The sequence below is a fragment of the Hemiscyllium ocellatum genome, chromosome 31 (genome assembly GCF_020745735.1).
Source record: "Hemiscyllium ocellatum isolate sHemOce1 chromosome 31, sHemOce1.pat.X.cur, whole genome shotgun sequence".
NCBI classification, from domain to species: Eukaryota; Metazoa; Chordata; class Chondrichthyes; order Orectolobiformes; family Hemiscylliidae; genus Hemiscyllium; species Hemiscyllium ocellatum.
The window spans coordinates 3,929,413-4,000,774 of record NC_083431.1 but is presented as its reverse complement, the minus strand read 5'-3'; the positions used below and the strand labels follow the sequence as shown (position 1 = coordinate 4,000,774).

Genomic DNA, 71,362 nt, shown 5'->3' with positions numbered 1-71,362 from the left:
TGAGTGAGATGATCAGCCACAATCAGTTTGAGTGATGGAGCAGGTTCGAAGGGCCGAATGGCCTACTGGCTCCTGGTTTCTATGTCAGTATCACGATAGGGCCCCTGGTGTTGTAGGGCTGGTGGGGCACACCCTCGCAATGTTAGTCAGATTCATCTGGGGTTTGAGTCCGACAGCAGAGAGCTCCACGCATTACCCCATGTGCCCTGGTACCTTTTTACTCAGACATCAAACCCTGACCCTCTCTGTCCTCTCCCTATCATGGTGGGGGAGGGCTGGGGAGGTGTGGAGCTGGGGAGATATCCCCCAGTGTCCTGCTCAAACCTGACCAATATTTGTGCCTTCATCGTTCTCACTTAATGAGATCAACCAGTCCTTGTCTCCAAGCTGTTTGTGGGATCTTGCTGTGCACAGGTTGGTGGCTGTGATTCCAACATTACCACAGTGTCGTCGAGGTGGTTAGCTGGTAAGCTGTTTCGGGACATTCTGAGGTTGTGACAGTGCTATAGAAATGCAAGTCTTTCTTGCTCATTGTCAAACTCCCCAGCTGGGAATCCAGTTCCAACCTTCAATGTAATGTACCCCCCCGTCTGCAATTCTCTTCATTGACAGAGTGGGTGGATGGGCAGTGTCTAGGGGACAAGACAATATCTCCCCATCTCTGCAGCTTCTCCAAAAGGTCACAGCCCAATGTTCGTTAATATAGACACTGCACCCTCCTCTTCTCAACAGCCACCTCCTTCAATGATTCCAAACTCTGTGCTCGGTTTTCCCATTGGAAGCCATTTCCACACACTGCTCACTCTCTGGGTGATGTTTCCCCTATATCCCCTGACCTTGGGTTACAGCTCCTTCCCCCATTGTCACATGTAATTTGAAGCAATTTTCTACATCATTTCCTGCTGTTATTTGTAACAGAGGTCCACACATATCACAGGAGGGAACTCAAAATCTACAGGTCAGTCCCAAAAACTCAGATCATCTCACTCAGGGTCACTGCCTCTCACTGAGGGTCACTCTCCAACCCATTCTCACTGAGGGACAATCTCCTACCTACTCTCTCACTCAGGGTCACTCTCTGACCCTCACTCTTCTCCCTCTCTGACTGAGGGTCATTCTCAGACCCTCTCTGTCAGAAAGATGTGGAAGGCATTCTTTCTGTCATTTAACGAAATAGTGGGGCGAATGGTTTGGCGAAAGGAGAACGGGACTTTGTCTGTGTATAGGTTGATGGGTAAAGCACAGGAAATGGGTGTTTCACTGTGGGAGGAGGCAGTTATAGCCCTGGTTAAAGATAAACTACTCTGGCTGCAGATGAGGTCTTTCCTGACACTAACAGGCGAAACTCCCAGAATGTAAGGAACCAATCTGTCTCCATCTACACCTGTATTTGAAAGGGTTAAAGCAAATTCCTTCTGATGGCTGGGTATGAGTATTGGAAATTATAACCACACCTGACGTTATCAAAGAGATCATTGTCTGAGAGACAGTCACACTCACACACTTATACACACTTACACACACTTACACACTCACACGTGCACAGTTACACATACAGCCACACACTCACTCAGACACACACACTCACACACACACACTTACACACTCACACTTGCACACTCACACGTACACAGCCACACACTCACTCAGACATACACGCATACACTCACACTTACACACTCACACACACACTCACATTTAAACACTCACACACACAGCCATACACTCACTCAGACACAAGTGCACACACTCACACACACACATACACACAGACAGCAACATACATGCACACTGTCAGACAGACACACACACTCACATGCTTACACACACTCTTACACACGCATAGATGCACACAGATATATCCACAAACACATACACAGATACACTCTCATACACACACACTCACTCACACACACATTCTCACATACTCTCATACAAACACACACACACTCACACACACAAACATACACACACACTAACATGCTTACACTCACAGACACACACACACACACACACACACACACACACACACACACACACACACACACACACACACACACACACACACACAATACAAACAAAAGACAAGCAGTTTAACACAGACACTATGGGTAAGATGAGAATACTGACAGGATAAACAACATTCCAATTCCAAAGTTTAAAAGTCCAGACCACAAGTTGGGAAGTTAGTTTCCACACAATCCAGTTGGCATTTGCAATATGGTGCTGGTGTCCTGAGGGGATGGTTATCCTCAGGGTTGAAGACAGATTGGTGGACCAGGGTTATTTCCTTGAATGAATTGCTTGAGTTAAGCGTTCCTGGTTTGTTTGCCTTTCCCCACATGGAGACAGTAAGGGACAGACAGATGGACATCGATTCCATTCTGCTGCCCTTCGCACTTATAACTTTTTAACACTCTGCAGCTCAACCAATCACAGTGCTGTTGTCAGGCTGAATTTCCTGAGCTCAAAGCATTCTTTGTAGCATTTAGTCTTGAATTTTCACAACTTTGCAACGTCCAAACCTTAATTTTCAAGTTGCAAAACTTTGTTTTGTTTTTTCAGTTATATCAGTGCAACTTCCATTTCAGCTTGTCATCCTAAATATGAAAGTTATATGGTCTGGGATGGCCTTTAACAGGTTTATTAAATTGTGACGGGCATGAACAGGGTAAATAGACAAGGGCCTCTTCCCTGGGGTGGGTGAGTCCAGAGCTAGAGGGCATAGGTTTAGGGTGAGAGGGGAAAGACATAAAAGAGAGCTAAGGGGCAACTTTTTCACACTGAGGGTGGTGCGTGTATGGAATGAGTTGCCAGAGGATGTGGTGGAGGCTGGTACAATTTCAGCACTTAAAAGGCATCTGGATGGGATGGGTATATGAATGGGAAGGGTTTGGAGGGATATGGGCCGGGTGCTGGCAGGTGGGACTAGATTGGTCGAGATATCTGGTCGGCATGGACGGGTTGGACCGAAGGGTCTGTTTCCATGCTGTACATCTATTTGACTCTTACACTGAGGATTGAGACCAAAGTGAATGTCAGATTGCTGGGAAGAGATAGTGAGAAATTCTTGTATTTCTATAGCACCTTCTACAATCTCAAGGTGCCACAAGCTGTTGACAAGTCATTGAATTGTCTTTAATGTGCAGGTATTGTTGCAAAGTAGAAAATTTGGTGGAAAATGTGTGCAGAGGAGAGAATCTGCTTCTGACTCTGCAGAGTGTCCTCCAAGGGCCCCCTACACTGAGATCCTGTTCCCATTATCATCGACGGTGGATAGAGACATTAACTGAGGAATCCACCTCAGGTAAGCAGCAATGGGGCAACATAGTGGTTAGCACTGCTGCCTCCGAGTGCTAGGGTCCCAGGTTCGATTCCAGCCTCGGGTGATTGTCTGGGTGGAGTTTGCACATTCTCCCCGTGTCTGCGTGGGTTTTCTCTGGGTGCTCCGGTCTCCTCCCACAGTCACAAAGATGTGCAGGTCAGGGTGGATTGGCCATGGGAAATTGCCCATAGTATCCAGGGATGTGTAGCTTAGGTGGATTAGCCCTGGGAAATGCAGGGTTGCTGGGATAGGGTAGGGGGATGGGATGCTCTTTGGAGAAATTGGAATGGATTTGATGGGTTGAATGGCCTGCTTCCACACTGCAGGGATTCTGTGATGTGCGTGTAGAGATTCACCTCAAACTTTCTTAGCGTAGACACTGGTTCTTGGGGATACAGGGCCTGGCATTGTACTGGCCATTACCATCTGAACAGCCTTCCTGTGGGTGGAGGACCATGTAGAGCTCCAACACTAACATGGACCTGAGGGGCTGATTGGCCTGTTCTACTGCTCAATCTAATTCTCACCGTGATTTACAAATCCATCCATGATCTTACACGCACACACCATTACCAGCCTTAAATAATCCTGTATATTTCCAAATTTGGCCTTTTGCCCATCTTCACAGTATATAACTAAGAGCCCTGTGTATATGATAGGGAATATACCAGTCCTTGGGTATATTGTAGAGAAAGTGGCTTCCGATAGGGAATACCCAGTCCCTGTGTATTTTATGGGAGATAACAGACCGCTTGTATATTACACAGAATAGCAATGGGTATAACATAGTGTATAATAGTTTCTGTGATGAAAGGTGAAGAGTATATATTAAACTTTGGAATTTGGATTTAACATAGAGGCAGATTTCTGTGGGTCAGTCCCACGAAGATCTTTTTAAAAATAAGGTCAGAAAGTCATTTGGTTTGATCAATTCCAGGAAGGTATGTGGCCACATTCAAGTTGCCATGAGGAACAGCTGTAGAGTTCATGGTGTAAATGTTTAGACTGTTGGGTTTGTGGGAGTTAGGGTGAAGGCCATTAGTTTAGTTTAGTTTCGATTTCTAAACAGAAGGTTCAAGGACTCAGTTCAGAAGAGATCAGTGTTGGAGGTTCCTCCTTGCAGGAAGATGATGGTTTAATGAGAGGAACCAGTCACGAGGGCAGGGTGTTTCAGGGCCCGGGTGAGTGTGGAGAGAGAGCTCCAAACAGAGAGAGTTGAAAAAACTGTGAAACATTCACACATTCAACTCCTAAACCACTCTCCAGAGTTCATGGAGGAGTCAGTGAAAGGACAATTATAAAGAACTGAGATCGAGTTAAATCTCTCTGAAATTGTTTCCATTTGACCCTCGTTATAAATCTGATCTGCTCATCGTCGATCCATGTTGGCGTGACCTTTCTTTTTCCCCATTGGCAGGTCTCAGAGGATGGAGGGATCCTCCTTGATCACTGAGGGTGGATCGGGGAATCCCTTTGTAGGGCTATCTGTGATTTAATGCTATCTGTGGGAAATCTGTGTTCTGATCCTTAACAGATTATAGGGATTAGGTTAAAAGGAAATGTTGGGAAACCAGTTGGAATGTTGTTTTGTTGCTTGTGTTCAGGTCTTTCTAACTGTTGAACGGAACACTACAGCCTGCCGTGGGACATCCACACTCCCTGGGATTGCCGTGTTGCTGTGCAGAGATCAGGGTCTGTCTACAACAACAGCTTCCCGAGGCAGCCATCACTGTGTCAGCACACTGTCCAAAGGGGACCACGGGATTACTCACAGACAGAGCTAAACAATCCCACAGACAACAGATCGGATCCACATCCAGTCGGGAATGGTGATGGATAATTAACCAACTCACTGGAGGAGGAGGCTCCCCCTACAAATATTCCCGTCCTCGATGATGGAGGAGCCCAGCACGTCAGGGCAAAAGACAAGGCTGAAGCTCTCTCAGTCTTCAGCCAATTCCATTCGCTCCATGTGATAACAAGAAACGGTTGGAGACACTGGATGCTGCAAAGGCTATGGGCCCTGACAACATTTCGGCAAGAGTACTGTAGACTTGTGCTCCAGAACTTGCTGCTCCCCGGCCAAGCTGTTCCAGTCCAGTTACAACACTGGCATCTGCCCGACAATGTGGAAAACTGCCCAGGTCTGTCCTGTACACAAAAAGGAGGACAAATCCAACCCAACTAATTACTGCCCCATCAGTCTACTCTCGGTCATCAGTAAAGTGATGGACAGTGTCAGTGACAGCGCTGTCAAGCAGCACCTGCTCAGTAATAACCTGCTCAGTGACGCCCAGTTTGGGTTCCATCAGAGCCACCCAGCTCCTGACCTCATTACAGCCTTGGGTCAAACATGGACAAAAGAGCTGAATTCCAGCGGGGAGGGCAGTGATAGCCCTTGATATCAACTGAGTGTGGCATCAAGGATCCCTCGCAAAACTGGAATCAATGGGTATCAGGGCAAGTGACTGACAAGTGGCAAGTATTATTTCAATCACACAAATGCCAGGGAACGACCATCTCCAATAAGAGACAATCGAACAAGTGCCCTTTGACATTCAACATCCCATCATGTTACCATCACTGAATCCCCCACTATCAACATCCTGGGGGTCACCTTTGACTAGAATCTTAACTAGATTCACCACGTAAATAAAAGTGACTAAAAGAGTAGGTCAGAAGCTAGGAATACTGCGGCGAGTAACTCATCCTCTGTCTCCCCAAAGCCTGTTCTGTATCTGCAAGACACAAGGCAGGAGTGTGATTGAAAGCATTTGTCAGCCCAAGCCTGGATATTGTCCAGATCTTGAACATGGGCTGCTTCAGTATCTGAGGAGTGGTGAATGGTGCTGAACACTGTGTAACCATCGGTGAACATCCCCACTTCTGACCCTATGATGGAGGGAAGGTCATTGATGAAGCAGCTGAAGATGGTTGGGCCTGGGACACTACCCTGAGGGACTCCAGCAGAGATGTCCTGGAGCTGAGATGAGTAACCAACAACAACCACAACCATCTTCCTATGTGTCAGGTATGACTCCAACCAGTGGAGAGTTTGCCCCAATACCCATTGATTCCAGTTTAGTGAAGGCAAACACCAGGACAACTCCGTCCCTACTGCATCCCACAGAACCACCACCTCTGCTGGGTCTGTCTTGCCAGTGGAACAGGACATATCCAGCGATGGTGATGGTGGTGCCTGGGACATTGTCTGTAAGGTAGGATTCTGTGAGAATGACTGTGTCAGGCTGTTGCTTGACTAGTCTATCAGACTGCTCTCCCAATGTTGGCACTTACCCCTGGATGGTAGTGGGTCAACAAGGCTGTTTCTGTCAGCCTCTTTTCCAGGGATTAGGTTGTTGGAGGTGATCCATCCAGTTTCATTTCGTTGTTGAGACTTCATAGCGATTGGTACAACTGAGCGGCTTGCTGGGCCATCTCAGAGGGCAGCTGAGAGAGAGCCAGATTGCTGTGGGTTTGGAGTCACGTGTAGGCCAGACCAAGTGAGGATATCAGATTTCCAATCCTGAAGGACACAGGTGAGATTGTTTATAGCCCCTAGTAACCCCTTTGTATAACCTAGAGAATAACAATCCCTGTGTATATGACAGGAAAAGCCAGTCTCTGTGTATATTATAGAAAATAGTGGCCCCCGTGTACATTATAGAGAAAGCAGCCTCTGTGAATATTATAGATAGCAGCAGTTCCTGTGTATATTATAGTCAGTAGCAGTTCCTGTGAATATTATAGACAGCAGCAGTCCCTGTGTATATTAGAGACAGTAACAATCTCTGTGTATATTATAGTCAGTAGCAATCCCTGTGTAAATTATAAACAACAGCAGTCCCTGACTATATTATAGAGAGCAGCAGTCCCTGTATATATTATAGAGAGCAATAGTCCCTGTGTATATTATAGACAGTAGCAGTCCCTGTGTATATTATAGACAACAGCAGTCCCTGACTATATTATAGACAGCAGCAGTCCCTGTGTATAATATAGAGAGCAATAGTCACTGTGTATATTATAGACACGGGCGGCACGGTGGCACAGCGGTTAGCACTGCTGCCTCACAGCGCCTGAGACCCGGGTTCAATTCCCGACTCAGGCGACTGACTGTGTGGAGTTTGCACGTTCTCCCCGTGTCTGCGTGGGTTTCCTCCGGGTGCTCCGGTTTCCTCCCACAGTCCAAAGATGTGCGGGTCAGGTGAATTGGCCATGCTAAATTGCCCGTAGTGTTAGGTAAGGGGTAAATGTAGGGGTATGGATGGGTTGCGCTTCGGCGGGTCAGTGTGGACTTGTTGGGCCGAAGGGCCTGTTTCCACACTGTAAGTAATCTAATCTAAACAGCAACAGTCCCTGTGTATATTATAGACAGTAACAATCCCTGTGCGTATTATAGACAGTAGCTGTCCATGTGTCTATTATAGACAGTAACAATCCCTGTGCATATTATAGACAGTAACAATCCCTGTGCATATTATAGACAGCAGCAGTCCCTGTGTATATTTTAGACAGTAGCACTCACTCTGTATATTATCGATAGCAGCAGTCCCTGTGTATATTATAGAGAACAACAGTCCCTGTGTATATTACAGACAGTAGCATTGCCTGTGTATATTATTGAGAGTAGCAGCCCCTGTGTATATTATAGTCCCGGTGTATATTATAGACTGTAACAATCCCTGTGTATATTCTAAACAGAAGCAGTCCCAGTGTGTATTATAGACAGTAGCAGTCCCTGTGTATATTATAGAGAGTAACAATCCCTGTGTATAATACAGACAACAGCAGTCACTGTGTAAATTACAGGCAGTTACAATCCCTGTATATATTATATAGAGAGCAGCAGTCCCTGTGTATATTATAGAGAGTAGCACTCCTGTGTATAATACAGACAACAGCAGTCCCTGTGTAAATTACAGGCAGTAACAATCCCTGTATATATTATAGACAGCAGCAGTCCCTGTGTATATTACAGACATCAGCAGTACCTGTGTATATTATAGTCAGCAATAGTCTCTGCGTATATTTTAGACAGTAGCTGTCCCTGTGTATATTATAAACAGCAGCAGTCCCTGTGTATATTATAGACAGCAATAGTCCCTGTGTATATTGTAGACAGTAGCAGTCCCCATCTATACTTTAGACAGTAACAGTCCCTGTGTATATTATAGACAGTAGCAGTCCCTGTGTATATTATACACTGCAGCGGTCCCTGTGTATGTTATAGACAGCAACAGTCCATGTGTATATTATAGACCGTAACAATCCCTGTGTATATTCTAGACAGAAGCAGTCCCAGTGTGTATTATAGACAGTAGCAGTCCCTGTGTATATTATAGACTGTAGCAGTATCTGTGTATATGAGAGACAGTAGCAGCCCCTGTGTATATTACAGACATCAGCAGTACCTGTGTATATTATAGACAGCAATAGTCTCTGTGTATATTTTAGACAGTAGCTGTCCCTGTGTATATTATAAACAGCAGCAGTCCCTGTGTATATTATAGACAGCAATAGTCCCTGTGTATATTATAGACAGCAATAGTCCCTGTGCATATTGTAGACAGTAGCAGTCCCCATCTATACTTTAGACAGTAACAGTCCCTGTGTATATTATAGACAGTAGCAGTCCCTGTGTATATTATACACTGCAGCGGTCCCTGTGTATGTTATAGACCGTAACAATCCCTGTGTATATTCTAGACAGAAGCAGTCCCAGTGTGTATTATAGACAGTAGCAGTCCCTGTGTATATTATAGACTGTAGCAGTACCTGTGTATATGAGAGACAGTAGCAGCCCCTGTGTATATGATAGACAGCAGCAGTCCCTGTGTATATTGTAGAAAGCAGCAGTCCCTGTGTATATTATAGACAGTAGCAGTCCCTGGGTATATCATAGACAGTCGCAGTCCCTGTGTGTATTATAGACAGTAACAATTCCTGTGTATATTACAGACAGTCGCAGTCCCTGTGTGTATTATAGACAGTAACAATTCCTGTGTATATTACAGACAGTCGCAGTCCCTGTGTATATTATAGACAGTAACAATCCCTGTGTACATTATAGAGAGCAGCAGTCCCTGTGCATATTATAGACAGTAACAATCCCTGTGTATATTATAGACTGTAGCAGTACCTGTGTATATGAGAGACAGTAGCAGCCCCTGTGCATATGATAGAGAGCAGCAGTCCCTGTGTATATTGTAGACAGTAGCAGTCCCTGTGTATATTATAGACAGTAGCTGTCCCTGTGTATTATACGGACAGTAGCAGTCCCTATGTATATTATAGACAGCAACCGTCCCTGTGTATATTATAGACAGTAACAGTCCCTGTGTATATTATAGACAGCAACAGTCCATGTGTATATTATAGACGGTAACAATCCCTGTATATATTATAGACAGTAGCTATCCCTGTGTATATTATAGACAGCAACAGTCCCTGTGTATATTATAGACAGTAACTGTCCCTGTGTATATTATAGACAGTAAAATCCCTGTGTATATTATAGACAGTAGCTATCCCTGTGTATATTATAGACAGCAACAGTCCCTGGGTATATTATAGACAGTAACAGTCCCTGTGTATATTATAGACAGCAACAGTCCCTGGGTATATTATAAACAGTAACAATCCCTGTGTATATTATAGATCGTAGTAGTCCCTGGGTATATTATCGACACTATCAGTACCTGTGTATAAAATAGACAGCAGCAGCCCCCGTGTATATTATAGACAGTAACAATCCTGATGTATATTATAGACAGTAGCAGTCCCTGTGTGTATTATAGACAGTAACAATCCCTGTGTATATTATACATAGTAGCAGTCCCTGGGTATATCATAGACAGCAGCAGTCCCTGTGTATATTATAGACAGTAACAATTCCTGTGTATATTACAGACAGTCGCAGTCCCTGTGTATATTATAGACAGCAATGGTCCCTGTGTATATTATAGACAGTAACTGTCCATGTGTATATTATAGACAGTAGCTGTCCATGTGTATATTATAGACTGTAACTATCCTTCTGCATATTATAGACAGCAACAATCCGTGTATATTTTATAGACAGTTGCAGTCCCTGTGTATATTATAAATCGTAGCAGTCCCTGTGTATATTATAGACAGCAACAGTCCATGTGTATATTATAGACAGTAACAATCCCTGTGTATATTATAGACAGTAGCTATCCCTGTGTATATTATAGACAGCAACAGTCCCTGGGTATATTATAGACAGTAACAGTCCCTGTGTATATTATAGACAGCAACAGTCCATGTGTATATTATAGACAGTAACAATCCCTGTGTATATTATAGACAGCAACAGTCCCTGGGTATATTATAAACAGTAACAATCCCTGTGTATATTATAGATCGTAGTAGTCCCTGTGTATATTATCGACACTATCAGTACCTGTGTATAAAATAGACAGCAGCAGCCCCTGTGTATATTATAGACAGTAACAATCCTGATGTATATTATAGACAGTAGCAGTCCCTGTGTGTATTATAGACAGTAACAATCCCTGTGTATATTATACATAGTAGCAGTCCCTGGGTATATCATAGACAGCAGCAGTCCCTGTGTATATTATAGACAGTAACAATTCCTGTGTATATTACAGACAGTCGCAGTCCATGTGTATATTATAAACAGCAGCAGTCCCTGTGTATATTATAGACAGCAATGGTCCCTGTGTATATTATAGACAGTAACTGTCCATGTGTATATTATAGACAGTAGCTGTCCATGTGTATATTATAGACTGTAACTATCCTTCTGCATATTATAGACAGCAACAATCCGTGTATATTTTATAGACAGTTGCAGTCCCTGTGTATATTATAAATCGTAGCAGTCCCTGTGTATATTATAGACAGCAACAGTCCGTGTGTATATTATAGACAGTAACAATCCCTGTGTATATTATAGACAGTAGCTATCCCTGTGTATATTATAGACAGCAGCCTTCCCTGTGTATATTATATAGAGCAACGGTCCCTGTGTATATTACAGACAGTAGCCGTCCCTGTGTGTATTTTAGACAGTGGCACTCACTCTGTATATTATAGACAGTAACAATCCCTGTGTATATTATAGAGAGAAGCAGCCTCTGTGTATATTATAGACAGCAACAGTCCATGTGTATATTATAGACAGTAACAATCCCTGTGTATATTATAGACATCAGCAGTCCCTGTGTATATTATAGATAGCAATAGTCTCTGTGTATATTTTATACTGTAGCTGTCCATGTGTATATTATAGTAAAAAATGAGGTCTGCAGATGCTGGAGATCACAGCTGCAAATGTGTTGCTGGTCAAAGCACAGCAGGCCAGGCAGCATCTCAGGAATAGAGAATTCGACGTTTCGAGCATAAGCCCTTCATCAGGAATAAGAGAGAGAGAGCCAAGCCGGCTGAGATAAAAGGTAGGGAGGAGGGACTAGGGGGAGGGGCGATGGAGGTGGGATAGGTGGAAGGAGGTCAAGGTGAGGGTGATAGGCCGGAGTGGGGTGGGGGCGGAGAGGTCAGGAAGAGGATTGCAGGTTAGGAGGGCGGTGCTGAGTTGAGGGAACCGACTGAGACAAGGTGGGGGGAGGGGAAATGAGGAAGCTGGAGAAATCTGAATTCATACCTTGTGGTTGGAGGGTTCCCAGGCGGAAGATGAGGCGCTCCTCCTCCAGCCGTCATGTAGTTGTGTTCTGCCGGTGGAGGAGTCCAAGGACCTGCATGTCCTCGGTGGAGTGGGAGGGAGAGTTAAAGTGTTGAGCCACGGGGTGGTTGGGTTGGTTGGTTCGGGTGGCCCAGAGGTGTTCTCTGAAGCGTTCCGCAAGTAAGCGGCCTGTCTCACCAATATAGAGGAGGCCACATCGGTGCAGCGGATGCAATAGATGATGTGTGTGGAGGTACAGGTGAACTTGTGGCGGATATGGAAGGATCCCTTGGGGCCTTGGAGGGAAGTGAGTGTGGAGGTGTGGGCGCAAGTTTTACATTTCCTGCGGTTGCAGGGGAAGGTGCCGGGGGTGGAGGTTGGGTTGGTGGGGGTGTGGATCTGACAAGGGAGTCACGAAGGGAGTGGTCCTTGCGGAACGCTGATAGGGGAGGGGAGGGAAATATATCCCTGGTGGTGGGGTCCGTTTGGAGGTGGCGGAAATGGCGGCGGATAGACAGCAACAGTCCATGTCTATATTATAGACAGTAACAATCCCTGTGTATATTATAGAAAACAGCAGTCCCTGTGTATATTACAGACAGTAGCCGTTCCTGTGTATATTATAGTGAGCTGCAGTCCGTGTGTATATTATAGTCAGTAGCAGTCCCTGTGTATTCTATAGACCATAACAATCCCTGTATATATTCTAGACAGAAGCAGTCCCTGTGTGTATTATAGACAGCAGAAGTTCCTGTGTACATTATAGAGAGCAGCAGTCCCTGTGTATATTATAGACAGTAACAATCCCTGTGTATATTATAGACAGTAACATTCCCTGTGTATGTTATAGACAGTAGCTGTCTCTGTGTATATTATAGACAGTAACAATCCCTGTGTACATTATAGACAGCAGCAGTCCCTGTGTATATTATAGACAGTAACAATCCCTGTGTATATTATAGACAGCAGCATTCCCTGTGTATATTATAGACAGTAGCAGTCCCCGTGTATATTATGGACAGTAACAGTCCCTGTGTATATTGTAGAGAGTAGCAGTGCCTGTGTATATTATAGACAGTAACAATCCCTGTGTATATTGTAGAGAGCAACAGTCCCCGTGCATTTTATAGTCAGTAGCAGTCCCTGTGTATATTATAGAGAGTACCAATCCCTGTGTATATTGTAGAGAGCAACAGTCCCTGGGTATATTATAGAGAGCAGCAATCTCTATGTATATTATAGACAGTAACAATCCCTGTGTATATTTATAGACCGTAGCTGTCCATGTGTATATTACAGACAGCAACAATCCCTGTCTTTATTTTAGACAACAGCAGTCCCTGTGTATATTATAGAGAGCACCAATCCCCATGTATATTATAGACAGTAGCAGTCCCTGTGTATATTATAGACAGTAGCAGTCCTTGTGTATATTATAGAGAGCAACAGTCCCTGTCTTTATTGCAGAGAGCAGCAGTCCCTGTGTATATTATAGACAGTAACAATCCCTGTCTTTATTGTAGACTGCTGCAGTCCCTGGGTATATTATAGAGAGCAGCAATCTCTGTGTATACTATTAAAAAAGCTGTCTATCCTGCAGAGAATAATAATCTTTATCTATATTATAGAGATTAGCAGGCATTCTGTTTCATGTACAGAATCGTAGTCTCTGTATATAATTCAGAGAATAGCATTCCCTATATTATTGAGAATAATAGTGCCTGACTATTTTGCAGGGAGTAGCAGCCTCTGGGTCACCACAGGAAATGACAGTCCCTATTTATATATCACATGGTGTAATACGCACAATGCATATTGTAGAGACTAGCATCCCCCGTGTATATTATAGAGAATAACAGATTTGTATTAGAGTTACTGCCCCTGTGCGTATAACAGAGAAAAACAGTGGCTGTGCGTAATATCATAATATCAATAATAATTGCCCCTGCTTATCTTACGCAAACTTTTGCTCTTTGTATGTTGTAGAGAGTGATTGCCTCTGTGCATATTTCACTGGGAATAGCAATCCCTTTGTATATTATGGACAGCAGCAATTGTTCTGATCCCAGCTGATGGTAATACAGTACTAGATTAATCAGACCACAGAATTAAACCTGCTTTGATACATCATCTGTTTTGTTAGTGAGTGCACCTGATGGTTAGGCACTGAAACATATTCAGACAAGGTTACAGACTTTCTTTAATGACAGGTTGACTACACAAAGGTAGAAAGAACCAAGCTACCTCAATATAGAACACAGTTACATTGATCTTCAAACACAGTGAAACAAAGTTACAATCTGTTCCCCGACACCATCCATTACAGGCATTCAACCCCAGAGAAATTATACCCCTATCTCGCCTCTTAAGTTTCGACATAATAACTCGTTTAGGTTTCTTTGCTGTGAACTGCAGAGACAATTCAATGAATCCTTTCCAAATCTGTCAACATGAACTTTTCTCGAATCAGAGAATCCAAACTTTTCATACTCCAATATGCGGCAAATTTCTAAACAAACTCTTCTGGTTTGGAAGTTTCAAAAACTAACTCTTTTTGCTGAAGTAGCTAGTCCCTGAACTGCCCTAAGTTCCTTCTCAGAAAAAAATTAAACTTGCCGCTCAACTCAGTACTCGTGTCTTCTGAAGTGAATTAAACCTTGCTCTATCTTAGCTTTTTCTGAACAAGAAAACATAGCTAATGGTCTGTGTGTACTCTACCTGCTGCAAACCAAGAGCATAAACATCTTCCCATTAACATCACAGGGTGGGCACCTACCCTCTGATAAGATTCTGGATTTAGTCACTGTTCCAGAAGGAATATCTAACCTTGTTTTATTAAAAAGACCTTTTACAGAAGTAATTGACACCCATTTGCCCCTATTTTGGAATCCAAATTCAAAAAGTACTGTTGATATACATGAATTATACACCATTCATTACAATCCTGTGTATGTTGTGGGGAACAGTATTCTCAATTAATATTAGATAAAGTTACAGTCTCTGTGCAGTTTGTATTATTAAGAGTAAGAATAATTATACTACGGGGAAGAATATTTTAATATAGACTACAGTGAATAACAGCCATGTTGTAATTATACAGCCCCTGTGTATCTTATAGCAACGAGCAGTTCTTGTTGTTTATAAAGGATAGTTCGTTCTTTGCTAATTGTTTTGGAACAGAGTGTTTGAAAATGATATATGTTCCAGTGTAACTGGATCCAGTGCTATAGTTGGTATGCTGAACTATTACTCAATCAGTCATGTGTGAGGACTGTTGGGTTTGTCTTACCCAAGTATTTACAACCTTCTCTAATTCAATCAGACTGCTACAAACTGTTCTGTTTAATCATCATTCAAACTGCTGAAAGTTCACGTAAACAAGCCAGGCTTCCAGCCTTAATTCGCTTCAACTTTGTAGAAATCCCAAATCTCTTTAAGACTTGAATCCAATTCCCATGTTTTCCTGCAAGAATTTGGCTTCGTTCCTGGAATAAACACAGAAAGACTTGTCTTCTGAAAGGGATTCCACCTTCACCTCCAGCCTGGCTCCCATTGTTAAAGCTTTTCTTGTCCTCTCTCTCTGTTCAAATGAAACAATGGTCTGTGTAACCTGTAAACCTCTGACACTCTCAAGTTTTTATGTCCTGTACTAGGACAGAGGGACTTACATTTCTATAGCACCTTCTTTTACCTCAGCATCTTCTATGACGCTTTGCTCCTAATGAAGTGATTTTGCAGGTAGCCACTGTTGTAATGCAGGAAATGAAGCTGCACACAGCAAGATCCCACAAGTAACCAGCATGACATTGAATAGAGTACCTCCTTTGGGGTGGCACGGTGGCTAGCACAGCTGCCTCACAGTGCCAGGGACACGGGTTTGATTCCAGCCTTGGGTGACTGTGCGGAGTTTGCACATTCTCCCCGTGTCTGCGTGGGTTTCCTCCGGGTGCTCCGGTTTCCTCCCACAGTCCAAAGATGTGCAGCTAGGGTGGATCGGCCGTGCTGAATTGCCCATAGTGTTAGGTTCATTAGTCAGGGGTGAATGTAGGTAAATGGATTTGGGTGGGTTGCGCTTCGGCGGGTCGGTGTGGACTTGTTGGGCCGAAGGGCCTGTTTCCACACTGTAGGAACTCTAATCTAACCTTAATTAGTACCATTGGCCAAGAGACAGAACACTCAGCTCTTTCCTGAACTCCCAGCTACATGGTTTCTAATATCAAGCTCAGATTTAAAAGTCTCATCTGAAAGGTGACATTGCTGACAGTGCAGCATTCCCTCAGCTCTGCCCCAGAGTGACCCCCTACACTGACTGCTCACTGTCCCAGAGTGACCACCTACACTGACAGCTCACTGTCCCAGAGTGACCACCTACACTGGCTGCTCACTGCCCCAGAGTGACCACCTACACTGACAGCTCACTGTCCCAGAGTGACCACCTACACTGACTGCTCACTGTCCCAGAGTGACCCCCTACACTGACTGCTCACTGTCCCAGAGTGACCACCTACACTGACAGCTCACTGTCCCAGAGTGACCACCTACACTGGCTGCTCACTGCCCCAGAGTGACCACCTACACTGACTGCTCACTGCCCCAGAGTGACCACCTACACTGACTGCTCACTGTCCCAGAGTGACCACCTACACTGGCTGCTCACTGTCCCAGAGTGACCACCTACACTGACTGTCACTCCCCAGAGTGACCACCTACACAGATTGCTCTCTGCCCCAGAGTGACCATCGACACTGACTGCTCACTCCACAGAGTGACCACCTACACTCACTGCTCACTGTCCCAGAGTGACCACCTACACTGACTGTCACTCCCCAGAGTGACCACCTACACTGACTGCTCACTGCCCCAGAGTGGGATTTGAACCGATGACTGTGACACTCAGCGGTGAGAGAGTTTCTCACTGAGACACAATATAAAGTGATTGGAGAGAACAAGGGAGAAGCTAGCAGAAGTCCTTAAGACCAGAAATATAGGAGCAGAGTTAGGCCAGTCTACCCATCGAGTCTGCTCCCCCGTTCAATCACAATTGCTACATTTCTCCTGCCTTCTTCCCAGAACCTTTGATCCCCTTCCTAAACAAAACCCTGTCTATCTCTGTTTTAAATACACTCAATGATCCGGCATTCACTGCCTTTTGCAGCAATGAGTTCCCCACATACCCTACCCTCTGGCTGAAGAAATTCCACCTCCTACACTGTGCCCTCAATCTCTCCATTAACGGAAACAGCTTCTCCACGTCCACTCTCTCCAGGGCTCTCCGCATTCTGTACGTTTCGATCAGACTCCCCCATTTCCCCCCCCCCATCCTTCTAAACGTCATGCAATACAGACCCAGAATCCTCAAACACTCCTCATAAAACAGGCCCTTCATCCCGGGATCATCTTGTCAACCTCCTCTGGTCCGCCTTCAACACCAACACATCATCCCATAGATACGGGGCCCTAAACTGCTCACAATCTTCCAAACGCAGTTTGACCGGAACCTCACACAGTCTCCACGGGACATCCCTGCCCCTGTATTCTCACCCTCTTGAAATGAATGTTACCATTGCATTTGCCTTCCTAACTACCATCTGAACCTGCATCCTGAATTCGGGAGATTATTAAGTCCATTTGTGCTTCAGATTTCCAAAGTTTTTCCCCATTTATAAAATAGTCCTTGACTCTATTCTTCCGACCAAAGTGTATCACCTCACACATTCCCACATTGCATTCCTTCTGCCGCGTCTTTACCGACTCTCCCAGCTCCTGCTATTGGGAGACCCTCAACGGAAACTGTCAAAGACTGTGGAGAATATGTGAGGGGGTCTGTGTGTTGAATGAATGAGGTTGGGTATCAGAGGTGGGTCATTGTCACTCATTGTGCCTGACAGAAGCCACAAGTTTGCACATTCTCCCTGTGTCTGCGTGGATTTCCTCCGGGTGCTCTGGTTTCCCCCCACAGTCCCAAGATGTTCAGGTCAGGTGAATTCTCCGTGCTAAATTGCCTGTAGTGTTAGGTGCATTAGTCAGAGGGAAATGGGTCTGGGTGGGTTACTCCTTAGAGGGTCGGTGTGGACTTGTTGGGCCGAAAGGCCTGTTTCCACACTGTAGGCAATCTAATCTAGTCAAGGAGAGACAAGAGATAAGACAGAAGGATGGCAAACCAGTTGGAACTGACTCATAAAATCTTCAGAGTTTTTTTAAGATAACCCTGTATCCCGAACGGAGCTGAGGGAAGCTGAGATTGTGCTCTAATTGATGGTGCTTGACGATTGGATCAGTCTCTGCTTTCCTCTGTTCTAAGGTCATCTCAAAGTTTCCCAACTGCAGAATGTCTGAAAGTGTTTCCTAATCAACAGGCTCAGGCAGTGTAATGCTGCTGGCTGAAGGTTAGGAATTGTCCAGATCAACACAGAGAGTTTGCCTGCTCCTTCACAATGCAGCAAGACGTCTGAGAGATGAGATGGGGCCTCAGCCTCATAGCTCAGTGGTAAAGCATCACCTGGGCTCCCTCACTGAGCTGCATCCTGGAGTGGTGTGCCAACTACTGAACTCAGCCCTCCTCACAGCTCCATGGTAATACACTCAACACACAAACTGCAGCGGTTCAAGAAGGCAGCTCACCCCCACCTTCTCAAGGGGCAACTAGGGACGGGGAATAAATACTGGGCCCCAGCCAGAGACTCCCACATCCCAAGGATATTTTTAAAAAAACAAGTTTTCATCTCAAAAAGAGATCTAAACAACACAGTGAGCTTTGGTTTCTGTAATTTGCTGACAAATCCCACAGCTCTCTAAAACCTCATATCAAAAGGCATCTTTTTAATCTTCAAACAGACATAGAAACACAGCATTGTTATAGTTGTATAGATGGAGAGACAGTGGGTTCGGGGGAAATTCCAGGTAAATAATGGGGCAAGTCAAATCCAGGATGGTGGGGAGGTCAAAAATGGAGGAGCATAAAGATTGCAGATAGCGTGAGAGTGGGGAAGATGGCAGTGGCAAGGTCTATTGAAGGCCATGAGGGGATTTACAAGGAAGGTGAAAGTTTTAAAGTTGAGATTTTGTTGGACCAGAGCCAATGGCACTCTGTCTTTGGACAAACTGTTTGATTTGGTGTGGCTGTTGAATTTTTTTTAATTCTAGCCTGGGTTGAAAGCTGAACATTTAATTATAAAACACTTTGATACTACATCAAGCTGAGGGTCTAATGATGTTCTGGGTGGAAGTGTGTTCAGGATTCTCTGCTGGAAAGAGGTAAGATTTTCACCATTAGTGCAGTCGACAACATAGACAGCCCTAAATCACACAATCGACACGATCTGAGAGTTTAGCTGGTGGATTGTGGTTAGGCTGTTAGAGTATTGAGTTAGAGAGTTACCGTATTAATGGGTGAGAGTGTTTTGCGTAGTTAAACCGTTTAGCAGTTTCGGGGATTAGGCTATCGAAGAGTTTGTGTACTGAAGTGTTTAGAGTGCTGGGATTTTTTTATTCATTCACAGGATGAAGGTGTCATTGGCTAGGCCAGCATTTATTACCCATCCCTAATTACCCAGGGGGCAGGCAAGAGTCAACTGCATTGCTGTGGGTCTGGAGTCACGTATAGGCTGGACTAGGTAAGGATGGTGGTTTCCTTCCCTAAACAACATTAGATTTTCCCAACAATTGACAATAGATCCGTGCTCATCATTAGAGTCTTGATTCCAGATGTTTATTGAATTCAAATTCCACTATCTGCAGGATTTGAACCCAGGTCCCCAGGACATTACCTGGAACATTGGATTAACAGCGCAGCAATAACACCACTCAGCCATTTGACTTGAGGTGTTATGGATCTGGGATTAGGGTTGGGATCAGGCATCCGCTTCAGAGCCGATGGAATATCTGCCTTTCCTTAGTGATACTACATTTCACTAACTGTTACCATCAAGGACTCTCCTTTGCAACTCTCCCCTCGACTGAGGTGACACTCAGGTTAAAGCACCACCTCCTCCTCTCTCTCTCTCTCTGAGGGAGCTGACTAATGGTCTTCTGGGATGATGAAAGCTTTACCTTTAACTGTAAATGATCCTGAAATTCCGTACTCAACCACTAGAGTCCACAGTTCCTGCCCCAGAGACATACTGGGTGACAATGATAAGATTCCATGAACATAAAGCTTATCTTCAGGGTTGGACTCTATCAGGAACTTGTTTTTTTGGGAGAGAGCCAAGCTCTCAAAAGGTTAGGGAACTGTGTGTGACTTTTCAGCTAATCCAAGTCTAATCCAAATACTGGCATCTACACATGAAGACTCAACAGGCGGGTTACTGATACTCAGCACTGCAATTGTCCACATTCCCTTCACTGGTCATACTGAGAGGAAGGGTGGGGGCCTGGGCTGTAAATTGGGTGACTCTGTTCAGGCCTCCCCATCATGTGTCTTGTTCCGAATCTGAATCAATCCAGCCAGTTCCTCAAACCACTTCCTGGTTAATGACAGGCACCAGCACACAGGCTGTGTGTGAGTGTAGCTGGGAGGGACCGCAGACAATCACTGAGAGAGCAGGCCTGTCTTTCAGTAACCCCCAATCCCCTCACCCAGCAAATTCGGGCCAGCCACCCTCTTGGAATTCAAAACTCCAATGGGGACAGGGTCCATACCACTCCCCCTTACCTCAGGAGACCAGCCCCTTCATCCCAGGGATCAGCTGACCAAACTTCTCTGAACTGTCCACAGTGTGAGTCTATCCCTCAGGTACAGAGACTGTAACTGTACACAGTGTGAGTCTATCCCTCAGGTACAGAGACTGTAACTGTACACAGTGTGAGTCTATCCCTCCTCAGGTACAGAGACTGTAACTGTACACAGTGTGAGTCTATCCCTCAGGTACAGAGACTGTAACTGTACACAGTGTGAGTCTATCTCTCCTCAGGTACAGAGACTGTAACTGCCCACAGTGTGAGTCTATCCCTCCTCAGGTACAGAGACTGTAACTGTACACAGTGTGAGTCTATCTCTCCTCAGGTACAGAGACTGTAACTGTACACAGTGTGAGTCTATCCCTCCTCAGGTACAGAGACTGTAACTGTACACAGTGTGAGTCTATCTCTCCTCAGGTACAGAGACTGTAACTGCCCACAGTGTGAGTCTATCCCTCCTCAGGTACAGAGACTGTAACTGTCCACAGTGTGAGTCTATCCCTCCTCAGGTACAGAGACTGTAACTGTACACAGTGCACCAGGGGCAGTCTCACTAACACTCTGTATAGTTGTACAAGGCTTGCTGACGGTTCGATTCTCTCCATTACTCAGGTCTGTCCCTCCAATCCCTCGATCCCTCCGTTGCCCCACTGTAGATCCATTTCCAGTTTATCTATTTCTTTCTCTCTCTGTATCCTCGTATTTCTCCATTATCTCTCGCTCTTAGCTTTCTTTATGCTTTCATTCTCTCTATCACTCCCACAAGCTCCCCATTTTCTCATCCCTCCATTCCCTCTATCACATCATTCTCCCATCTCTCCAATCCCTCTATCTTTCCATTCTTTCTTCATTCTCTCTATTTCTCTACTCACTCTATCTCTCTGTTCTCACTATTTTCCCATTCACTCCCTCTCTACATTCAATCTCTCCTTTATTCCCTCAATCTCTCCCTTCTCTTAATTCATGGTGGGTTTCTGTATCCCCATTCCCCTCGGTCTCCATTCTTCTCTATCCCCATATTCTTTCAATTTCTCCTTTCCCATATCTCTCCATTCCCTCTATCTGTTCATTCTTCCCATTGTCTCTATCTCCTTATCTTCATCCTTCTATTCCCTCTATCTCTCCTTCCTCTCTATCTCTGATTCCCTCTATCTCTCCATCCTCCCATTCTCTCCATCTCCTCTCTCTCCAGTCCCTCCCTCTCTCTCTCTCTCCCATTCCCCCTCTCTCTTCTTCCCATTCCCTCTCTCTCTCTTCTTCCCATTCCCTCCCTCTCTCTCTTCCATTCCCTCCCTCTCTCTCTCCCATTCCCTCTCTCTCTCTCTCCCATTCTCTCTTTCTCTCTCTCTCTCTCTCTCCCATTCCCCCTCTTTCTCTCCCATTCTCTCCCTCTCTCTCCCTCCCATTCTCTCTCTCTCTCTCTCTCCCTCCTATTCCCTCCCTCTCTCTCTCTCTCCCTCCTATTCCCTCCCTCTCTCTCCCTCCCATTCCCTGTCTCTCTCTCTCTCTCTTTCCCATTCCCCCTCTCTCTTCTTCCCATTCCCTCTCTCTCTTCTTCCCATTCCCTCCCTCTCTCTCTCTCTTCCATTCCCTCCCTCTCTCTCTTCCATTCCCTCCCTCTCTCTCTCCCATTCCCTCCCTCTCTCTCTCCCCCATTCCCTCTCTCTCTCTCCCATTCCCTCTCTCTCTCTCCCATTCCCTCCCTCTCTCTCTCTCTTCCATTCCCTCCCTCTCTCTCTTCCATTCCCTCCCTCTCTCTCTCCCATTCCCTCCCTCTCTCTCTTCCATTCCCTCCCTCTCTCTCTCCCATTCCCCTCCCTCTCTCTCTCCCCCATTCCCTCTCTCTCTCTCCCATTCCCTCTCTCTCTCTCCCATTCCCTCTCTCTCTCTCCCATTCCCTCCCTCTCTCTCTCCCATTCCCTCCCTCTCTCTCTCTCCCATTCCCTCCCTCTCTCTCCCATTCCCTCCCTCTCTCTCCCTTCCATTCCCTCTCTCTCTCTCCCATTCCCTCTCTCTCTCTCTCCCCCATTCCCTCCCTCCCTCTCTCTCTCCCATTCCCTCCCTCTCTCTCTCTCTCTCTCTCCCATTCCCTCTCTCTCTCTCTCTCTCCCATTCCCTCCCTCTCTCTCTCTCCCATTCCCTCTCTCTCTCTCTCTCTCTCCCATTCCCTCCCTCTCTCTCTCTCCCATTCCCTCCCTCTCTCTCTCTCCCCCATTCCCTTTCTCTCTCTCTCCCATCCCTCTCTCTCTCCATCCCATTCTCCCTCTCTCTCCCCCTCTCTCCCTCCCATTCCCTCTCTCTCTCCCTCCAATTCCCTCCCTCTCTCTCTCTCCATCCAATTCCCTCCCCCCTCTCTCTCTCCATCCCATTCCCTCCCCCCTCTCCATCCCATTCCCTCCCCCTCTCTCTCTCCATCCCATTCTCTCTCTCCATCCATCCCATTCCCTCTCTCTCCATCCATCCATTCTCTCTCTTTCCATCCATCCCATTCCCTCTCTCTCTCCCCATCCCATTCCCTCTCTCTCCCATTCCCTCCCTCTCTCTGCCTCCCATTCCCTCTCTTTGTCTCCCATTCTCTCTCTGTCTCCCATTCTCTCTCCCTCCAATTCCCTCCCTCCCTCTCTCCCTCCAATTCCCTCCCTCGCTCTCTCTCTTCATCCCATTCTCTCTCTCTCTCTCCATCCATCCCATTCCCTCTCTCTCTCTCCATCCCATTCCCTCTCTCTCTCCATCCATCCCATTCCCTCTCTCCATCCATCCATTCTCTCTCTCCATCCATCCATTCTCTCTCTCTCTCTCTCTCCATCCATCCCATTCCCATTCTCTCTCTCCCATTCCCTCTCTCTCTCCCTCCCATTCCCTCTCTCTGTCTCCCATTCCTTCTCTCTGTCTCCCATTCTCTCTCTCACATTCCTTCCCACCTCTCTCCCTCCAATTCCCTCCCTCTATCCATCCCATTCCCTTTCTCTCTCCATCCATCCCATTCCCCCTCTCTTTCCATCCCATTCTCTCTCTATCCCCCATCCCCCATCCCCCCATTCCCCATCCCCCCATCCCCCAACCCCCCATTCCCCAACCCCCCATCCCCCATCCCCCCATTCCCCAACCCCCCATCCCCCATCCCCCCATTCCCCAACCCCCCATCCCCCCATTCCCTCCCTCCATCTCTCTCCAATCTCTCTGATTCCTTCCCCACCTCCCCTTGGCCCCGCCCCCTCAGGTTGTTTTTCTCCCAATCCCCGCACTCTGATTGGTTCAGGTTTGTCGCTAACGTCCCCTCGATTGGCTGGTGGACCGCAAGGCAGCCAATGAGAATGGAGGGTTGAGAAATGGAGATGGAAAAGAAATAAAAGCAGGAGAGAGGGGGAAAGAGAAAAAAACAAAAAGGAGAAAGAGAGAGGGATCGATCCTGGAGAAGGAGAAGGTGCAGGAAGAGAGAGAGAGAGAGAGAGAGAGAGAGAGAGGAGCGCGGAGTGAGTGAGTGTGACAGAGGGAGAGGGAGAGGGAGCGCTGTCCAGTCCCGCAGCGGCTGCAGGTGAGTGCGGCAGCGGAGAAAGGCAGTGCCCAGCCCGGGCATGGAGCACCGAGAGCCGGCTACCGACCCCGGGGCAGAGACACAGACACAGACACAGACAGAGACCCCCTCCCCGGGCACTGGCACTGCGGAGGTCCCAGCGCACAGGGAAGGAGGGATGGGCAGACAGACAGATGGAGGGAGGGAGATAGGAAAGATAGAGAAGGGAGGTGGGGGATAGAGGGGGGATACAGGGAGGATACAGAGAGGGGGTACAGAAAGGGGATAAAGGGGGTACAGAGAGGGGGTACAGAAAGGGGATAGAGGGGTACAGAGATGGGGATAGAGGGGGTACAGAGAGGGAGTAAAGAGAGTGGGTACAGAGAGTAGGTACAGAGAGGAGATAGAGGGGGTACAGAGAGGGGTAAAGAGAGGGGGTAGAGAGAGGTGTAAAGACAGGAGATAGGGGGGTACAGAGAGGGGTAAAGAGAGGGGGTAGAGAGAGGCGTAAAGACAGGAGATAGAGGGGGGTACAGAGATTGGGTACAGGTAGGATATAGAGGGGGCAAAGAGGGAGTAGAGAGAGGGGTAAAGAGAGGAGATGGGGTAGAAAGAGGAGATAGAGAGGGGAGGTGGAGAGATAGAGGGGGATCGAGAGGGGACAGAGGGATTTGTCTGCAGTGTTTACAAAACACAAAGGAGAAAGGCAGAAGCAAGAGCAAGTGAGCGAGAGAGAAGCACATGAAGAGAAGGAGAGAGAGCTGATACTGAGAGGACAGTGAGGGGTGAGGGACTGGGTGGTAATGGAGGAAGGGTTGTGGGATATTGGGGCAGGTAAGTGCAGTGGGAGGTGGGGACGAGGTGAGAGAATGAGAGGGCAGGAGGTAAAAGGGGACAATCTCAGCAGGTCGGCAGCATGGGGGAGAGAGAAACAAAGTTCAGATTTCGGGTTCAGTCAGCCGCCTTCAGAACAGTGTTAACTCTGATTCTCTCTCCCCAGGTGCTGCCAGACCTGCTGAGATTGTCCAGCCATCTCGGTTTTTGTTTCTGATTTCCAACATCTGCAGTGTTTTGGTCTTTGGGAGATAAAGGAGCTACTGAGGGCAAGGAGGTAAGAGGAGGAAGATAGTGGCAAATCGAGGGGGGGGGCGGGGGGGAGAGAGCGCGAGAGAGAGAGAGGGTAAGGCAGAGATTGGAACTGTTGTGGAAATGGGGAAGGGTCTGGTTTGGTGTTTATTGGAGGGGTTGTACAGGGTAATGTTGGGAGGGGAGAATAGTCTATGACCCCCCCAGCCCCCTCCCCAACCAGCTACCAAGTCACATTTAAATGTGTTGTGTGTAATAGGGTCTGCCCCCTATGACCTAGGCTGTGTAACATTGGAAACCTGGTATTGACCCTCTACAGAGTGAGTGCACAGGAACGGGAATCAAATGGTGTAATCATCATGGAGCCACAGTCTTGGCTCATACCCGTGGGGTCTAATGCTGCGTGTGAAGGCTTTTTAATCATGCTTTTTTATAATTCACTCCTTACTTACAGATCTCTGTTCAATGGGGTGTGCTGACTGCAGGGTGCTGGACTGAAATATTGAAAATATCCAGTCTCCTGTACAGAGTGGGACCCCTGTCTCTGCTCCTGGCACACCATACCTACCCGGCACTGTCTTTAAAACTAAAATCTAAGTGACCATGAAGCTAAACAAGAGCAAGTTACATTTAAATAGTGCCTTTAATGTAGTGAGACATCCCAAGGAGCTTCACAGCAACATGAAACAGCAACGAGGGTTCCCAGCCACATGTCAGAGGTTAAAAAGCCAAAGGCTTGGTTGGTGAGGAGGTTTGAAGATGGTCTTAAAAGTGGAAATGGAGGTGGAGATACAGAGAGGTTCAGGGAGGGAATTCCACATCCTGGGATCGAGTCAATGGGAGACACAGCCACCAATGATAGAGCACTTTAAATCAAGGATCAACACATGACTGAGGTTGGAGACCTCAGAGGGTCAGAGGAGATTCCGCAGATTGGGAGGGTTCGGAGTTAGGGAGGGTTGGAGGTGGTTTAGGAGTTAGGGTGAAAGGGGTCAAAGGATAAGGAGGAAAAGTGGAAACAGGGCACTGTGTTGGAGGATTAGCCAATCTCCTATCAGGGAGCCAAATGGCCTACAGCTTCTGTATTAGGGTGGAGAAGATATTTCCACTGTGGGGAGGGGGAGAGGGGAACTAGGATTCTTCATCATTGATATAAACATTGAGGAGTATCGCAACAAGCCCTTCAGCCCACCAGGTCTGTGCTGACTATGCAACCATTCGAAACTAAACCCACCTGTCTGCACATGCTCCCTCTATAGTCTGCGTGTTCTTGTCTAAAAGCCTCTTAAACGTTGCAATCACATCTGCTCCCACCAGCCTCTCTCTCCATCGCTGAGAGGCTCCATCCCAGGGAACATCCTGGGGAATCTCCCCTGCACCCCCTCCCAGTGCAGTCACATCCCTCCTACAGCACGGTGACCAGAACTGCACACAGTCCTCCAGCTGTGACCTAACCAGGTCCTGTCCAGCTCCAACATCACCTCCCTGCTCTTCAAACCGATGCCATGACCAATAAAGGCTAGTCTTCCATACAACTCCTTAACCTTCCGTATATACCTGTCCCATCACCATCAGGAATCTGTGGTCAGGCTCCCCAATATCCCTCTGTCTCTCTGAGCTTCCTCGTGTCCAGCCATTCATTGTTTACTCCCTTCCCTTGTTCCCTTTTCCCAAGTGCACAGCCTCACAGTGATCAGTGTTCAACTCCATCTGCCATTGATCTGCCCATCTGACTAATCCATTTATATCTTCCTGGAACCCAAGGTATTTGTCCTTGTTACCAACCACCCAGGAAATTATTACATCACCCACAAATGTACTCATCACCACATCCCACCGACAACTCCACCACCCCCACATTGTTGCTTTCTTAGGTCACCAGGTCCTGAGAATAAATTGAAAGGAATTATTTACTGAGAGTGGAGAGAGAGTTCTGAGGAAGGGTCACCCAACCCTAAACGTTAACTCTGATTTCTCTCCACAGATCCTGCCTGAGCTTTTCCAGCAATTTCTGTTTTTGAATCACCTGAGAGGTAGTTTGAATGTGGGTGAGTCCGGACGGGATCTCAGACTGTTTCCCTCTTGGACTGGGTGGTTTGTAGACTAACTCCGAGGTTGGTGTTCTGAGGTGCACACACTCTCAGTGAGCAGAGAAACGGTTTGTGTTGACCCCTCTTCTGGAGGACTGCGCCCAGATCTGGTCACCCAGTTATAGGAAGGAGATTATCAAGCTGGAGAGGGTGCAGAAGGGATTTACCAGGATGTTGCCAGGTATGGGAGATTCGATCTATAAAGGAAGGCTGGATAGGCTGGGACTTTTTTCACTGGAGCATAGGAGGTTGAGGGATGACATGATAGAAGTTTATAAAATAATGAGGGGTATAGATAGAGCTAATGGTAGGTGTCTTTTCCCTAGGATGGGGGATTTTAAGAATAGGGGATGCATTTTTAAGATGAGGGGAGAGAGATTTAAAAAAGACATGAGGGGCAAATTATTTATACAAAAGGTGGTTCGCATGTTTAGATTTGATTACTTACAGTGTGGAAACAGGCCCTTCAGCCCCACAAGTCCACACCGACCCACAACCCACCCATACCCCTACATTTACCCCTTACCTAACACTACGGGCAATTTAGCATGGCCAATTCACCTGACCCGCACATCTTTGGACTGTGGGAGAAAACCGGAGCACCCGGAGGAAACCCACGCAGACACGGGGAGAACGTGCAAACTCCACACAGTCAGTCGCCTGAGGCGGGAATTGAACCCGGGTCTCAGGCGCTGTGAGGCAGCAGTGCTAACCACTGTGCCACCGTGTTATACAAACTTCCTGAGGAAGTGGTGGGTGTGGGTTCAGTTACAACGTTTAAAACACATTTGGATGGAGAAATAAATGGGAAAGGTTTGGAGGGATATGGGTCAGGAGCAGGTAGTTGGGACTAGTTTAGTTTGGGATTATGTTCAGCATGGACTGGTTGGGCTGAAGGGTCTGTTTCTGTGCTGGATGACCCCACAGGCCAGTGGCTGTCTGTTTCCAGTCGGTAGGGCTGGTTCTGATGGAACTCAGCAGGGTAAACAGTCAACTGAACATGTCCACCTCCCCCTCCCCTCCCCCTCTCTGCCCCCCACCCCATCCCCCTTGATCCCCCCCTTCACCAGTCTCCAGCCTCACTCTTCCTTCTGAGATTGTTTCCATGGAAACAGCAGCACTGTACACCGTGCTGTCTTGGGTTTAATACACAACTCGAAAAGTGGGAACCCTCTTTGATTAAGGGAGATCCTGCTTTTGCATTTATGTAGCACCTTTAATGTAGTGAAATGTCCCAAGCCTCTTCTGATGAGCAATGATCAAAGATACTTTGACATTGAGCCACAAGGGGAGATCCTTGGGATTGGTGGAAAACGAACCTTTTAGGGACCATCCGAAACTCTTTGCTGCATTGAACTAGGTTTACCTGCAATACTCTGTCCCTGAAGAAATACCCCACCCAGTTCTGTAAATACCCTGTTGTTCTGAGGCCAGTCTTTCCCCCGTGTGTAAGTGAGGCGCAATGTCCCTTACCTAGATTAGAGTGGTGCTGGAAAAGCACAGCAGGATAGCCAGCATCTGAGAAGCAGGAACATCGACGTTTCAGGCAAAAGCCCTTCATCAGGAAGGCTTCCAGCAACTGCAGACCTTGTTTTTACCTCGTAATGTCCCTTACCACCCATCGCTGTTTGTTCAGTGCCAATCCCACCGGCCCAGTGCCATCCCCTGTGGCTGAGTGCCATTCTCTGTGGGCAGATCTGTTGCCCCTCACAGGGGTGGGGATTTCAGAATTGACAACAACAGCCCCAGTCAGGGATATTTCTGGAGCTGTCATCTCATGGTGTCCTGTCTCCCACCTCCTTACCCAAGACCGTCCATGAGTCAGCCAATCCCCACTGCTGCTTGGACAGGAGTTAGACTGTCAGAGATGAGGATTAAACTCTCCCAAGCCTTGCAGTGATACTCGGAGGGCGTGTCTCGCCCTGTCTATAACACATAGCTTCACTGGCACTGAGTATCCACTTCATCCCTCTCTGGGGCACAGACCTGCTCGGGGACAACTCCTCAAGGAAGTCGCAGATTTGAGCAAAGTTTCTAGTGAGTGAGTCAATGAGGAATTTGTAAAAAACACAATGTTTATCAAGGGTTCCTATCAGTGAGAGGCTTCCAGACAACACTGTGTATCAGAATTCCTCCTGATAAGGCATGGGAATTTAAACACTACTGGACAACAACCGTTCGCAAGGTTGATGACAACAATTTTGTTTTTAGAAAGCTTGTGTCCTTCACCTAAAGCAGTGGTATCTGTGGAGAGAATCTCAAAAAGATTAGATCCAAAAGACCATGCCACAAAGACACACCAAATTAAAAATAATTTAACAAAGTTAATTATCAGAGTTCAACCAGACAACAGTCCAAAACCTCAGTCTCATATCTGAGGCCAGCTGAAGATATGGGCTTGCTGACTGTAAGCAGGAACACAATTTCAATATCAGAGAATTATGCTGACACAGTAAGTAGAAAGCTTTATGGGGCATTATAACCACAATCTGAAAAAGTTAAGCATTTACGTCTTCAGTCACATGTGATAACGTCTCATTCGCAGGCTGGGACGGACACATATAAAAACAAGCTGAAAGCAATTGGAGTTCCTCTTCCTCATTAAACCCCAGCCAACTCGGGTGGAGCGTGCTCCTCTGTCAGTGACCAGGTAGGTACAGGAGAACACCGTCATACCCCAGTGAGGGTCAGTGTGTGGGTGGGACTGTACCCCAGTGAGGGTCAGTGTGTGTGTGTGTGTGGGACGGTACCCCAGTGAGGGTCAGTGTGTGGGTGGGACTGTACCCCAGTGAGGGTCAGTGTGTGTGTGTGGGACGGTACCCCAGTGAGAGTCAGTGTGTGGGTGTGGGACGGTACCCCAGTGAGGGTCAGTGTGTGGGTGGGACTGTACCCCAGTGAGGGTCAGTGTGTGTGTGTGGGACGGTACCCCAGTGAGGGTCAGTGTGTGGGTGGGACTGTACCCCAGTGAGGGTCAGTGTGTGTGTGTGGGACGGTACCCCAGTGAGGGTCAGTGTGTGGGTGGGACTATACCCCAGTGAGAGTCAGTGTGTGGGTGTGGGACGGTACCCCACTGAGGGTCAGTGTGTGTGTGTGTGTGTGGGACTGTACCCCAGTGAGGGTTAGTGTGTGTGTGTGTGTGTGGGGACGGTACCCCAGTGAGGGTCAGTGTGTGTGTGTGTGGGACGGTACCCCACTGAGGGTCAGTGTGTGTGTGTGTGTGTGGGACGGTACCCCACTGAGGGTCAGTGTGTGTGTGTGTGTGTGGGACGGTACCCCACTGAGGGTCAGTGTGTGTGTGTGTGTGTGTGTGTGTGTGTGTGTGTGTGTGTGTGTGTGTGTGTGTGTGTGGGACGGTACCCCACTGAGGGTCAGTGTGTGTGTGTGTGTGTGGGACGGTACCCCACTGAGGGTCAGTGTGTGTGTGTGTGTGTGGGACGGTACCCCACTGAGGGTCAGTGTGTGTGTGTGTGTGTGGGACGGTACCCCACTGAGGGTCAGTGTGTGTGTGTGTGTGTGTGTGTGTGTGTGTGTGGGACGGTACCCCACTGAGGGTCAGTGTGTGTGTGTGTGTGTGTGTGTGTGTGATGTGAGTATGTTTTCCCTGTATCTGACCCTGTGCAGTTCCAGCTCCTGCAGTGGCACGATGGCTCCTACCCTGGCGACAGCTCACCGTCGGCGCTGGTGGATGGCATGTACAGCCGTGCTGGAAAACCTACTGTTCTCCGCCGTGCTCCTGGGCTGGGGCTCGCTGCTCCTCATGTTAAAGTCCGAGGGTTTCTACTCATACCTCTGTGAGGAACCAGGTGAGGGTCAATCTCGCATCTCCCCTCCATGCTGCGCGTGCGGGTTCAGCACTGCAACAACTACATTCCTCAAGCACCCTACATATCTTCATCATGTTCCAAAGCAATTGACAGCCGAACAGGTACTGCTTTCCTTTGGAAGCCTTGTCACTGTAGGAATGTGAGAAGAGCAGCCAGGGTTCACACAGCAAGATCCCACAAGCAGCAACACAAAGACATGAGCACCTGTTTTCAGTGATGTTGGCTGACAGCGTGGCGCTCCCTCGGCGCGGACCCTCTGACAGCGCGGCGCTCCCTCGGCGTGGACTCTGTGACAGTGTGGCGCTGTATTGTATGTGAGTGGATGTTTGGACCCTGTGACAGTGCGGCACTTCCTCAGCACTGACCCTGTGACAGTGCGGCACTTCCTCAGCACTGACCCTGTGACAGTGCGGCGCTCCCTCGGCGTGGACCCTGTGACAGTGCGGCACTCCCTCGGCGTGGACCCTGTGACAGTGCGGCACTCCCTCGGCGTGGACCCTGTGACAGTGCGGCACTGTGTTGTATGTGAGTGGATGTTAGGACCCTGTGGGCTGACAGCAGCTTGCCCCTGTGAGTGGCTGCGGGTGAAAGTTGCAAAGTAACTCGAGAGATTTGACAGCGATGGCGCTGGAAGTCTGTCCCCTATGTCCTGGCAGCATCCCTCTGTCAGCCCTCCAATGCAGAGAGCCTGGCATCATTGTGGGAATTGTACCGTGCACAAATTAACTTCCTAATTTCTGACATTACAACAGGACGCGTCCTTCATAAACAGCCAATCTGCTGTCAAGTGCTTTGGGACATGCTGAGGTGCCAAAAGGTTGCCATGGAAATGCATGTCTTTCCCTCTCTTTTGTAATAAAGCACCATATTCTCACCCCCAAACAAAGTGCCTGGTGGACTCTGGCTATCCATCTGTTGAGGCATCACACCTTGACTCTGTGTGGCCCTGGTCCCTCATTTCCTCACCTATCCCTGTCACTGATCCTGATGATCCGAAGGGCCCAGTCACCCACTGAGCCGAGACTTTATGGATCTCTGGGTCAGTGTAGGTGATTCGTTTTGATGTGTGAGGGAAGGGGTCTCCTCAATCCCTTGGCTCAGGAACACGGTTTGAACCGTGTGTGTCATCGAGGTTATTGTGAATCCCATTGTAATAAACTGCGGTGAGGGTGATGTGAGCCAGTGCTCATTACCCTCCTCTTCTCGGGGTTAGAGTCCAGAACTTTAATTGGCATATTTGACTGGGTAAGGAATGTTCTGTCTGTGATTTCTCTGTCACCTCCCTCAGTGTTGATAAGGTCAGTGCAGTAAAACTATTTGTCAAAGATAATTCTTTACTTGTTAATTAACTGGAAACTGATTTGTGTTCAATATAAAAAAACGCTGAACTCATCAAAAACAAAGACTGCCCTTTGACCTGCAGCAGCACAGATACCAAAAACAACCCAGTTCATGTCAATCAAATTGAAACTCGGTCGAAGCTGCCACTGGGAACAATGTGACGAGGTATTCCACCAGGGGAGCATCAACATGTCAAATATAAGAGCAACAAGGGGCAGGATCTGGCTGCATTTCTATAGCATCATTCCTAATGTCACAAAGTGCATCACTGCAAAGGAATTGACTGTCAAATCACTGGGAAAACACACTCAACAGGCGCTCCCTCAGCGCTGACCCTCCGACAGTGCGGCGCTCCCTCAGCGCTGACCCTCCGACAGTGCGGTGCTCCCTCAGCGCTGACCCTCCGACAGTACGGTGCTCCCTCAGTACTGACCCTCCGACAATGCGGTGCTCCCTCAGTACTGACCCTCCGACAATGTGGTGCTCCCTCAGTGCTCTGCTCATTAACAAAGGGTACAATTGACCCCACGTTGTGTAGCTGTACATGGCCATTCCCAGTGCTGAATGGGTGAATGCAAAGATCAATAAAGGGCAGAATTGGTGGTGATGCCTGTGTGGGTGAATGGTCTTCTACCTTGAATAGGTTAATGAGCAGGTCAGGCAGCATCCAAGGAGCAGGTGAATTGACGTTTCGGGCATGTGCCCTGCTTCATTCCTGAAGAAGGGCTTATGTCCGAAACGTCGATTCTCCTGCTCCTTGGATGCTGCCTGACCTGCTGCGCTTTTCCAGCAACATATTTTCAGCTCTGATCTCCAGCATCTGCAGACCTCACTTTCTCCTAAGTTAATGAGCAGTAGTGCAACCTAGTGTCATTGAATCCCGACAGTGCAGACTGAGGCCATTTGGCCCATCAAGTCTATACTGGCCCTCCCACCTACCCCCTTAATCCTGCCTAATCTTCTTAGCCTGGACGTCCCTGGACACCAAGAGTGATTTTTCATGGCCATCCCACCATCTTTGGACTGTGGGAGAAAATGGAGCACCCGGAGGAAACCCACGCAGACACGGGGAGAATGTGCAAACTCCACACAGACAGTCACCTGAGGGTGGAATCAAACCCGGGTCCCTGGTTCTGGGAGGCAGCGGTGCTAACCACTGAGCCACTCATGGGAGACTCTGGAAGCTTCCTTCCTGAGACTGTAAGCTCCAATGTATGGCACATCATGTCCATTCAGAATCTCATAGAAAGATTGTGGGAAATAAGCAACAATTTGAGTTGGTTGACCATGGGAGGGGTCTGGCACTGTGAGGGACAGTCCTAGAGTTCAGGGTTAACGCTCTGGGTCCTCCGACTCTGGAGAGTTTTTAAGGCCTATTGCAGGCTGATCTCAGGAGATGGAGGGAAAGGGCACTTTTCCAATGTTCATTGTGACACTTGTAAAGGCACACTCTGTCTGGGGGGGGGGGCTGGAGGGGAACATACTCTCCATGTTCCTCCTTTGCGAAGTACAACACCCCCTCCCACTCACCCCTACACCTCTTCCTCTCTCACTCACCCACCCCCCACACCCCTCCCATTCTCAACCACCCCCCCACTCTCTCACCCACCCCCACACCACTCCCTCTCTCTCATCCATCCCCCCACTCTCCTCCCTCTCTCTCACCCACCCCCCCCACACTCCTCCCTCTCTCTCACCCACCCCTCCGCTCCCCTCCCTCTCTCTCATCCATCCCCCCCCAATCCTCTCCCTCTCTCTCACCCATCCCCCAACTCCCCTCCCACTCTCACCCACCCCCAACTCCGCTCCCTCTCTCACCCACCCTCCCACACCCCTCCCACTCTCACCCACCCCAACTCCCCTCCCTCTCTCACCCACCCTCCCACACCCCTCCCTCTCTCACCTACCCCCATCCCTCCCTCTCCCCCTCTCTCTCTCTTCTCCCCCCCCCCCCCAACTCTGCGTCCATTACAAAGTGGGCTTCCCTCCTGATCTCAATGAATCCTGCGGTTTTGAATGTCACCAACCCCCTGCCCAGTTCAGAGTGTTCATGTGTGATGATAATCTGATACGTAGTCTCCCAGTGAACAGGTCTGTCCTGATTTGAGTTTTGAAGTCCTGTAACAGAATATTGTGAATAACACACAGGAACGGATTGAGCAGAGACGGTGACCTCTGGGTGGAGTGTCCCCTGGGCCATTGTCTGACTGTGTGGAGTATTCACTGACCTGGTTTCCCTTTGCTCTGTGTGAAAAGCAGCTCGGATTAAATCACCCTGATTTACTGACTGGTCCGGAGCTCTCCAGGTTGTTGGGATGGGCGGGGGAGGTCTGTATCTGTGTGCTTTTAGACAGGAGGGAGGGAGAGCGCCCACCAAACCATTCCACTGTGGGAGGGTTCATTTCTGTGGCATTGAAATTCACTAACCCTGTACCCAACACAGAATACCATTAGTTACTCAGAGAAACAGGATGAACTGGCAATGTAGATCCAGTCACTGCTGGGAGACAGCTAATGATTCAGCCAAACTGTGCACAGATTGATCCCCAAAACAGATCAAATTAACCACAGCGTCAGTTGCATAACCATCAATCCAAGAAATCAGAAACATTGAATCCCTGAGAGTGCGGCGCTCCCTCAGCGCTGACCCTCCGACAGTGCCCACTCCCTCAGCGCTGACCCTCCGACAGTGCCCACTCCCTCAGCGCTGACCCTCCGACAGTGCGGCGCTTCCTCAGCGCTGACCCTCCGACAGTGCGGCGCTCCCTCAGCGCTGACCCTCCGACAGTGCCCACTCCCTCAGCGCTGACCCTCCGACAGTGCGGCGCTTCCTCAGCGCTGACCCTCCGACAGTGCGGCGCTCCCTCAGCGCTGACCCTCCGACAGTGCCCACTCCCTCAGCGCTGACCCGCCGACAGTGCGGCGCTCCCTCAGCGCTGACCCTCTGACAGTGCGGCGCTCCCTCAGCACTGACCCCCCCCCCCCGTCACTGGGTGTGTCAGCCTGGGTTCCTGCCCAGGTTTGTGACGTGATGGAGTGTTCATTGACTGAGCCATGGTTGACAGGTGTGTGTTTACTCTGGGGCGACTGTGTTAGGATGGGACACTGGGATCTGGGACGATGTGTGCTCAGAGAAAGCTGAGAATCGAGATGCTGAGTGATTGCCTGTGTTGATTACCCAGGGATGAGAATCAGTCGGTGACTCAGTACTTCTGGCTGTGTGCTGCATTGGCCGCTTTCTGAGAGCACCATGTGACGGGGTGCTGCAGCCGTGGACTGGTCCAAACTGGATCAACACTTGTTTTGTTCCAAAGCCTGTCTGCTTCCTCAATGCCACCGTACTGCTGATTACACCGTGCTCTTGCTCAACAGTAAAACTGCCAGCTCCGCAAAATCCACACGGGAGACACAGGGAGGGAGATACCGAGCAAAAGAGAATGCAGGAATAGTGGAGAGAGAGAGAGAGAGAGATGGAAAGGGAGAGTGAATAAGAGAGAGTGAGAGAGCAGGCAAAAGAGGGATAGAGAGAGAGTGAGAGTGACTGAGCAAGAGGTAGGCAGTGAGAGAGGGGAATTGATGGAGAGTGTGAGGGGCAGGGAGGGAGGGAGGTGGAGAGTCGGTGTGATAGGGAGGATTGCATCGATGTTATCCTGTTTCTGCCCCTACCTGCACCCCGACCCAACCCTGATAGTTTCACCAGGGACTGGAGAGGAGGTTATATCAGCAGGGACAAACTCGCTGGGCCCAGTATTTATTGCCCTGTCCCTAGTTGCCCCTTGAGAAGGTGGGGGTGAGCTGCCCTCTTGAACCTCTGCAGTCCATGTGCTATGGGTTGACCCACAATGTCCTTAGGGAGGGAATTCCAGGATTTTGACCCAGTTATTTCCAAGTCAAGAGGGGAACTTGGGGGTGGGGGTTGGGGGGTGGTGGGGGGGAGGTGGTGTTCCTATGTACCTGCTGCCCTCCTCCTTCCAGAGAGAGGTGGTTGTGGCTTTGGAAGGTGCTGTCTGAGGGTTGAATGTATTCAAGACAGAGACTGACGGAGACAGACTGCAATCACCAGGGGATATGGAGGGCAGTGCAGGCACATGGTGTTGAAGATCCCACTGAATGACGCAGTGGGTATGATGGGCTGAATGGCCTCTTTCAGTTTCTTGCGTCATGTTCAATGTTGCCTCTGTATTGGTCACATAGCCAGGGCACAGTGTAGTGTCCAGTAGCAGGTCACCATGACCTTGGAGATGGTCAGTGTGTGAACCACCCAGGCTGGTAACCAGGGAAACCCCTCACACCGCCCCCTGCCCTGCCCCCTCTGTCTCTCACATTCTGCCTGGCTCCTGTCTCACTGGCAGCTCCCCCCACTTTACTCATCCCTCTCTCTCTCTGTCTCTCGTCATTCCTCTCTCTCGTCATTCCTCTCTCTCTCTCTCCGTTTCTCTGTTCCTATCTCATTCTGCCAGTATGACTCAGTCTGTGGTTCTCTCTGCTTTGCTGAGTCTGTTATTACTTTTTAGTGTTGATCAGTTTCTGACCTTTTCCCCATTTTCCTGTTGCTGGGTTGTACAGCAGCAATTCTGTAAATGTGGAACGGGGAGGGCAGGTGGCTGCAGGATTGGGTTGAAGACAGTTAGTGATTGGGGGGGTGGGTGGTGTATGGGTACTCAGGTTCAGAGAGGGCTGTCATCCAGTGGGGCAGTGTTCCTGAGAGGTGTCTCGGTCTGTGTGTGTGTGTGTGTGTGTTTGTCTGTGCCTATGTGTGTCTGTCTGTGTGAGTGCCTGTATGTATGTGTGTCTGTTTGTGTGAGTCTGTGTGTGTCTATATGTATGTGTGTCTGTCTATGTGAGTGTCTGTGTCTATGTATGTCTGTGTGTGTGTGTCTCTGTGTGAGTGAGTGTGAGGTCAATAGTTGGTCCTGACTGGGAGTGATTCAGATCCTTAGCCTGAGAGCCCCACTCCCACTGGGATGGGGGCAGTGTCTGCTCTGGGAAAGGTCAAGGTTTGGGGAAACAGTCTGGAAGGTCAGGGGTCCAGTGGTAAACAGATCCTGTGTTGACGAGCTGCAGTTGAAGTTGTTATGTGAGCAGCCTGTCTCTAAGCAGTTTTTAAATGCAGTTGGTTCCTTTCTGTGACCAGGATTGGCAGAGTTCAGGGACGTATTATATCTCAACGTGGAATACCTCATCGCCTGCCCTGTTTACCACCAACACCGAGACTCTACATGGACAGGACAGGATCACTGTTTCTGTATCCCTCTCTCTCACATAGACACAAACACAGACACACCGAGACAGACAGACACACATAGACACTGACAGTCAGTCACACAGACGGACACACACACTGACAAAGACACTCACAGTGACAGACCCAGAGACACATGGATAGACAGAGACTCCCTCACACACAGTAACGTCCTGGCCCAGCATTAGGAGCTGATTGCCAACAAACACGAAGGAATCTGAGGGACGCACGACTCACCGGGCTCAGTCTGGATAGAGCAACATGACAGAGTCACAGTGCTGCCCCTTGCTGAGTGTGGATCCCACCCCCAGTACTCCCCCTCCCCAAAGCCCCCCCCCCACCAGAGAACACCCGATTCTGTTGCAGGACATGGACCTGCTACAAGGCCAGTCTAGACACATCTCCGACACACCAGGAACCGTTCAAGGAAGAAAGATTTGCATTTTGATGGTGCCTACCCCTTCCCTAATTACAGACAAGATCATTCACAGCTGGAGGTGTGTCTGAAGTCTCACTGTTGTCATTACGGTAACATAGCAGCTCACTGGAGCAGAGTAAATGCCAGTAGACAGCAATGACAGACTGACAACGCAGAGTAAACCCAGGGCATGGAGAGAGCTCTCACCTGCTCCACCTCGAAACACTGAGAGGGAACATCCTCACTCCTCTGGAATGGCATCAAGTTCACACCTTATTCAGCAGACAGGCCCTCCGACAGTGCGGCGCTCCCTCAGCACTGACCCCTCCGACAGTGCGGCGCTCCCTCAGCACTGACCCCTCCGACAGTGCGGCGCTCCCTCAGCACTGACCCCTCCGACAGTGCGGCACTCCCTCAGCACTGACCCCTCCGACAGTGCGGCACTCCCTCAGCACTGACCCCTCCGACAGTGCGGCACTCCCTCAGCACTGACCCCTCCGACAGTGCGGCACTCCCTCAGCACTGACCCCTCCGACAGTGCGGCACTCCCTCAGCACTGACCCCTCCGACAGTGCGGCACTCCCTCAGCACTGACCCCTCCGACAGTGCGGCACTCCCTCAGCACTGACCCCTCCGACAGTGCGGCACTCCCTCAGCACTGACCCCTCCGACAGTGCGGCGCTCCCTCAGCACTGACCCTCCGACAGTGCGGCGCTCCCTCAGCACTGACCCTCCGACAGCGCGGCGCTCCCTCAGCACTGACCCCCCTCCGACAGCGCGGCGCTCCCTCAGCACTGCCCCTCCGACAGCGCGGCGCTCCCTCTGCACTGACCCTCTGGCAGCACGGTGCTGACCCTCCAACAGTGTGGTACTCCCTCAGAGTACCTGTGTACTCCGTGTTATTCTGTCTGAGGGTAGAGTGTGGCTCAGACTCTGGATCCGGATGCTGCGTGTAATGGAATCTGGTGCCTGTAATGAAATCCTCATTTTGTGTTCCACTGACTCCATTCTTTTAGCGAACGTTACCAACAGCAGCTCGGCGGGAAACAGCAGCAGTGACCTGGAACTCCCGCTGAGGATGAACGGCTGGCTCATCTGCAAGGACCAAGATGAGATGTTGAATTTGGCATTTACTGTCGGGTCCTTCCTGCTCAGTGCCATCTCACTGCCCCTTGGCATTGCCATGGACAAGTATGGACCTCGGAAACTCCGTCTGATTGGCAGGTCAGTGCCTCCCAGCATTGCTATCCACTCTCCTAAATCTGGTAACAATGCCGGGGAAATCAGGGCTCCTGTGTTGGGATGGTCTTGTCCCTTGCTCTGAACAGGTCAAGTCCCAACTGCTCCAGAGTTATATCAGAACAGGTCAATCAGAAAACATTTCAGTTCTGTCCATTTCCCTTTGAACCACTGCACTGGGCCATTGGGTGTGTTTCACGTGCCTGTGTGCTGGCTTTTTCAGTGTTCCTGGGAACAAATGCACACAATATCCGTTCCAATCCTGCTGGATGTCAAATTTATATCAGACTGAAAACCTACTTGTTCATGTGCGCTGGAAATCCACCATCCAGACCTGGCCTGGTCTACATGTGACTCCAGACCTACAGCAGTGTGGGTGACTCATAACTGCTCCCTCACCAGGCAGCAGAGGTCCAGGGAGAACGCCCAACCCCAGCACTGGGCACCAGCATCCTCGCGTTCTCCTCCAGGCATTCTGGGATGAATGAGTGGTTCCCATTCACAAACATCAGCAAGGAATCACTCGGGGGCCTGGTGTTGTCCATAGGAATTGGCGCTGTCGACCATGTGAAAGGGGGTGGGGACTCCCAGGGCCTCCAAGGAGGAATTGTCACCAACCCCCCTCCCAAAACCCGTCCCCCACCTCCCCACCTGTGGGGGACGTAAACTGGGCTCTGATCCAGGGTTTTGTGTACACAGTGGATATATATTTGCTCTTTAACTGTGGAAGGCATCACTTTGCGCTTCCCTCTCCTCTGTTTTCATTCAGAAACCACAGCTGCAGTCTGAGGAGCAGTGATTCCGGCTGCTTTACGGAGACTCTGTTTGAATGTGTTCACTGATAAGTAGGGAGGTCTCCCATCCCCTGGGTGGACGTTGGGTTAGACTGCACCAGCTGCTGTGTGCATTGTGGGTCTCTGTACCTCAGGACACAGCCACGGAGAGAGTGCAACAACACTTCCACACATTGCCCCAGGGTGGGGAGGCTGTGCAATGGAGAGAGATTGGGCCTGTGTTCCTTGGGGTTTTGAAGAATGTACAAAATCCTTCAAAGGGAGGGACAGGGTAGGGGGGGGTAAGATGCTCCCGCCAGGATGTGGAGTCTAAAACCAAGAGCCACCATTTACAATGGACAGAGAATTCCCTGATGGTCCAAGCTGAGGAGGGATGTGTTTCCCCAGAAAATTGTGAATCCTTGGAATGGTCTGCCTCAGAGATGTGGACGCTCAGTCTGTGGGGCTGGTTAAGGTCAAGATTGACAGATTTCTGATTCTCTCAGGGTGTAAGGGTTTATGGATGGAGGGGGGGGAAACTGTTCAATCAGCCACAATTATGTCAAATGACAGTGCAGGTATGATGGGCTGAATGGCCTGTCCCTGTGATTGTGATCAACTGGGTGAAAACAAGCGTCTGGTGGTGAGGGAGCAGCAGTGAAGGAGGCCCAGGACCTCCATGTCCTCGACAGAGTGGGAGGGGGAGTTGAAATGTTGGGCCATGGGGCGGTGTGGTTGATTGGTGCGGGGGTCTTGGAGATGTTCCCTAAAGCGCTGTGCGAGGAGGCGCCCAGTCTCCCCAATGTAGAGGAGACCGCATCGGGAGCAACGGATACAATAAATGATATTAGTGGATGTGCAGGTAAAACTTTGGATGTGGAAGGCTCCTTTAGGGCCTTGGATGGAGGTGAGGGAGGAGGTGTGGGCACAGGTTTTACAATTCCTGTGGTGGCAGGGGAAGGTGCCAGGATGGGAGGGTGGGTTGTAGGGGGGCGTGGACCTGACCAGGTAGTCACGGAGGGAACGGTCTTTGCGGAAGGTGGAAAGGGGTGGGGAGGGAAATATATCCCTGGTGGTGGGGTCTTTTTGGAGGTGGCGGGAATGTCGGCGGATGATTTGGTTTATGCGAAGGTTTGTAGGGTGGAAGGTGAGCCACAGCCTCAGCACTGACACTGGGTGTTCATTCACAGCAAGAGTCATTTACACAGCACCTTACAGAGAGTGTGAGTGACAGAGAGAGGGAAGAAGGCAGCAAACTAGGGAGAGAGTCACAGCAAGAGGAATAGTTCAGAAAAGAGATGGAGCAAGAGAAAGGGTTTGAGAGCCGGGAAGGTGAGGGAGCAGGTTTGGGGGATGATGATGATGATGATGATGATGGGCTGACTGGTGTTTACTCTCTATTGCAGCACCAGTTTTGCCTTGTCCTGTTTGTTAATTGCCTATGGAGCCAGTAATCCTGACGGTAAGTACACAGCCAGTCTTCCAGCAACAGCTCACACTCACCCAGACCACACCGTCACCACCTCTAACTCCACTCTCTGCCCTCTCCTTCCAGATCTTTCCGTGCTGATTTTCATCGCACTGGCCCTGAATGGATTCGGGGGGATGTGTATGACCTTCACTTCTCTCACGGTAAATCTGCCTTTGTACTCAGCTGGATGGTCAGGGAGGGGAGGGCGCAGGAAACAGTACAAACCTGGGCTCCGCTCCCTGAAAAAATCATCATATATATCCCTTAATCCCTATCAACTTCCCAGAGGGGCTGCCTCTCACTGGGACACAGTTCCCGAAGGGGCTGCCTCTCACTGGGACACAGTTCCCGAAGGGGCTGCCTCTCACTGGGACACAGTTCCCGAAGGGGCTGTCTCTCACTGGGATACAGTTCCCGAAGGGGCTGTCTCTCACTGGGATACAGTTCCCGAAGGGGCTGTCTCTCACTGGGATACAGTTCCCGAAGGGGCTGCCTCTCACTGGGATACAGTTCCCGAAGGGGCTGCCTCTCACTGGGATACAGTTCCCGAAGGGGCTGCCTCTCACTGGGATACAGTTCCTGAAGGGGCTGTCTCTCACTCTTTGACGACATTGAGGGAGCACCGCACCGTCAGAGGGTCAGAGCTGAGGAAGTGCCGCACTGTCGGCAGGTCAGCACTGAGGGACCGCCGCACTGTCAGCGGGTCAGCGCTGGGGGAGTGCCGCACTGTTGGCAGGTCAGCACTGAGGGACCGCCGCACTGTCAGCGGGTCAGCGCTGGGGGAGTGCTGCTCTGTTAGCAGTGCTGATTTTTGGGAAAGCTGTTAAACCAGCTGCTTTAGATTGTGCAGGATCAGAGTGAGCTGGGTGTAGATATACAGACATCACTGAGATGGTGGCAGGGGTGGTTGAGGAGCTGTTAGTAAAACATACAGTGGGCTCAGCTTGATCAGCAGTGACTGAGCATACGAGAGCGAGGAGGTTTTGTTGAGATTGTATGAGCCATTAGTCCAGCCTGACTCTGACTGTTGTATCTAGTTCTCGATCCCGTGGTGAAAGGATAATGTGAAGACAGTGAAGGAGTTTATGGGAATGTGTCCTGGGATGAGGAATCTCCGTGCTGAGGGTTGATTGGAGAAGCTAGGACTATCCCCCTTGATGGAGAGAGATTGAGAGAGTCAGTTTTGGGATTCAACATCACGAGCGTGCTGGACAGTGTAGATAGGGAGAAAGGGTCCCCACTCCTGACAAGGTAAAGAACATAAGGGCAGAGACTTTGAGTGTGTACGGATCAGAAAGGAAAGTGATATGAGGCTAAACGTTTGCCCCCCGGGGGTAGTAATGGCATGGACCACCTTCCCTGGGAGTGTGAGGGAGGCAGCGTCAGGCAAGTGTCCAGTGGGGCTGTTGGGTTTGTTTCTGAAAGGGACAAATGCTCAGGGTGAAGGGTGGTACACTGGAGTATGACACTGGGTGAGACCCCCCTTTAGAGAGTCACGGGAACCCACAGCAGTGCCCTGACCTCTGATGGTTCTTATAAATGTTCCCTAGCAACAGATTATCCAATCATTATCACTTTGCTGTTGATGGGATCTTGCTGTGTGTTGATTAGCCACCATCTTTCTGAATTATTTGATTATCTATGAAGTTGGTATAAAAGCCACTGTAGAAAATACCAAATTTTCTGTTCCCTTGTTCCTCCCTCCTCACTTTCTCTTCCTCCCTCACTTTGCTTTATTCTCACTCTCTTCTCTTTCTCATTCTGTTACTTTTTCTCATTCTCTCTCTACACTTCCTTCTAACAGTAATCTCTGTCTATCACTCTCTCCAAACTAACCCTTCTCTGTTTCTCTGTGAAACTGTCTCTCTCTCTCTCTCTCTTTTCTCTATCTTCCCCTCACATTTTATTCCTCTTTCTTTCTAATCCTTTTCATTGCTCTCTCTTTCCCTCCTTCTCGCTCTGTCACTCTCTCTTTCTTCCCCCCACTCTTTGTCACTCACACTATCCCCCTTTCTCTCTTTCATTCACCCTGTACCCTTTCTCTCTCTGTCACTCTCTCTCACTCTCTTTCTCTGTCACTCTGTCTGTCTCTGTCACTCTCTCTCTCTGTCTCCCATCTCTGTCTCTCATCTCTCTCTGTCATCTCTGTCTCTGTCACTCTCTCTCTGCCTCTCTCTGTCTGTCTCTGTCTCTCCATCTCTATCTCTGTGTGTGTGTGTGTGTGTCTCTCTCTCTCTCTCTCTTTCTTTCTCTCTCTCTCTCTTCTTTCTCTCTCTGTCTCTTTCTCTCTTTTTGTCTGTCTGTCTGTCTGTCTCTCTCTCTCTCTCTCTCTGTGTCTCTCTCTCTGTCTATGTGTGTGTGTATGTGTGTGTCTCTCTCTCTCTCTCTCTCTCTCTCTCTCTGTCTCTCTCTCTGTCTATGTGTGTGTGTATGTGTGTGTGTCTCTCTCTCTCTGTCTCTCTGTGTCTGTCTGTCTCTCTCTCTCACACACACACTCAGCCTGCCCCCGCCTTCCCCGTGTCTCTCTGTCCCTGCCTGATGGTGGACTTTCCCCTCGGATGGTTCCCTGTCAGATTGTATGCCCAGATGCTGGCCTGTTGACACAGCGGGTGATTGGTGCTGATAGCTGTGTTGTGTACAGATGCTCTTCCCTGTGCTGTCAACAAGCTCACTGCCGTACTTTTCCATCTCATTAACCCTCCTGTGGAAAATTCTGTGCTCCCGTTGCTTCCGCGCTCCCAGTGGGAAGAGTACCAGGGCTAGCTAGCTGAAAACCTGACTCACCAACACTGTCCCAAAGACCCTCGGAATCGGGCATTGGGAAATGGGCAGGGGGGAGCGGCTAAGAGTACGGTTTGTAACTGCCCCACACTGGGGGCAGAGACAGAAAAGACAAGATGCTAAATGAGAGACCTGTATTTCCATTAGTTCCATACACTGCCCATGGCCCTACAACACGGGTTTGGGTCAGTTTATCAGCATGCTCGGTGCAGGAATGTAGGAATCCTAGCAGCCTCCGAGCACAGCAAGATCCCACAAGCAGCAGTGTGATCATGAGCAAGGCTGCTACCTCAACCATGGGGATGGGAGAGTAATTACTTGCTTTCTCTCAGCACTGACCCTCCGACAGCGCGGCGCTGCCTCAGCGCTGACCCTCCGACAGTGCGGCGCTGCCTCAGCGCTGACCCTCCGACAGTGCGGCGCTGCCTCAGCGCTGACCCTCCGACAGTGCGGCGCTGCCTCAGCGCTGACCCTCCGACAGTGCGGCGCTCCCTCAGCGCTGACCCTCCGACAGTGCGGCGCTCCCTCAGCGCTGACCCTCCGACAGTGCGGCGCTCCCTCAGCGCTGACCCTCCGACAGTGCGGCGCTCCCTCAGCGCTGACCCTCCGACAGTGCGGCGCTCCCTCAGTGCTGACCCTCCGACAGTGTGCTGTTTCCATATCGTGTGCCAGTGGAAGGAAGCTGGCTGAGTGCTTACGATATTAGATTATTTATAGTGTGGAAACAGGCCTGTCATGCTTGTATTTTTTAATGAATACTAGAATTTAATATGTTTATTAACATGATCTTTAAAGATCTGTGTACACTGCCCCTGGCCATTTTCTCTCTCTCTCTCTCTGTTAGAATTGTACCCTCTGTGTTTCGGATCCTTGAATCCAAACTGACGACTGTGCAATGTTCAGAGTGATATGTCTTGTGTCTGCCCCGTTCCCCAGTCTCTCTCTCTCTCTCTCTCTCTGGTCTGGTTACTATCCTGCTTGATTATCAGTACGTCCCCAGCGTTCTGTTCTGAAGGGACGCTGAGTGGATCTTGCTCTGAGTTGTATCGAAGTGCTCAGGGAACCTAAGTGTTCACCTCCCTGAAATCCTTCTCCCATTGTGGGAGCTTCATCCTCGCTCTGCAGTTTTCGAAGAGTCTGTCTCAACAAGGGTCACTGACTGAGATACACAGAAAACTACACATTAACCCCAGAGGGTTCCCCTGTCCAGCCCGGGTGACAGATTAATCACCGATAACCCAGCAAACAACCAGACCATCTCTCGGCTCCGGGGATAAGTATTCAGTAAATAAATGAGGAGTTGGAGTTGGGAGTGTTCAGGGTCGCTGTGTACCCAGGGTCGCTGTGTACCCAGGGTCGCTGTGTACCCAGCGGTACAGTGATCTCCGTGTGAGAGAGAGATCAAACTGAGGGGGGCAGGCTGTGTGCTAAAGCAGTGTTCTCAGGTCTGTGTGTGTGTGTGTCTGTGTGTGTGATATCAGTCAAAGACACGTTCCCCTGGTAAACAGCAGGCTGGTGTCCAGCAGCTGAGGTCACCCTCTGTGCCTCACCGATATTATACTCAGTACACAACCACCTCCAACCCCACTCCCAGTCACCAGAGACCACTTCACGTCGAGAGTGAGGTGTTGGAAAAGCACAGCAAGTCAGGCAGCATCCAGGGAGCAAGAATCCTGAATCCTGGTGAACGGCTTTTCTCCTGCTCCTCGGATGCTGCCTGATCTGCGCTTTTCCAGCACCACACGCTTGACTCTGATCTCCAGCATCTGCAGTCCTCACTTTCACGGAGAGACCACTTAATGTCCACTCTGAAACACCTACATTTGTCTAGCACCTTATCTGACTACACTGTGTCGTTGAGGATGGTTTTGAAACATAGTTGCCATTGTAATGATGCAAAATGGAGCAGCCAAACTTGTGCAAAGTAAGATCCCACAGTCATGTGACAGTGATGCAGGAGAACCGTTTTGGGGGAGAATGATCCAGGGGGATTTGGCAGAGTCCCAGGGAGAAGACCCCTCGCTCTCTCTCTAATGGGGAAGTTGGGGTGGGGGTGATGCTGGTGGGAGTGGGGTGTGTGTGGTGGGAGAGGGGAAATGTTGGCCATGCAATGGCTGATGGGAACCAACTGCCTGCCCTGTGACCTTGAATGAGGTCTCTGGAGTGCACAGTGATGGTTGTTTCTGGACGGGGGTGTTTGGGTCATTGCTGGCAGATTATTGATGATCGATCTGCCTCTGGTTACTTTTCAGTTGCCGAACATGTTTGGGGATCTGCGATCGACGTTTATCGCTCTCATGATTGGCTCATACGCTTCATCCGCTGTGACATTCCCAGGAATCAAGGTGAGGGAGGGAATGGGGCTGAGGTGGAGGCAGCAGCAATCTCCAGGGTTGGGCAATTGAGCAACTACCCATCCCAGGGCCCTCCCTCTCTCTCCTCTCCCTCACTGATCCCTCCCTCACTCTCTCTGCTCTCTCTTCCCTCCCCCAAACTCTCTCTCTCCCCCTCAAATTCTCTCTGTTCACCCTGTCGTGCCCTGTTCCCCGTCGTGCTCTCTTTCTCTCTCTCTCTCTCTCACTGTCTCTGTCCCTCTTTCACTCTCTGTTCCTCCATCTCTCTCTGTCCCACACGCGCTCTCTCTCTCTCTCTCTCTCTCTCTCAATCCCTCCTTCCAATTGTTACCACACCCCATCACCCTCCTGTTCTTCTCTCTGTCTCTCTCTCTGTCTCTCTCTCTCTGTTTCTGTCTTGTCCTGGAGACTGAAGGGTGTTGGGAATTGAGGATGTTGGAAGGAGTGGGGGTGTGGGGGGTTTAGGGAAGAGTGCTGGGGAGGGGATGCTATGGTATTGGGAGAGGTGTTGGCTGAGGTTGGAATGAATGTTTGAGTCTCTCTTCTCCCCCCTCTATCTCTCTTCCCCGCCCCCTCACTCTCTCTCTCTCTCGCCCTCTCCTCTCTCTCTCTCTCTCCTCTCTCTCTCTCTCTCTCTCTCTCTCTCTCTCTCTCTCTCTCTCTTCTTCCCCTCTATTTCTCTCTCTTCTCCCCCTCTCTATCTCTCTCTTCTCCCCCTCTCTCTCTCTCTCTTCTCCTCCTCTCTCTCTCTCTCTTCTCCTTCTCTCTCTCTCTCTCTCTTTCTCTTTCTTTCCCCCCCCCCCACCTCACTCTCTCCTCGCCCCTAGGTGATCTATGATTTTGGAGCTCCCTTTATCACCATCCTGCTGGTGTGGGCCGCCTGTGGGGGCCTTGTCTTCATGAACTGCTTCCTGAACTGGCCCCTGGAACCATTCCCAGGCCCCGAGGATATGGACTACACGTGAGTTACTGCCCTCTCCCCTCGTGCGGGGAATGTGGGGGGAGGGAGGGTGGGATTGTGGGAAACCACCTCCCCCACCAAACACGGAATGAGGTGAGACCCCGTCCTGACCCATACAAAACCCCTGACTCCCCCAGTACTGGATCACCAACACCAAGAGAGGGTCTTCCTGAAGGGCAGGGGGCTGGATTCCTAACTGTTCCCACCACCCCACCACCCCCACCCCCACCTCCCCAACTGCTCCCCACTGCAGAAAGATATACACAATCAAGATGGTGGGTTGGGGGCGGGGGAGGGTACAGGCCTGTGGGAGTGAGGCGGGGAAGATGGGACAAACCAGTGGGGGTTGGGACAGGCCTGTGAGAGTTGGGGGAGGCCCCAGTGAGAGTGAGGGCCCCGGGGGAGTGAGCACCTTGGTGGGGGGGGGGGGGGGGTGAAGTGAGGCCCTGAAGGGGGTGGGGGGTGAGGGCCTGGGGTGGGGAGTGAGGCCCCGGGGTGGGGGTGGGGGTGGTGAGGCCTCAGTGGGGAGTGAGGAGGGTATTGGAGTGAAGACCTCAGGGGGAGTGATTCCCCGGGGGGAGTGAGGAAGGTATTGGAGTGAGTCCCCGGGGGGAGTGAGGGCCCGGGGGGAGTGAGGGCCCGGGGGGAGTGAGGGCCCGGGGGGAGTGAGGGCCCGGGGGGAGTGAGGCCCCAGGGGGAGTGAGGGCCCGGGGGGAGTGAGGAAGGTACTGGAGTGAGGCCCCGGGGGGAGTGAGGCCCCGGGGGGAGTGAGGCCCCAGGGGGAGTGAGGGCCCGGGGGGGAGTGAGGAAGGTACTGGAGTGAGGGCCCGGGGGGAGTGAGGGCCCGGGAGGAGTGAGGGCCCGGGGGGAGTGAGGAAGGTACTGGAGTGAGGCCCCGGGGGGAGTGAGGGCCCGGGAGGAGTGAGGAAGGTACTGGAGTGAGGCCCCGGGGGGAGTGAGGGCCCGGGGGGAGTGAGGAAGGTACTGGAGTGAGTCCCCGGGGGGAGTGAGGCCCTGGTTCTGGAGGCCTCAGGCCCTGGGCACTGGCAGGCGAGGTAGTTGCCGTGTTACAACCAGTTAGACATGTCTCTTCCCAGGACTGTGTGTGATCCAAGCAGGAGGCCCCCCCCGTGTACTGCACCACCCCCCTTCCACTCGCAGACCCTGCCTCTTGGTCTGAGCTCCCCTCACCCATCCATACCTCCATTACCCCTTCCCCAGGTATCTCTCCAGCCCCATCTCCCTCCTCCATTAACATCCCTCCCACATCATCTCCACCCCTCCCCGGAAACATTGTACACCTCACACTGCCCCCCACCCACACAGACACTCACACCAACTCACACCCACTCACACTCGGTGTGAACTGTCTGATGGAAATCCCTCACACTAACATTCCTGTTTCTCTCTCCATCTTTCCCACTCCTTTCCTTGTCTGATGCCATTTTGGGTACAATCCCACTCATCGTCATACGATCTGATCTCTCTCTCCCCTGGTGTTTCTGTACCTTTTCCTGTCGTCCGTCCATCCATCTGTTATTCTCTGCTTTTGTATCTCTCTGTGTGTACCTTCCCCCCCTTTCTGCTTCTCTCCTCCCTCACTCCTCTTTCTCTCTCCTCCCCTTCTCTCATTGACTCCATCATGCCCTGCTTCTCTTTCATCTTCTCTCTCTTTTTTTTCTTCTCCCTCCCCTCCTTTTCTCTCTTTCTCTTTGCTCACTTTCTCTCTTCGTCTATCTGTGTCTCTCCCTTTCTCCTATTCTTCTTTCTCTCTCCCCCTCCCATGTTCTCTGTCCGTGTCTCTCTGTCTTTCTCCCCCTCTCCTGTCCTCCTTCCCCTCTTTTTCTCCCCCCTCTGTTTCTTTCTCCCCCCTTTCCCCTCTCTCTCTCCCCCTCTCCCCCCTTTCCTCTCTCTCTCTCTCTCTCTCTCTCTCTCTCTCTCTCTCTCTCTCTCTCTCTCTCTTCCCCCCCCTTCCTCTCTCTCTCTCTCTCTCTCTCTCTCTCTCTCTCTCTCTCTCTCTCTCTCTCTCTCTCTCTTCCCCCCCCTTCCCCTCTCCCTCTCTCTCTCTCTCTCTCTCTCTCTTCCCCCCCCTTCCCCTCTCTCTCTCTCTCTCCCCTCTCTCTCTCTCTCTCTCTCTCTCTCTCTCTCTCCTTCCTCTCTCTCTCTCTCTCTCTCTCCTTCCTCTCTCTCTCTCTCTCTCCTTCCTCTCTCTCCTTCCCCCCCCTCTCTCACTCTCTCTTTCCCCCCTCTCTCTCCCTCTCTCTCTCTCTCTCTCTCTCTCTCTCTCTCTCTCTCTCTCTCTCTCTCTTCCCCCCCCTTCCCCTCTCCCTCTCTCTCTCTCTCTCTCCCCCCCTTCCCCCCCCCCTCTCTCTCTCTCTCTCTCTCTCTCTCTCTCTCTCTCTCTCTCTCTCTCTCTCTCCCTCTCCCTCTCCCCCCTTTCTCTCTCTCTCTCTCTCTCTCTCTCCCCCTTTCTCTCTCTCTCCCATCTCCCTCGCTCTTCCCCCCTCCCCCTCCCCCTCCCCCTTGTGTCCATCTCCCCTGTCTCTCTCTCTCTCTCTCTCTCTCTCTTCCCCCCCCTTCCCCCCTTCCTCTCTCTCTCTCTCTCTCTCTCTCTCTCTCTCTCTCTCTCTCTCTCTCTCTTCCCCCCCCTTCCCCTCTCCCTCCCTCTCTCTCTCTCTCTCTCTCTCTCTCTCTCTCTCTCTCCCCACCCCCCTGTCCATTTCCCATCTCCCTCGCTCTTCCCCCCTCCCCCTCCCCCTCCCCCTTGTGTCCATCTCCCCTGTCTCCCTCTCTCTCTCTCTCTCTCTCCCCCTCTCTCCTGTCCTCCTTCTTCCTCCCCCCTCTCCCACCCACCGTGTCCATCTCCTGTGTGTGTGTATGTGTCTGTCTCTCTCTCTGCCCTCCCTCCCGTCCTCCTCCTCCCCCCTCTGTCTCTCTCACCCCCTTTCCCTCCCCGTTGTCCCCCCCCGGCAGGGTGAAGGTTAAGTTCAGCTGGCTGGGTTTCGATCACAAGATCACAGGGAAGCAGTTCTATAAGCAGGTGACCACAGTAGGCCGCAGGCTGAGTGTGGGCAACTCCATGAAGCCTCAGGAGAAGCTGGCCACTCAGGACGGTAACAAGCTGTGTCTGTCCACCGTCGACCTGGAGGTCAAATGTCAGACTCCAGACCAAGGTGGGTTGCTGCAATGCAGACTGCATTTAGAAAGCACCCTGACAACATCATCAAGCACCTCACAGGAGCAAAAGTTCTACACTGAGTCAATAGAGGATCAGAGCCAATAAGAGAGAGAGGTGGTTGGGGAGTGGGCAGTAGGTACATGACACCAGAGCTAGCGGAGTGGGAACAGGGAGACAATTGATTGCAGGATTCTCTCTGAAAAACTGGACCCGAGTCAGAGGCCTGTCCTGATTCTGGTGATCTCAGTTGGTCACCAAACCCCCTCCCTGGGTTAGAGGGATCCACCCAGAGATTACTAGTGTATGTGTATGTGTGTACACGAGTGTCTGTATGTGTCTCTGTGTGTGCATGTGTGGGAGTGGGGTAAGTAAGGGGAGGGAGTGATCCCTGCCCCCACTCTGGTTGCTGCCTGGGCCTGTGCTGTGACTGGGAGCCCTGGGCCTGTGCTGTGACTGGGAGCCCTCGGCCTGGGCCTGTGCTGTGACTGGGAACCCTGGGCCTGGGCCTGTGCTGTGACTGGGAGCCCTGGGCCTGTGCTGTGACTGGGAGCCCTCGGCCTGGGCCTGTGCTGTGACTGGGAGCCCTGGGCCTTGGCCTGGGCCTGGGTCTGGGCCAGCTCCGTGACTGGCCTAGAACACTTGCAGTGGAACATAAACACTAACAAAGAAGTCTGTGATCGAGACTTGAGGGTCTGAGCTACAGGGAGAGGCTGAACAGGCTGGGGCTGTTTTCCCTGGAGCGTCGGAGGCTGAGGGGTGACTTTATAGAGGTTTTCGAAATTATGAGGGACATGGATAGGATAAATAAACAAGGTTTTTTCCCTGAGGTGGGGGAGTCCAGAACTAGAGGGCATAGGTTGAAGGTGAGATGGGAAAGATATAAAAGGGACATACAGGGCACCTTTTTCTCACAGAGGGTGGTGCGTGTATGGAATGAGCTGCCAGAGGATGTGGTGGAGGCTGGTACAATTGCAACATTTAAGAGGCATTTGGATGGGTATATGAATAGGAAGGGTTTGGAGGGATATGGGCCGGGTGCTGGCAGGTGGGACTAGATTGGGTTGGGAATCATGGTTGAGTTGGGCTGTAGGGTTTGTTTCTGTGCTGTACATCTCTATGGATGTGACCTCCGTCCAGAGTCTGACTGCTGCCCCCTGTTTTCCCCCACAGGGTCTGGGTCCTTCATGCAGAGTATCTTCAGCCCAGTCTATATCCTCAGCCTGGTCACTATGTGTGTCACACAACTCCGGCTCATCTTTTACATGGGAGCCATGAACAACATCCTGGAGGATCTGGTCGAGGGAGATCTTGTCACAGGTAAGGGCTGTGTACACACTGGGCATCGGGAATGGAGGTGGGGGGAGGGCTACGGTGATGATCCCAGATCACTTTGGGAGCTGTGGAGAATGGGGGTGGGAATCACATCAATGTGATTGGGTCAGCCTGGGGGCATGAAGGAGGGGCTGAGGCCTTGCTCTCTGTGACCTCTCGGATGTCAAAGGGCAGGGAGTATGGATTAGCCAGAGAGAGCAGACCCTCAAACAAGCCAACGGATAAAATAACAGCCCAGGACAGGCCCTGAAACTACGCCTGGGCCTGACGGCATGAGATAAAGACCATGAGATCAAAAGGAATAGGACCAGGCAGAGACCATTCAGCCCCTCGAGCCAGCTCCGCCATTCAATAGGATCCTGGCTGATCTGACATTGCTGATGGATCCCAGGCTGGGGGAGGGGCCTGTGGTGGATGGTGGAGTGTGTGTGTGTGGGGGGAGTGTGGAAGGGTGGGGGAGTTATGTTTGGGAATGTGCTGCCTGGGAGGACAGTGCGGGGAGGGTCACCGGAACTTTCCAGGATCCGAGACACTGCCTTGGTGTTCACAACGTACTGGTACCCAGTCACACAGCCAATGGCGACTCAACACTGACGGGGGGGGGGGGGTGTGGAATCCCACCTCTTCATCGGGGAGGGTCTCAGGGTCATGGGCTGGGGGGGGGAGGGGGGGAACTGGGTAGTCAGCAGGAAGCAAACAGTAAGGGGGTGATTGTGGAGGATTAAAAAATGAGGTCTGCAGATGCTGGAGATCACAGCTGCAAATGTGTTGCTGGTCAAAGCACAGCAGGTTAGGCAGCATCTCAGGAATAGAGAATTCGACGTTTCGAGCATAAGCCCTTCATCAGGAATAAGGGCTTATTCCTGATGAAGGGCTTATGCTCGAAACGTCGAATTCTCTATTCCTGAGATGCTGCCTAACCTGCTGTGCTTTGACCAGCAACGCGTTTGCGATTGTGGAGGATTAAACAAGGAGAGGGTCAGGGAGATTCGAGGGGGATGGAGTGGGAATTAAATCAGAGGGAGGATTACCAGGGCAGAAAGGGAGAGGGTCTCAGGGGAGGGGCTTGCTCTTGATGAGGGGTCAGTAGTTGACTACCCTGCAGTCCGGCGCTAGTTACATTGGGCAGGAGCCTGGAGGTGGTTGTTGTTGTTGTCAGCAGCTGCTCCCAGCCCCTGATTCAGCAATTGGTTTTCCCGTCATCATATTTTCCTGTTTTCCGTCCTCGTTTCTACCCGAGATGTTACCGTGGAGATGTTTCCTCACTCCCTCGCATTTGCTGACTCTGAACTCTCAAATAAGCAAAGTGTATAAAGTGACAAATCACACGCAGCCACATCTCTTAACCCTTCCCTTACCAAACCCAGAACTGTCTCCCACATCTACACTGTCCACGTTCACTAACCATCCAACCCCCTCCCTGATCACTCCCCCCTACACAATCCCAATGGACCCAAACCCCCTCCCTGATCACTCCCCCCTACACAATCCCAATGGACCCAAACCCCCTCCCTGATCACCCCCCCCCTACACAATCCCAATGGACTCAAACCCCCTCCCTGTTCACTCCCCCCTACACAATCCCAATGGACCCAAACCCCCTCCCTGATCACTCCCCCCTACACAATCCCAATGGACCCAAACCCCCTCCCTGTTCACTCCCCCCTACACAATCCCAATGGACCCAAACCCCCTCCCTGATCACACTCCCCCCTACACCATCCTAATGGACCCAACCCCCTCCCTGTTCACTCCCACCCCCACTACACCGTCCCAATGGTCCCAACCCCCTCCCTGTTCACTCTCCCTGACACCGTCCCAATGGACCCAACCCCCTCCCTGTTCACTCCCACCCCCACTACACCGTCCCAATGGTCCCAACCCCCTCCCTGTTCACTCTCCCTGACACCGTCCCAATGGACCCAACCCCCTCCCTGTTCACTCCCACCCCCACTACACCGTCCCAATGGTCCCAACCCCCTCCCTGTTCACTCCCACCCCCACTACACCATCCTAATGGACCCAACCCCCTCCCTGTTCACTCTCCCTGACACCGTCCCAATGGACCCAACTCCCACCCCCACTACACCGTCCTAATGGACCCAACCCCCTCCGTGTTCACTCTCCCTGACACCGTCCCAATGGACCCAAACCCCTTCCCTGTTCACTCGCAGTCTAAACAATCCCATTGGATGTTAATCCCTTCCTGTTCAATCCCCCTACACAATCCCATTGGATCCAAACCCCTTCCCATTCACTCCCATTCTACACCATTTCAATTGACCCAAACTCCTTCCTGTTCCCTGCCTGGTACCTACGGAAACAGAGAGATTCCTTCTGATCAGATTTCTTTCTCCATCAGATTATTTAGTAACAGAGGGTAGACCCTCCTGAATCTACAGCAGCCCCAGTACAATTCCAGGGATAAAATGGGGGTGAAATGTAACAGGTCGACACCTGATCAAACAGCTGGGACAGGGAAGGACTTCAGGCCCAGAGTGGGATGGAATTCAGCGGATGGTCAGCATCCCACCCCCACCCAGTACCTCCCGCTGTGAGCAAAACCTCAGGAAATGGGGATTGTGGACATGGCGGGGCCCAGAATGGGATGGACAGATGGGTTTGGAGGGGAGGGGGCTCGGAGGGGAGGGGGCTCGGAGGGGAGGGGGCTCGGAGGGGAGGGGAGGGGGTTTGGAGGGGAGGGGGTTTGGAGGGGAGGGGGTTTGGAGGGGTGGGGTTTGGAGGGGAGGGGGTTTGGAGGGGTGGGGAGGGGAGGGGGAATGGATGATTTGAAAGGAGGGCCTGTTACATTGTTGTGTGTACCCGCAATTCCGAGATTCTCCCTGAGCTGTGAATGACTCTTGTTTCCTGATGTTCACACAGATTCCTGGCTCCTTCCCTCTCTGGGGCTGTGCTGCTCTTGTCTGGATCCACTTTGCTGCTCTCTCACTCTTCTAATATGTTTCTCTCTCTCTCTTTTCTCTCTCTCCTTCCTTCCCACTTTCCCTTTTTGGCTGCTCAATTTGCCACTGGTTTTCCCCTCCCTCCCTACCCACCCCTCCTCCTATCCCTCCCACCTCTCTCCCTCACTGTGTCGCTGCTGTCCCTCTTACCAATGACCAATACAGTTATGGAAACGGGTAAGGATCAAGGCAGTGTCGGAGGGAGGGAGGATGGGCTGAGAGGGGGATGGGGTGGTGCTGTGTTTTCGGGGGTAATCAGCTCAATCTTGTAACTGTCAGAACAACAACCATCTGAACATTTCTCCCATATTCTCACTCTGCTACAGTGATCATCCGCGATCCCACGTCCTGTACCAGAGCGCAGCTATGGTGCTGCCCTAGGCTCCCACACCACATGCCAGGGCGTAGATACAACGTTTACGCAACCGTAGACACTCGTTTCAATGATTCCTCGCTTGTCATATCAATATCGTAACAGTGGTGCTCCCAGATTGTAGTGAAGATGATCGTACCCAGAGTGTGCCCATGATTTTCACTGTGTCCCATCACTCACTGAGCAGACTCCAACCAGCCATTCACAAACCATCCTGGACAGCAGTGTTGGCAAAGAATCGCCTGAGTAGGAGTTACTGAGAGGAAAGGCTGGGAAAGGAGGGATCTGTTACACAGTGATCAGGATATAGACCATACAGTACAGTGTGTGCGGCATAGTGTGGTATGGCGTGGTGCAGTGCTGTGCAGTGTGGCGCAGTACAGTGCAGCACAGTGTGGTACGGCATAGTGCAGTGCTGTACAGTGCGGCACAATGTGGTGTGGGTACAGTGTAGTACAGTGTTGTAAAGTGCAGTATAATATACTGCAGTGTGGTACAGTTCAGAACAGTACAGTGTGGTCCAGTGCAGTGTGGTACAGTGCTGTGCAGTGCGGCACAGTGTAGTACGGCGTGGTACAGTGCGGTACAGTACAGTGCGGCACAGTGTGGTACGGCATAGTGCAGTGCTGTACAGTGCAGCACAATGTGGTGTGGGTACAGTGTAGTACAGTGCGGTATAGTATACTGCAGTGTGGTCCAGTGCAGTACAGTACCGTGCGGTTCAGTCCAGTGCAGTATAGTGCAGTGTGTATTTTATTCTGTATTTGACAGTGTACTATCTGTGGTCAGTGGGTAATCCCGTCTCGTGGCCCAGGTTAATTTGTTGCTGCCTTTCTCCTCAGTCAGTCTGTACTCGTCCATCTTCGGGGTGCTGCAGCTGCTGTGTTTGATGACCGCCCCGGTGATTGGTTACATTATGGACTGGAAACTGAAGGACTGCGATGATGGGATGTCCGACACAGAGGAGAAGGAGCTGGCTGCTGGGAGGAAGTAAGTGAAGGAGCAGAGAGCAGGGCAACCTTGTCAGCTTACACTCGTTCCATTGTGATGCCCACCTCCACTTCCCCCGGGAAAGGCTATCCAGAGCATTCGGGTAAATGGCCAGTACAGAGTCGGGTTAGAAGTTGGTGAGTGGGTAGTGGGATGGTTTCCAGGTTCGGTGAGATGGGTAGAGGGTTGGGTTCCAGGTTGGTGAGTGGGTAGTGGGTTGGGTTCCAGGCTCGGTGAGTGGGTAGTGGGTTGGGTTCCAGGCTCGGTGAGTGGGTAGTGGGTTGGGTTCCAGGTTGGTGAGTGGGTAGTGGGTTGGGTTCCAGGTTGGTGATTGAGTAATGGGTTGGGTTCCAGGTTGGTGAGTGGGTAGTGGGTTCGGTTCCAGGCTCGGTGAGATGGGTAGAGGGTTGGGTTCCAGGTTGGTGAGTGGGTAGTGGGTTGGGTTCCAGGCTCGGTGAGTGGGTAGTGGGTTGGGTTCCAGGTTGGTGAGTGGGTAGTGGGTTGGGTTCCAGGTTGGTGAGTGGGTAGTGGGTTCGGTTCCAGGCTCGGTGAGTGGGTAGTGGGTTGGGTTCCAGGTTGGTGAGTGGGTAGTGGGTTGGGTTCCAGGTTGGTGAGTGGGTAGTGGGTTGGGTTCCAGGTTGGTGATTGAGTAATGGGTTGGGTTCCAGGCTCGGTGAGTGGGTAGTGGGTTGGGTTCCAGGTTGGTGAGTGGGTAGTGGGTTGGGTTCCAGGCTCGGTGAGTGGGTAGTGGGTTGGGTTCCAGGTTCGGTGAGATGGGTAGAAGGTTGAGCGATGATTCAGTGGGTATTGTTCCTGGTTTGGAATGTGATGTGTTTTTCTGTTACACCGCTGACTTTCACTCGGCCAGAATCAAATTGCTTCTTCCCTTTTCCCCCAGGCCCAGCGGAAAGAAAAGAGACCGAAAGATTCAGAAAATCACCAATGCTACCCGAGCGTTTGTCTTCACAAACCTCCTCCTTGTCGGGTTTGGGATTACCTGCCTCATCCCGAACCTCCCACTGCAGGTAGCTGACTGCACGGAGCATGCTCAATGGGGGGTGGGCGTGGGGGGGAGAGGAGAGGGGTTGTGTGCCGGGGATGGGGGGGTGTGACTGAGGGTAGGGGTCACGGGACTTTGGTTGAGGGGGACGGGGAGGGGGAGACCCAAGTTGAGTGAACTCTCTGTGCCTGAGGTGGTGGAGTTGAACCAGACAGTGCAGGGAACATCCGCAGAAAACCCCCCACAGACATGGGGAGGACGTACAAACACCACACACCCGAGGCTGGAACTAAACCCAGGGCCCTGGCACTGGCAGGCAGCAGTGCTCACCACTGAGCCTCTCCCCTCACGGGAGAGTCTATCCAGACGGTATAGTCTCAGAGTAACAGGGCACTGATGTACGACACAGACAGGGAGGAAGTTCTTCTCTCTGAGGGATGAGTGTCTTTGGAGGTCCCTGCACAGAGCGCTGTAGGAGCTATGTCTGTGTGGATATTTAAAACCGATATCGATTCCTGATCAGTCGGGAATCACAGGTCACAGGGAAAGCGGACATGAGCAATGTCGGATCAGCCACGGTCCCACTGAATGGCAGAACAGGCTCAAGGGACTGAATGGCCTCCTCCTGTTTCTGTTTCTTATGGATCTAATGGTTCTGGGGGTGAGCTGGGAATGATCTGGGAAGTGGGGGTGAGCTGGGAGCTGTGGGGTGAGCTGGGAGTGATCTGGGAAGTGGGGGTGAACTGGGAGCAATGGGGGTGAGCTGGGAATGATCTGGGAAGTGGGGGTGAACTGGGAGCAATGGGGGTGAGCTGGGAGCTCTGGGGGTGAGCTGGGAGCTGTGGGGTGAGCTGGGAGTGGGGGGGGGTGAGCTGTAGGGGACAGGCTGGGAGCTGTGGGGGGGGAGCAGGGAGTTGTAGGGGTGAGCTGGGGGGGGACAGGCTCCCCCTCCCCCCAGGGATCTCTCCTTGGTTCCGTTTCCCATCTACACTGAACCTCAGCGACATCATCATCCGAAAGCAAACTGTTAGTCTTCCCACGTGCACAGACAGCCCCCAGCTCAGTTCCATCTCATCCCACCCCCGCCCCCACTCCCAGCTCATCCCCAGCTCCCAGCTCAGCCCCAGTTGGGGAGAAACTGACTGGATAGATTTGACATGGAGAACAGGGGAAGATGGGGCTGGGGTGGGGGCTGGTGGGGAGCTTAGAAATGGGGGTGGGCTTAACTGAGGTGAATATAATAACAGCATTCCCAAGGTGCTCTGTTCTACTACACAGCTCTCACACCCTAAGAACAATTCAAAAATATTAATCATAAAAAGATTGGCTCTAAAATAGTTTGGGATAGCTTGAAGATGTGAAAGGCGCTACACAAATACAGGTTGTATGTTGTTAGCTCTGACCCTGGGTTAGGAGGTTGGCCCTTTTGTCCTGAGCTGCCACTTGGTGCCCAGTGTTCCCACTGCAGCCTCAGGGGACTATGGGGAATAACAGGGAATAACACACCAACACTCCCGATTCCCACTCCCAGTGGCCCCACTCCTCATGGTAAAGGCATTGGGAGACATTTCCACAGAAACAGGCTGCTCCTCACTGCAAACACGGCTAACTGCATTTCAGTAGCACCTTCTCCCACCTCAGAGACTGCTTCTGCAATTAGAATACAGGAAGTGCACAGCAGGATCCCACAATTTAAAATGTGCAAATGGCCCAATCTGTATTTTTAACAATGCTGATGGAGGCTATAAAAATGAAGGGACTCAGTGTGGGGACCAGTCTCTCTCCCCTCCTGATGGATGAGGGAGTTGGGGGTGGGGTGAGGAGATAGGGTGGGTGGGGGACCGGGCCCTGATCAATCCTCACTGTTGATGGTTGTTGTTTGCAGATTCTCTCCTTCATTCTCCACACGATCGTTCGGGGATTCATTCACTCGGCTGTCGGTGGGCTTTACGCTGCTGTGTGAGTAACCCACCTCCCTGCACTTTATCCACAACAACCCCCACCCACCCACCCACCCAATAACAACCAAAATCAGGGCCAATCTATCCTGGTATCTCCCAATCCCAGCATGTTCCAGTCCCTGTCTAGTCCCAAAATGACCCCATCCCAGTGAATTCCAAACCAAACCAATCCCATCCCAATCCCAGTGAGTCTCTGACCCCCATATCCCCCCCAGTCCCCCCCCCCCCCCCCCCCCCCCCCCCCCCCGCCCCATCCCCCCAGACCCAGACTGGGGAGCAGACTCTCCAGTTTTCCTCCTGCTGTGATAATGTTTGGGTTGTTAGGGGGTCACTGCTGTGAATACAACCATCACCAGGCCATACGTTTTCACCTTCACCAGCCTCCATCCCACTGTCCTTGCGTCCCTCTGTCCCCACTCCCTCTCCCCTCTCTCTGTCCCACCCCCTCCGTCCCCCCCTCCCTCAGTCTGTCCCTCTGTCCCCCACTCCCTCCCTCAGTCTGTCCCCCCCGTCCCTCCGTCCCACTGTCCTTGTGTCCCTCTGTCCCCACTCCCTCTCCCCTCCCTCCATTCCCCCTCCCTCTATCTCTCCCTCCCACCTCTGTCCCTCCGTTTCCCTCCCCCACTGTCCCTCTGTCCCAACCTCCTACCCCACCTCCTCCCCCTTTTCCCCCCCCCCCCGTCTGTCCCAGCCCCCTCGCTCTGTCTGTCCCTCTGTCCCTCCCTCCCTCAGTCTGTCCCCCACCCCGTCCCTGTCCCGGTCCCGGTGTGTCCCTGCTCGGTGTAACTCTGTGTTTGTTCTCTCTCTGTCCCAGTTACCCGTGTACACAGTTTGGCAGTCTGACTGGAATGCAGTCACTCATCAGCGCCCTGTTTGCACTTCTCCAACAACCCCTCTTCCTGGCGATGATGGGACCACTCGAAGGTGATCCTCTCTGGGTAAGGTTTAGTGTCAAGCTCCCTCTGTATCCTCTAAACACATTCTCCGAATTCGTGCTGTCTGTGTATTCCTGATTTCCATCACTCAATCATTCCCAATTGTGCCTTCAGCAGTCTGCACCTTGGGTCTGCAATTCTCTCCCGTGCTCGCGCTCTCTCTCGCTCTCTCTCGCTCTCTCTCGCTCTCTCTCGCGCTCTCTCTGTCGCCATGTCCATGATGGTAATTGTCTTGGTGGTGGGATGTGTTTTGTCGATGATGTTGCTGATGGTCTCTGTTCCTATTCCCAGGTGAATATCGGTTTGTTGGGGGTCAGTATGCTGGGTTTCTGCCTCCCGGCCTACCTGCTCTATTACAGACAGCAACTCCGTAAACAAAAGCTGCAGAAAGCTGAGGATGCCAAGCTCTTCATGAAAATCAACGGCAGCTCCAAGCATGAGGCCTTTGTGTAGGCCGTGGTAATGCTTCCCCACAGTGAGACAGGACTCTCGAGGCCCAGGATCACCCACCCTCTATCAACAGGCTCCTCTGTTTCCTGATGGTGCTCAAAGGGGGAGCAGGCACCTTCATTTCATCAAATTAATCGCTGTTATTTATGGGAAAGGGAATACATATAGAGCTGTCCTCCCAGAAACCTGGTGGCCGAGTTACAGCTCTTTTAGTGAGTTTTGCTTTCTTTCTCTTGATTATCTTCATCGGAGCAGGCAATGCCCTGGATTGTCCACTCAGAGCCCACCCAGACACTCCACCTCTTCTTGCTCTCATGTCCCAGTCCCAGTCCCATCCCCTCCGTCAGCTCCCACCCCCACCCCCACCTGAAGCTGCTGACTTTCTCCAGGAGGGTAGGGAGCAGCAACTGTCCTGTTACTCCGAGCCACCCTCCTGGTTGTTGGAGTATTGTCAGGCTGCTCGACTGTGACAGGAATCACAGTCACATTGGGTACTATGCTGGCCAGTGGGCAGTAATATTGATTAACTCCTTCCTCCCCCCACTGACCCCGACTTGTTGGGTTAGGTCTGAGTTGCAGTGGAAATGTTTCTGAAAATAAACACTGCTCCCGTGTCGGTATTAGAACAAGGCTCTTCCCCCCCCCCCCCCCCCCCCCCCCCCCCCCCCGCCCCAAAACTTGTGTTAAAGGTAGCACCCTCTAACCCAGGGGCAATGTTACTGTATTAACATGAAAGTGTTCCTATTTTTAAAGATAGCTTTACCACAATCATAAAGGACCAGGTTACAGTATTGGAGGTTGCTTCCTGTCCGGTATTCCCGGGAGCAGAGCTGTTTAAACTCGATGGTACACCGACTGACACAGTCTGCATATTACTGAGCTTTATTCGTGACCATAGCGACAACCTCAGGCCAAGATAAAGCAACTGACCCAGACTCTCCTGAGAACCTGCTGGGATGGACAGGCGTGTGGGTCTGAACACCAAATGTGGCTTTTTACTGACTTTGACGCTGTGGTGGTGAGATTGGACACAGATAACGCACAATCTCCTCTACCGCTCACTGAGAAATAGACAATAATGAGCTCAATATTCAAATAAACTCTCTCCAGTGCCTGTTTATTCTTCCTGGAGGCTGTGTCCTATGGGTCAGTAACTCTGCTAGGGCTCTGACCAATGTTCCCTCAGCTGAGCTGTTTTCAAATCCCAACCCTTTGAAAGAAAAAGGCCAACATTCCGAAGCCCCTGTGATTCACTGTGGGACCACTACACTGCTGTTTTGTTCTGTTCATGCTCCAGAAACACCACACACACACACACACACACACACACACACACACACACACGTGTATTGTTCCAGTCTCTCAGTGTTGAAACCATCGCCTGACTTTTTTCAACTAGGAGAAAGTGAGGACTGCAGATGCTGGAGATCAGAGCTTAAAAATGTGTTGCTGAAGAAGGGCTTATGCCCGAAACGTCGATTCTCCTGTTCCTTGGATGCTGCCTGATCTGCTGCGCTTTTCCAGCAACACATTTTTCAGCTCTGACCTTTTTCAATCCAAACTTTCCCTGACCATGCTTGATTCTGTCACAACAGCATCCACCTGTCTCAGTATGAACCCTCGCCAAATGCCAGTGTTACATTGCAACAAATCGCAAACTCTTTATCCCACACCCTGTCTCTCTTCACGCCAAACCAATGTCCAATCTCCATCCCCTCTGCTGATTCCCTCCCCTCTCCGTTTTGATGACTTCTTGTGCGGAATCTTCTCCGAAACCTTTCGGAAGTCCATATGGACAACTTCCGCTGACCGTCCCCTGTCCAGCAGGCCAGTGGATCCCTCTCTCCATAGTGTCTCTGTGATCACCCCCCTCCCACGTGTATCTGTTGCCCCTTCGCGTAGTTTACCAACAAAGGAAAGGTTTCTCGGAGTTTCTTTTTTAACCAACCTTCCCAAATAATTGAGTCACATTTTCAATTTTTCAATCCTGAATGTGGGAAAACTCTGTAAATGTCTGTCCTTCCACTTTGCCTCTTTTGATCATTAATCTCGGACATTTGTCTGGCATCTTTAAATCCCGTTACTTTCCCTTTCCCTAGTTTCAGAGTTCAGTTGACCCCCTCATACTTATCCTTGACTATTTTAGTAGATTTCCATTCCTTGCTGGGAGTCCATCCAATTCTTTCAGGTTTTCTTATTGTCTGTTTGAGAGCTCCTTCCAATTAAGGCAGCCATGCTGTGCAAAAGGACAGGACTCTCTTCGTTAGAGACACAGTTACATTGTCCAAGGGGACTGGGACATGCAGTGGCATTCCGGGTTTGTGCTGGATAGTTTCCCCCACCCCAGAGGGCAGTGTGAGCAGGTGAATAGTTTTCCAGAGACTAATGGCATCTGGGAATAGTGGGGAGGAGTGACATTGGGGTAGATGATCAGTTTTTTTATTTATTTACAGAATCTGGGTCTTGTTGGCTAGGCCAGGAGTTATTACCCATCCCTAACTTAGAGTCACCCACATTGCTGTGGGTCTGGAGTCACGTATAGGCCTGATTGGGTATGGATGGCAGATTTCCTTGCCCAAAGGATATTTGTGAACCAGATGGGTATTTCTGACAATCGACAACGGATTCAGGGTCATCATTAGACTCTTAATTCAACAATTTTTTTTAAAAAAAATCTAGAACTTAAATTCCAGCATCTGCCTGTAGCTGGATTTGAACCCTGAACGTCTGTATTAAGAGTTTAGCAATAATCCCACGAGGCCATCAGCTCCCCTTACAAACAGCAGGGCTGACTGGATGGGCCGAATTGCCTGCTCCTGTCCCTGTGCCATGATCAATCTAGTATTTGAAACACACTGGTGCTTAACAATTACAGACTGTTCAAACTGGATTTGATGTGATCCAGTCAATGTAGCCTCTGACCCTCGCAATCCAAGGGGGTGGGAGGGGGGGGAGAGGGGAAGGTTTGTGCTGTGCTTAAGGGGACAGCTCCCCCACCTCCACCCCCACCCCTCCTGCAATAATAGGGGCAGCTTTATCTTTCAGGTGGCTGTTGTCTGGGTCATCGCTGTGTTCTGGTGGTTTGTCAGAGGGTGAAGTGTATAGACCACCACCAACAACAGCAATAACAGCTTTGTCAGCTCTGCACCCATTTCAGAGCTGCCATTCTGTGGTACAGCACTGACCAACCTTGCAGTCAGCACCCATCCCGAAACACCAAACCATTTGCCAATCTGATAGCCCTCTGACTGGAACCGAAGGGTCCTTCTCATTATGCTACCTGAAATGTTATCAAAGATATAACACCGTAATATCACAACCATCTTGAGAATTGATTTCTCTGGTGTCTAGGTCCTTGGTCTGTTTTATATTGGTATATAGTCTATTATATATATATATATATATATATGAAAGATGCTCCATTAGACAATATTTCACTGTTAGTTCTTACTGATTGATGTAACTCAAAAGCAGATCTGTATTAATAAATTGAAAAACACTCTTTTTGTTCATTTCTGTCTCGATTCTACCCAGTGAATCACTTTTCTAGATAAGGTGTCACATAGCAACAGGAATGTGTATTTTTATAGTTGCCTTTAATGCTGTGAAACACACCAAGGTGTCCCTAGGAACATCATCCAAAAGTGGTAATCAAATGGACTCTGTGTGTGTGACTGTAAATGTGAGTGTGTGTGACTGAGTGTGTATGTCTGTGAATATGTGTGTGTGAGTGTGTCTGTGAGACTGTCTGTGTGAGTGAGCGTAACAGGGTGGTGGTGTCGGGAGATTTTAATTTTCCCAACATTGACAGGCAGTTGTGCTGCACATAGGCACCAACGATAAAAGTTTAAAAAACAAGACAAGGTCCTGAAAGCAGACTTCAGGGAGCGAGGAGAGAAGTTAAAGAGGAGGACCTCAAAGGTAGTGACCTCGGGATTACTCCCAATGCCACCTGCTAGCCAGGGTAGAAATGAAACAATAGGCAGGGTGAACACATGGCTTGAGAGATGGTGGAGGAGGGAGGGGTTCAGACCTGTGGGACGTTCGGACTGGTTCTGGGAAATGTGGGACTATTACAAATTGGATGGTCTACATCTGAACCAGACTGGAACTAATGTCCTTGGGAGAGTTTTTGCTGTTGCTGTTGGGGAGGTTTTAAACTAACGTGGCAGGGGGCTGGGAACCAGAAGAGAAAACAAGTTGGCAGCGAGGTGGAGACTGTAAGAATCATGAAGATAGCGTTATTAAAGGGAAGAGTAGGCAGAGAGCAGGTGAGTGCAAAAGAACTGGTGGCCTGAAATGCATCTACTTTAATGCAAGGAGTATAGTGTGTAAGGCAGATGAACCTAGGGCTTGGATTGGTGCCTGGGAGTATGACATTATTGCCATCACAGAGACTTGGTTGAAGGAAGGGCATGATGATTGGCAACTAAATGTTCCAGGGTATAGACGCTTCTGACAGGACAGGGAGGGAAGCAAAAGTGGGGGGTTGGGGTTGCTTTGCTGGTCAGGGACGATATCTCAGCTATGCTAAAGGAAGACACTATGGAGGGCTTGGGTAGTGAGGCATTATGGGTGGAGCTGTGAAATAAGAAGGGTGCAGTTACATTGTTGGGGCTGTATTACAGACCTCCCAACAGTCAGCGTGAGGTAGAAGAACAAATAGGTAAACAGATTATGGAAAGATGTAGAGGCAACAGGGTGGTAGTGATGGGAGATTTCAATTTTCCCAACATTGACTGGGATACACTTAGTGTCAGAGATCTGGATGAGGCAGAATTTATAAGAAAGTGTCCAGGAGAGTTTTCTGGGGCAGTATGTCAATAGTCCGACAAGGGAAAGGGCCAGATTGGACCTGGTACTGGGGAATGAGCCAGGCCAGGTGGGAGAAGTTGCAGTGGGGGATTTCTTTGGGAATAGTGACCACAATTCTGTAAGTTTGAGAATACTCATAGATCAAGATAAGAGTGATCCTAAGGGAAGAGTACTAAACTGGGCCAAGGCCAATTATATCAAAATTAGGCAGGAGCTGGGAAATGTGGATTGGGGGCAGCTATTTAAAGGGAGGTCCACATTGATATGTGGGAGGCTTTCAAAGATAGGTTAAAGATAGTGCAGGAGAGGCATGTCCTATTGAAAGCAAAGGATAGGAAAGACAAGATTTGTGAACTGTGGATGACAGGAGAAATCATATGACTAGCCAAGAGGAGAGGGGAAGTATACATAAGGCCCAGGCAGCTAAGAACAGAACAGGCCCTGAAGGAATATCAGAAGAGTAGGACAAGTCTTAAACAAGGAATCAAACGGGTTAAAAGCGGTCATGAAATAGCCTTGGAAGGTAGAATTAAGAAGAATCCCAAAGCCTTTTATTCTTCTACAAGAAGCTAGCGGGTAACTAGAGAAAGGATTGGTCCACTAAAGGATAAGGAAGGAAGGAAGACTGTGTGTTGAACCTGAGAGAATGGGTGAGTTTCTAAATAAATACTTTGCATCAGTGTCCACTGAGGAGATGGACATGATGAATATTGAGATTAGAGATAGAAGTTTGATTACTCTGGATCCCGTTGACATAAGTAGGGAATATGTGTTGAGTAGGCTAGAGGTTATTAAGGTGGACAAATCCCCAGGACCAGATGGGATCTATCCCGGGTTGCTGAGGAAGGTGAGAGAGGAAATAGCTGGGGCCCTGACAGATATTTTTGTGGCATCCTTAAACACAGATGAGGTGCCAGAGGACTGGAGAGTTGCTCATGTTGTCCCCCTGTACAAGAAGGTTAGTAGGGATATTCCGGGTAACTACAGACCAGTGAGCCTGATGTCGGTGATGGGAAAGTTGCTGGAGAAGGTACTGAGGGATAGAATCTATTTATATTTGGAAAAGAATGGGCTTATCAGTGATAAGCAATATGGTTTTGTGTGGGGGAGAGCGTGCCTTACCAACTTAATAGAGCTCTTCAAGGAAGTGACCTAGTTGCTAAATGAAGGAAGGGCTGTTGATGTCATATACATGGACTTCAATAAGGTGTTTGATATGGTTCCCCATGGTAGATTAATGGAGAAAGTGAAGTTGCATAATGTGCAGGGTGTTCTAGCTAGGTGGATAAAGAACTATACCATAAGACATAGGAGTGGAAGTAAGGTCATTCGGCCCATCGAGTCCACTCCGCCATTCAATCATGGCTGAGGGGCATTTCAACTCCACTTACCCACATTCTTCCCCGTAGCCCTTAATTCCTCGAGACATCAAGAATCTATCAGTCTCTGCCTTGAAGACATTTAGCGTCCCGGCCTCCACTGCACTCTGCGGCAATGAATTCCACAGGCCCACCACTCTCTGGCAGAAGAAATGTCTCCGCATTTCTGTTCTGAATTGACCCCCCTCTAATTCTAAGGCTGTGTCCACGGGTCCTAGTCTCCTCGCCTAACGGAAACAATTTCCTAGCGTCCACCCTTTCCAAGCCATGTATTATCTTGTACGTCTCTATTAAGTCTCCCCTTAATCTTCTAAACTCCAATGAATACAATCCCAGGATGATCAGCTGTTCCTCGTATGTTAGACCAACCATTCCAGGGATCATCCGTGTGAATCTTCACTGGACATGCTCCAGTGCCAGTATGTCCTTCCTGAGGTGTGGGGACCAAAACTGGACACAGTACTCCAAATGGGGCCTAACCAGAGCTTTATAAAGTCTCAGTAGCACAACGGTGCTTTTATATTCCAACCCTCTTGAGATAAATGACAACATTGCATTCGCTTTCTTAATCATGGACTCAACCTGCATGTTTACCTTTAGAGAATCCTTGACTAGCACTCCCAGATCCCTTTGTACTTTGGCTTTACAAATTTTCTCACCGTTTAGAAAGTAGTCTACACTTTTATTCTTTTTTCCAAAGTGCAAGACCTCGCATTTGCTCACGTTGAATTCCATCAGCCATTTCCTGGACCACTCTCCCAAACTGTCTAGATCCTTCTGTAGCCTCCCCACTTCCTCAGTACTACCTGCCTGTCCACCTAACTTCGTATCATCGGCAAACTTCGCTAGAATGCCCCCAGTCCCTTCATCCAGATCATTAATATATAATGTGAACAGCTGTGGCCCCAACACTGAACCCTGCGGGACACCGCTTGTCACCAGATCTGGTTGAGCAACAGGAGACAGAGAGTAGTAGTTGAAGGGAGGTTTCGAAATGGAGAAAGGTGACCAGTGGTGTCCCACAGGGGTCAGTGCTGGGGCCACTGTTGGTTGTAATATACATAAATGATCTGGAAGAGGGCACTGTTGGTATGATCAGCAAGTTTGTAGATGACATGAAGACTGGTGGAGTAGCAGAAAGCATACGGAACTGTCAAAGAATACAGGAGGATATAGATAGACTGGAGAGCTGGGCGGAGAAGTGGCAGATGGAGTTCAATCCAAGAAAATGTGAGGTGATGCATTTTGACAAGTCTAATTCTAGAGTGAATTATACAGTAAACGGAAGAACCTTGGGGAAAGTTGATGAGCAGAGAGATCTGGGAGTCGCAGGTCCATTGTACCCTGAAGGTTGCTGTACAGGTAGGTAGAGTGATCAAGAAGGCATATGGTATGCTTGCCTTCATTGGACAGGGTATTGAGTATAAGAGCTGGCAGGTCATGTTAACATTGTACAAGACATTGGTTCGGCCGCATTTAGAATACTGTGTACAGTTCTGGTCGCCACATTAGCAAAAGGATGTGGACACTTTGGAGAGGGTGCAGAGAAGGTTTATGAGGATGTTGCCTGGTATGGAAGGTGCTAGCTATGAAGAGAGGTTGAGTAGTTTAGGTTTATTTTCATTAGAAAAGAGGAGATTGAGGGGGAATCTGATTGAGGTTTATAAAATCATGAAGGTTACAGACAGGGTGGATAGAGACAAGCTTTTTCCCAGGGTGAAGGGGTTCAATAATGAGATGTCATGCTTTCAAGGTGAGAGGTGGAAAGTTTAAGGGGCATACACGCGGCAAGTACTTCACCCACTGTTCCAGGTCTGTAAATTTTCTTTCTTCTTTGTTCTTTGAGTGTGTCTGTGTGACTGTGAGACTCTGTGTGTGTGAGTGTGTGTGACCATGTGTGTCTGTGTGACTGTGAGACTCTGTGTGTGTGAGTGTGTGTGACCATGTGTGTCTGTGTGACTGTGAGACTCTGTGTGTGTGGGTGTGTGTGACCATGTGTGTCTGTGTGACTGTGAGACTCTGTGTGTGTGAGTGTGTGTGACCATGTGTGTCTGTGTGACTGTGAGACTCTGTGTGTGTGAGTGTGTGTGACCATGTGTGTCTGTGTGACTGTGAGACTCTGTGTGTGTGAGTGTGTGTGACCATGTGTGTCTGTGTGACTGTGAGACTCTGTGTGTGTGAGTGTGTGTGACCATGTGTGTCTGTGTGACTGTGAGACTCTGTGTGTGTGAGTGTGTGTGACCATGTGTGTCTGTGTGACTTTGTGTGTCTGTGTGTGCGTGGGTATGAGTGTGTATGTCTGCGTGTGTGAGTATGAGTGTGTGTGTCTGTGTGTGACTGCGTGTGTGTTTGTGTGACTCTGTGTCTGTATGGGTGTATGTGTGTGTCTATGTGTCTGTGTGTGAGCATGCGTGTGTGTGTGTGAGCATGCGTGTGTGTGTGTGTGTGTTTGTGATAGAGAGTGTGAGTCTGTGTGTCTGGTATGAGTGCGTATGTGTCTGTGTGAGTATGAGTGTGTGTGAGAGAGCGTGTCTGTGTGTGTGAGTCCATCTGTGTGTGTGTAAGTATGAGTGTGTGTCTGTGCGTGTGCGAGTGTGTAAGTGGAATATTCCTGAGAGGATGTACAGCGGCTTTCAGAAAACTTAGCCAATCGAGTGGGTGGACAAGGACGGTCTAAATGTGGACAAAACTGAAGTCATCTGGATTATTAGGGAGGACGTCAGAATGGCAGAGGATTATTTAAATGCTGATAGACTGGGAAAGGCTGATGTACAAAGGGACCACTGGAATTTAGCAGATGGAGAGGATCTCATCGAAACATAGACCAAGCTGATGGGGGATTCTCACAGGAATGTCCGGGATAACAATACATTAGCAATTGGAGATTGCTGTGAGGGGAAGGCATTGGAAATTGTTCATCAATAATACACTGCAGGGATCCATTGTTCAAGAGACCCACTCACGGGATCAGCTCCACGGGATCAGCCCCATGGGATGAGGTCATACGGGATCAGTCCCACAGGATCAGCCCCAAGGGATCAGCCCCATGGGATCAACTCCACGGGATCAGTCCCACGGGATCAATTCCACGGGATCAGCCCCACAGGATCAGCTTCACGGGATCATCTCCACGGGATCAGCCCCACGGATCAGCCCCTCAGGATCAGCTTCATGGGATCAACTCCACGGGATCAGCTTCGCGGGATCAGTCCCACAGGATCAACTCCACGGGATCAGCTCACACGGGATCAGCCCCACGGGATCAGCTTCACGGGATCAGTCCCACAGGATCAACTCCACGGATCAGCTCACACGGGATCAGCCCCATGGGATCAACTCCATGGGATCAGCTTCACGGGATCAGCTTCACGGGATCAACTCCACGGGATCAACTTCATGGGATCAACTCCACGGGATCAGCTCCAGGGGATCAGCTTCACGGGATCAGCCCCACAGGATCAGCTTGACGGGATCAGTCCCACGGGATCAACCCCACGGGATCAGCTCCATGGGATCAGCCCCACGGATCAGCCCCTCAGGATCAGCTTCATGGGATCAACTCCACGGGATCAGCTTCGCGGGATCAGTCCCACAGGATCAACTCCACGGGATCAGCTCACATGGGATCAGCCCCACAGGATCAGCTTCACGGGATCAGTCCCACAGGATCAACTCCACGGATCAGCTCACACGGGATCAGCCCCACGGGATCAACTTGATGGGATCAACTCCACGGGATCAGCTTCATGGGATCAGCTTCATGGGATCAGCCCCACGGGATCAGCTTCACGGGATCAACTCCACGGGATCAACTTCATGGGATCAACTCCACGGGATCAGCTCCAGGGGATCAGCTTCACAGGATCAGTCCCGCAGGATCAGCTTGACGGGATCAGTCCCACGGGATCAACTCCATGGGATCAACCTCACAGGATCAGCTCCACGGGATCAGCCCCACGGGATCAGCTCCACGGGATCAGCCCCACAGGATCAACTCCATGGGATCAGCTCCATGGGATCAGCCCCATGGGATCAGCTCCACGGGATCAGCTCCATGGGATCAGCCCCACGGGATCAGCCCCACGGAATCAGCTCCACGGGATCAGCCCCACGGGATCAGCCCCACAGGATCAGTTTCACAGAGACCTCGGTGTGTCCTGAAGTTTGTAAATCAGTATCAGGAGGCAGTGTTCCCACCTCCACACGGTTTTCCGACT

At 50.3% G+C, this 71,362-nt stretch overlaps 1 protein-coding gene across 4 annotated transcripts; it reads left to right on the top strand.

Annotated features, from left to right (window-relative positions):
- Positions 1-24,040: 24,040 nt before the first annotated feature.
- Positions 24,041-61,591, top strand: slc43a2a (solute carrier family 43 member 2a). Of its 4 annotated transcripts, none has more exons than XM_060848464.1 (16): positions 24,041-24,099; positions 25,190-25,300; positions 29,911-30,015; positions 30,987-31,168; positions 39,207-39,414; positions 41,609-41,664; positions 41,758-41,834; positions 46,707-46,799; positions 47,636-47,769; positions 50,743-50,942; positions 52,118-52,264; positions 56,458-56,605; positions 57,504-57,630; positions 59,491-59,564; positions 60,381-60,504; positions 60,793-61,591. In XM_060848464.1, exons 4-16 carry the CDS (start codon positions 31,009-31,011, stop codon positions 60,952-60,954), a joined length of 1,710 nt encoding a protein of 569 aa, XP_060704447.1. In that variant the 5' UTR covers positions 24,041-24,099; positions 25,190-25,300; positions 29,911-30,015; positions 30,987-31,008; the 3' UTR covers positions 60,955-61,591. The 4 variants fall into 4 exon arrangements, with proteins under 4 accessions (XP_060704447.1, XP_060704445.1, XP_060704444.1 ...); XM_060848462.1 differs by having other exon boundaries at positions 24,045-24,210; positions 30,993-31,168; XM_060848461.1 differs by having other exon boundaries at positions 24,045-24,210.
- The last annotated feature ends 9,771 nt before the right edge of the window (positions 61,592-71,362 follow it).

Coding starts and splice junctions, on each gene's coding strand:
- slc43a2a (XM_060848464.1), top strand. CDS start 31,009: ATGGCTCCTACCCTGGCGACAGCTCACCGTCGGCGCTGGTGGATGGCA. Junction 31,169..39,206: donor ATACCTCTGTGAGGAACCAG/GTGAGGGTCAAT, acceptor CCATTCTTTTAG/CGAACGTTACCAACAGCAGC. Junction 56,606..57,503: donor GAGCTGGCTGCTGGGAGGAA/GTAAGTGAAGGA, acceptor CTTTTCCCCCAG/GCCCAGCGGAAAGAAAAGAG.